Source organism: Elaeis guineensis, chromosome 9 (assembly GCF_000442705.2).
Source record: "Elaeis guineensis isolate ETL-2024a chromosome 9, EG11, whole genome shotgun sequence".
NCBI classification, from domain to species: Eukaryota; Viridiplantae; Streptophyta; class Magnoliopsida; order Arecales; family Arecaceae; genus Elaeis; species Elaeis guineensis.
In genome coordinates this window covers 90,550,876-90,622,964 of record NC_026001.2, presented here as the reverse complement: position 1 = coordinate 90,622,964, position 72,089 = coordinate 90,550,876, and the positions used below count along the sequence as shown (strand labels likewise).

Sequence of the window (72,089 nt, the reverse complement as noted above, 5' to 3'; positions counted from 1 at the left end):
TTTTCGTATTGATCACGCTCAGTATCTTTATTCTCTAACAATCATCTGTACTCTCGGTTTAGTATCCCCACACTGTAGACTCGAGATCCGTCCATCTTAAAAGAGAAGCGATTCGTGTATCGATCTATCTATATCAATCACCATCCCCATGATGATCCATCGATCAAAAATAATTTAGAAATTAGTCACCAATGATACATGCCTGAAATTTTTAATTTTTGAGAATATGTGTCATCATCTTATTAATTCTTTCGATGATTTATGGACACATATACAACATGAATGGTATAAGTAATCCGATAATAGAAACATCAAATCCAAAATTATATCCTAGCATAAATATATGTGTTTGCCTGATTGACTTATAGGACATACATCTAACAATCTTCTATTTACACTAAAGTCAATTAGCCATATACCTAAGTCCCATCTTCTCAAAATATACTTTAGTCTTTTATTGGCTAAGTAGTTTAATCAATGGATCTGCCATGCTATCCATGGAGACTATTCTCTGCACCTTAATGTAGCTTGTCATGAATAATGTGAAACCATCGCTCTCTATGTTGGGACTTCGGGTGAGATCTGAGCTCCATAGCTAAAGCTATAGCGCCATTATTGTCATAGTATAGTGTTATGGCATCTGTTAACACTACACTGAGATCTGCAACGAACTTCTTGAACCAGAAGACTTTCTTAGCAGCCTCAAAAGTGGCGATATACTCAGCTTCCATGGTAAAATCTATAATAATTGATTGTTTGAAACTCTTTCAATTCATCGGACCTCTATTGCATAAAAAAATACATCCTGATATAAACTTTCTATCGTCAACATCAGACATAAAGTCTGAATCTATGAATTCTTATACCCTCATCTCTAATCCTGATCTAAAGATCAAGAACATATCTTTAATCCTTTTCAAGAATCTAAGAATATTCTTCACAGCTATCTAGTGCACCTAGTCTGAATTTGACTGATATCTACTCATGACACTGACAACAGGAGCTATATTAGGTCGTATATACAATATGGCATATACGAGGCTCTCTATAGCTGCAGGATAAGAGATCTAGTTCATATGCTAAGTCTCTTTAAATATATTAGGATACATCTTTTTAGAGAGATTAATTCCATGCCTAAGGGATAGCAATCCCTTCTTGAAGTTTTCTATGCTGAACCTCTTCAGCACCTCCTCTATGTACATCTTCTATGAGAGGCCTAGCATCCTTTTAGATCTATCTCATAGATCATTATCCCAAATATAGGACATTGCCCCAAGATCTTTTTTTAGAAAATTTTTTAGACAACTATATCTTAACCGAAGTCAACATAGAAATATTCTTTCCGATCAAGAGGATATCATCCATGTACGATATGAGGAACGTGACAGCACTCCCATCGATCTTCTTACAAATATATGTCTCCTCTTTATTCTTGATGAAAGTAAACAATTTGATCACATCTTTGAAACAAGCATTCCAACTTCAAGATATTTGCTTCAATCCATTGCAGTTTGCATATCTTGTGACTTTCATCACTGAAAGTAAAATTCAAAGACTACACTATATAGATATCTTTCTCAAGATATCCATTCAAAAAGATAGTTTTCATATCCATCTACTAGATCTCATCATGATATGCTGTAATAGCAAGCTTTGTTCAAATGGACTTTAGCATATCCACAGGCGAAAAAGTCTTCTGATAGTCATTACTTTCGCATTGACTATAATCTTTCACCATAAGCTTTACCTTATAGGTCTCTACCTTACCATCCTAGTCTATCTTTTTTTTGTAGATCTATTTACATCCAATAGATACTATATCTTCTGATAGATCTACTAAGATTTAGACTTGGTTGGAGTGCATCGAGTTAACTCTTGACTTCATGGCTTCCAACTATTTTTCGGAGTCGATGTCTGACATCGTCTCATTGTAAATTTTAGGATCATCTCTATATTTTCTATCTCCCATGAAGAACATTTTTACTACTATCTCTATTAAAATACCTAAATATCTTTCAGGAGGATGAAAAATTTTACTCGATATATAAGGTGGAAGAGAAAGTGCATGTATTAATTAGCTCAGTATGAATAGGTTTTGCATGTTCGGTGACTCGTTGCTCTTCGGAGACTCTCTCTTCGAGTTATACTTTCCTCCCACTACCTCCATCTTGAATAAATAATTTTTTTAAGAAGATAGCATGTCGGCTCACAACTACATTATGATCCTCTAGAAAGTAGTATCTCATAGACTCTCTAGGATATCCAATAAAATGAGCCTTGTAGGATCTAACCTCTAATTTATCTGTCTATAATCGCTTGATATAGATCAGACATCTTCAAATCTTGATATGATCAAAACTCAATTTCTTACTATGCCACATCTAATACGGTGTGGTAAGAATAGATTTAGAAGGTATCCTATTCAACAGATAAATAGAAGTAAGCAATGCATGTCCCAAAAGAAATAAAAAAAATAAGTGAAGCTCATCATAGACCGAACCATATCTGATAGGGTTCGACTCCTCCACTCTGACACTCCGTTCAGATGAGATATTCCTAGAAGAGTTCATTATGAGACTATACCGTTTATCTTAAGATAGTTTAAAAACTTTCACTAAAGTATACACCTCATCGATCTGATCGAAGAATCTTAAAGAATTTTTTTGTTTACTTCTTTACCTTATATCTGAATTTTTTAAACTTTTCAAAAACTTTATATTTATATTTTACACATATCCATGCCATGAATAATCATCGATAAAGATAGTGAAGTAAAGATAACTACCTCTGTCCTACACATCGAATAAGCTGCACACATTAGTGTGTACTAGGACAAATATCTTAGTAGTCTTCTCCTCTTATCATACAAAAGAAAGTTTGGCCATTTTTTCTTAAAGAGTGGATTCACAAACTGGATAAGATACATGAGCCAAGAAGCTTATCTTTCTCCAATCTATTTATCCTATCCTCTCTAACATGACTAAACATGAAGTACCATATATACTTTATATCTACCTTAACTCTAGATCTCTCAGATCCTATGGTACTCACTATGAGTAGGTCTGACATGCCTTCAAAAAATATATCCTTCTTGTTCTTCAAAAATTCTAGATGTATGGGACAGTTTCCTTTCCAATTGGCTATTACAGTGGAAACACTTTTCCACGTTAGTGACCTTCTACTTCTTTACGGGCTTTTTCTTCTTCCAATTAGACTTTCTATTAGTAGTAGATCACTCCATAATGAGAACTGTATGCTTTGAACCCTTCAAGGCCTCTTTCAGCAGTTACCAACAATTCGACTTTGGTGCAGTCAATTTTATTCAGATAGTAATTTACTATAAACTGTCCATACGAATCAAAAAAAGATTACAGGATCAAATTTACTCGCAATTCCTTATGCATCACATGCTGAGCTTCTTAAGCTCTTATAAGTCTTTGATCATTGTCAAATAATAATCATGGACAGACTGCCCTTAGATTAACCATCAAATGATTTGGTAACATAGGAATATCCTGATCTAGAACTTAGCTTAACTTTTTGAAATATAAAACTATTTTAGGTTTCTGAGCCAGTCTTTATAATTAGGTTCAATTAGACTATTGGTCTCAAGAATGCAAGCGAGAGGGTTAAAAGCTAATATTTTTTATTTTTACAGAGAGTAAAAATTTTAGTTAAATTTTTATCTTTGATTTGAAATATTTATTTTAAGATTTTTTTTTAAAATAAACTTATCTCCTACTATTTTCTTGAATCTTTTACACTCCTCAGATAGAGAAATAAAAATTTTTCATGATTAGGATCTCAAGTGGATACTGCGGTCCTATAAATTTGAGTACCATGTCATCTAACAGTTATTGGTAATATGCAGATCAGTGAGTGGACAACTTTTGTCTAATACTTCTCAAGCAAGTTATAGCCATTTTTGGTCTCTAAGTCATATAGGCCTCACCTGATAGTTATTAGCCTAATTCCTTAGTTAAGTCAGACCCACCATTCAAAACATCGGTAAAGCCGTCATTAGATCCCTCACTTGATAATTATTAAATCCAACCCCATCTTTATCCTACAGCATCTCATTAGAGTGGTTGTATCTTTCTGATACAACTGAACCACTATGACCAGCCAAGAACAATCAATACCAGTAAAATGCCCGCACATCTACAACAATGGAAGACTGCTCAACTTAATATATTTTGAGGAGTTTTACTTCAGATCTCAATTATGATTATTTACATCTCATACAATAATCTGCAAGATATAAAAATAAAATCAGTGATGATCATGGATCTAAAGGATTTGGGCTCGAGCCATTAAGCTGAATTGAGGGTCTATGGGTCAAAATACAAGCACAGGCACGTCAATCAATTTGATCATCTTCAACTTCTTAAATCAATCCAAAACATATCCTCGATCTCATTGCGATCAACATCTTGATCTGACTTCAACCAATTACTCAAATAGGCCCATACTTATTGTATGGTTAGGCTTGTATTTGATCAACCAATGACGTACAACCAATCACATGATAGGACCCATATAATACATAATACAAAATTAATTACATCCCTTTATATCATATGAGACACGTGGGTCTCCAAATTATATAAATCTAGAGATGCTCGTAGGCACCCAAAATAAACAATTTTTATACATAGGGTCTGCAAAAATGATACATCATAGAAATGAGCAAAGGGATCGCAATACTATGATCATTACCACATGTATCTCGTACATGAAAATAGAAAATTTTAGATTTGGTTATTAAGCTGATTGCTTAACATGCATTTGAATAGACATCATGTGATCTCATCATAACAACCTTCTGATCTTATCAACCATCAATATTGGCTGATCAAATCAACCAACAAGATCAAATTTCATGATATCCAAATCTCATTAAATGATCCATAATATCCAAATCAGCAATCTAATCTTAAAACATATGAGGGTGGCTCTGATACCACCGTTAGAAACTAAGGATAGATTGATATGCACAGTGGAAGCATAAATTAAAAGTTTAATTAATCATGTAGCAAAATAAAACTTAATTTCAGATTAATTAACATGAGATCTCATCTCGATCAACTCCGAATCCCTCATAGTTGTTAAGATTAAGATTAAAAAAAGAAGATCGAATCTTCACCTTTGCGTGGGTAGTTCTTCATCACAATTCGATGATCGTGGATATTTTCATGGTTCCTTTTGAAGCTGCACATACGTTCGATCTGTATAGGTATCCACTGTTGGAATTCGGTATAGTACTGATGTATGCATATTTTAAAATTCTTTTTGAATAAGAACATAGTGAAATAATAAATCAAAACTTTTTTAAATCTAAGCATGCACACATATGATCAAAATACCTAAAGATCTAGTACATATATTGAAAATAAACATGCTGATTTTAATCTGAAAATAAAATCATGTGATCGAATCACGTATCTATTTCATTTTTTCTTTCTTCAACCTTAGATCTAGAAGAAGAATAGGTTCAACTTTAGCCGCATAAACGTCCGACCTCTACGGATATCCACACGAAAATAAGATGAATTGATCCTCTTGATTCTTCACACATAATTGATCAATTTTTGATCAGCCTTTGGATCTCTAGATCAACTCCTTGATCAGCCTTTTTTCCTTCATTGAATCTTTTTTGATGTAGATCAGCAACCAACAAAAGAGAGGAAGGAAGAGGGGATGCCCAACTAGATTTTGGGCATGGAGAAGTAGATGCCCAATCAAATTTGGGTGTTGGAGAAAGAGAGAGAGAGAGGGGAGGCGTGAAGAGCTCTTATGGGCTAATTGCTTGAGGCTTGATTGCTCCTAAAGGTCAAGAGGTGACCCCCTTATATAAACTTTTGATTTGAGTCCTAACCAAACTCTAAATCTTTATTTAAAGAGGATTCCTAATCTTATTAGGACTCCTTCTTTTAAAGCCTTAAGATCTATTAATTAATCCTTAGCTCATAAGGAAAGGGCCACATCATGTCCTCATGCCATAAGGAGATGGGGTGGCACCCCATCCATGCTATCCCATTGCCCCACACCCCAATCAGATTTAAAGAGACGTGGTCCCTCTAATTACACCCCATATTATGCACCCAATTTGATCAAATCAAATGGCACGATTAAGGCTTGATCCAAAGCATGTTGGCACCCAACAATTGAGCTCCATAAACCCAATTTCAAATCCAATTTGAATTAGGTTTAATGCATGTAACTTAACTTTGATTTAATCCTTATCAAATAAAAAAGTTCAAAGAGGAATTGGGTTTAACCATGTGCTAGTAAGACTTTCTTAAACCCACTAGGATTTTTTTAGATCCTAATCCAATTAGGACTTCTCAAGTCTAATTGGTCAATCCAAATTAGTTTTCTTGTTTGTGTAACCCTATAGATTCAATTCTATCTGATAGTAAGATATACTATAATCTCTATCATGATATCATTAAAATTCTTTTCAATGGATAGAAATAATTTCACTCTAACTCAACAAGGATCATCGATCCAAAATAATTCTAATGAGCTCTCACAATCCACCAGTGACACCTAGCAGTATATAGTGGCAATCTAGTAGAACAGAATAACGAACCTCAAGGTATAGTTCTCATGTGATTTACTCCATCTATCGTGAGTCCTAACTAGATGGTAGATCATGGATAAATCGTCAAACCTCATTATCAATCGTATAATAGATTCAATTAGCTCAAGTCCAATTGTGATTCTCATGAAATTTTTTTTCATTAATTACACTGCGGTGGCTATAGACTTACAGACTTAGCCTCTTAAATCTCATAGAACTATTTTTTCTATCAAGATCAATAGATACTATCTAGATATGTATCCTACTCCTACAATGGACCAACTGTCGCCAACATCCACTATAAGGACTCAAAGAGTTCATATTTATGTATCAGTCAAACTCCAGCAATCACACTGTAAGCAACCACGCCATCGCAGATCAAAGAATCATTCACACAACTATAGCATTGAGACGATCACTGATGATCGAGTAGAAATTTATGTGATCTCTCGTATGGTCACGCTCAGTATTGGTTATTCTCTAACAACTATCTACACATATCACTCAATATCTCTATATTATAGAACAGAGACTCATCTATCCCGAAAGAAGCGATCTATGCATTCATCTATTCAGATCGATCATCATCCTCATGATGATACTATGATCAGAAGTAATTTAAAAATTTATTATATATGCCTCTAATTCTCAACACCTTGAGAATATGTTTCATAAGTATTAATTTCAAGGATGATTCAAAGACACATCAGACTTGAATAAAAATAAAACTTGCATTTTTGTTGATCAAATCAATATTTTAAGTATAAAATTATATCCTATAATTATTATAATATATCAGTCATATTGACTTTTAGGACATATATCCAACAATCTCCCATTTGGATTAAAGCCAATTGGCCACTAATCTAAGCCCCATCTTCTCAAGGTGGACTTTCATCTTTGGTTGGCTCAATTACTTTATCAGCGGGTCTACCATATTATTCGTAGAGTCTACTTTTCGCACCTCGATATATTTTTTTTTGAGGTAGTCGCATATGATGTGAAACTACCGCTCGATGTGCTTAGATTTCTAATGAGACCTCGACTCTTTAGCGAGTGCTATGGCTCCATTATTGTCACAATATAATGGTATATATGGCATCCGATGTCATTATCCCAAGCTTCACGATAAATTTTTTAAATCAGAAGCCTTCCTTTGCAGCATCCGAAGCAGTAACATACTCAGCTTCTATGGTCGAACCTGCTATGATAAATTGCTTGAAACTCTTTCAGCTAACTACACCACCATTACATACGAACACATATCTTGATGTAGATTTTCTATCATTGGGATTAGACATGAAGTTTGAATTAGTATAACCCTCAACTCACAACTCAGAACCTCCTCCAAAAATCAAGAACAAATCTCTAGTTCTTCTCAAATACATAAGGATGTTCTTCACAGCTATCAGTGCTCCTTGTCTAGATTCGACTGAAACCTGCTCGTCACACTTACAACAAGGATGATATCAGGTCAAGCATATAGCATGGTATACATGAGACTCCTACGATCGAAGCATAAGAAATTGTACTCATGCGTTGAACCTCTTCAGATGTGGTTGGACACATTATCTTAGAAAGACGAATACTATGCTTAAGAAGTAGAAATCTTCTTTTAAAATTTTTCATGCTGAACCTCTTCAGTATCTTTTTATGTACAACTTTTGTGAAAGGTATAGCATTCTTTTAGATCTATCCCGATAGACCTTTATTCTGAGAATATAGGATGCTTTCCTCAAATCTTTCATAGAGAATTCTTTAGATAACCATCTTTTGACCGAGATCAGTATGGTAATATCATTCCTAATTAGAAGAATATCATCTACTTACAATATGAGGAATATTATTGCACTCCTACTGATCCTTTTATATACACAAGATTCTTTCTCGTTCTTGATGAAATCAAACGATTTGATTACATCATCAAAATAAAGATTTCAACTCTTAGAAGCTTGCTTTAGTCCATATATGGATCTTTGTAACTTGTAGACTCGATGATCACTATCATCGAATGTGAAACCCAAAGACTGCTTTATATAGATGTCTTTATCAAGAAATCCATTCAGAAAAGCAGTTTTCACATTCATATACTAGATTTCATAATCATAATAAGCTATAACAGCAAGCAGAGTGTAGATGAATTTCAACATAGCTATAGGTGAAAAAAATTTTTGATAGTCAATACCTTCATACTGACTATAACCCTTTGCCACAAGCCTAGCCTTATAGGTCTCTATCTTACCATCGACACCTTTTTTTTTTTTGTAGATCTATTTAGATCCAATGGGTACTATACCCTTAGGTGGATCCACTAAGGTCCATACTTGGTTCGAGTGTATTTAATCAATTTCTGACTTCATTGTATCTAACCATTTCTCAAAATCGATTTTAGACATCATCTCATCAAAAGTATTCAGATCATCTCCATGATCTTTATCTCCCATAAGAAATATTTTCTCTACTTCCTCCGTAAGCATATCCACATACCTTTCAAAGGATGAAAGATCCTATTAGATCTACGAGGTGGTGGAAGAACATTAACTGCTGGCACATGAATAACGGGTTCCTAAGGATCTATAGCTTGTTGCTCTTCAGAGACCTTCTTTTTAAGCTCAATTAACCTCCCACTGTCTCCTTCCTCGATAAACTGATTTTTTAAAAATTTGGCATGACAACTCACAATCACATTATGATCTTATGGAAGATAAAAGTAGTATCCAATAATTTTTTTCAGATACCCTATAAAATAAGCTATAACATATCTATTCTCTAATTTATCAGCCATCTATTTTCTGACATAGGCTAGACATCTCTAAGCCTTTAGATGATCTAGACTCGACTTCTTACCATACCATATCTTATATGGTGTGGTAGGAACAGATTTTGAAAGAATCTTATTTAACAAATATATTACAGCTAATAAGGCATGTCCCCAAAGATATAAGGATAAATCAGTGAAGCTCATCATGGACCTGATCATATCTAATAGGATCCTATTCCTTCTTTTGGATATTTCGTTGAGCTGAGATGTTCTTGAAGGAGTCCATTGAAAGACTATATCATTATCCTTAAGATATCTCAAAAATTTTTGATTAAGATATTCACCTTCTCGATCAGATCGAAGAACCTTAATAGATTTGCCTGTTTGTTTCTCTACTTCATTTTTCAATTCTATGAACTTTTTAAAGACTTCAGATTTGTATTTCATTAAAAATATATGCCCATATCATGACAGATCATCAATAAAGGTGATGAAGTAGCTATAACCACTCTTGATCTGCACATCAAATGGCCCACACACATCAGTGTATACTAGGGCAAGTAACTCGATGGCCTTTTCTCCATGTCCTATAAAGAATAGCTTGATTATTTTTTCTCAAAGATATGATTCATAAGTTGGGTACGACTCGAAACCAAAAGAGTCAAGGATCCCATCTTTTTCTTGTTAGTTTATCCAGTCCTCTTCAATATGGCCAAGTCTATGATGCCACAAGTACTTTTAGTTAACTTCATCTCTTAGTCTCTTTTGACCTACGACACTCATTAGTTGCTCATTTATATTCACATTGACATCAACATGCAAGTGATAAAGACTATCAATTAAAAGATCACATGCAATCAATTTATTTCATAAATAAATAGAAGAAAAAATTTTATTAAAATTAAAATCAAAATCATTCTGTGCTAGCACAGATGTGAAAATCAAATTTTGACTAGCTACAGATATAAAATAATAGTCTTTCAAAACTAATCTAAATCTTGATAGTAATCGAAAAAGATAAGTGCCAACGGCTTCGGCAGCAACTTTTGCTTCATTGCTGATCCGAAAGATCATGTCATCTTTCCTCAACCTCCTACTTGCTATTAGACTTTGCATTGAAGTACATATATGAGTACTAGAACCAAAGTCCAATACCTAACTAAAAGTAGAAAAAATTGTTAAGTTAGATTCAATTACGAGCATACTTGACATACGTTTCGAAGGTGTGTCATCCTTCTTGGTCTTTAGACTTTCCAGATAGAGTGGACAGTTCCTCCTCCAATGGCCATCAGCATCATAGTGGAAACACTTTTCTTTCACTGCAGCCTTCTTCGGAATATCCTTCTTTGGCTTGTTCTCCTTCTTTTACTTCTTCACAAGTTTATTCTTTTTCTTCCAACCAGACTTTCTCTTAGATGAAGAAGTCCACTCCATAACAAGAATAGTGCCTCTTGAACTTTTCAAGATTTTCTCAGCAGTGACCACATTTTGACTAGTTTGGATATGGTGCAGTCTAGTTTGTTCATATGAAAATTTATAATAAATTGACTAAATGAACTCGTAAGAAATTGAAAGATCAAATCCATCTGTAATTCCTTTTGCATATTTAGTCTGAGCTTCTCAAGCTCCTCAACATCCTTGATCATTATTATATAATATTCATAGACTGACTGTCCTTCATACATCTTCATATTGAAGTCTCTTGGATACTTCGAAGCATGCTGTATAGCCCTGCTCACCATACAACTCTTACAGGTGAGTGATCACAGCCCTGGTAGTGGGCATATGCTCATGCTAGTTCTGTAACTCGTTTGATATAGAAGCCAGCATATAGTACTTAATCTGACTGTCTTCATCCGTCCATATATCAAATACTATTCTCTGCTCAATACTAGGATGGTTTGGTAATACTGGAGGATCTTGGTCAAGTACATATCCTAATTTTTAAAAATCAAGATAATTTAAAGATTTCTTAACCAGTCTTTAAAGTTAGTTCTGATCAAATGATTAGATTCAAGGATGTGGGCTAGAGAGTTTGAAGTTGATATGGTTGAACTGTGAGAGTAGAAATTCAAGTTAGATTATTATACTTTAAATTTTATATTTGCTCTAAAAATTTTAAGAAGCAAACAAAAACTCTCATTATTTTTTTAGATTCCTATACTCTTCAAGTGGGAAGCAAAAATTCTAACATGACAATTGAATTTCTAGTGGATGCTACAGTCCCACCGATGCCGTGCATCTCACCTGATAGATATTGGTAATACGCACATCGATGCGTGAGCAACTCCTTACTCAGATGCTTCTCTAAGCATGTTATAGTGACTTGATCTCTAAGTCATGTTGTCTCACTTGACAAATATTGATCACATTCATTAGTTAAGCCCGATCCATCATTCACAAATAGGTGCAAAACTGTTATTAGATCCCTCACCTGACAGATATTGGGTCCAACTCCATCCTTATCTTAGAGCAACTCTTTCCTAATAGAGTGGTTGCATATTTTCGATGCAACTGAACCACTGTGATCAGTCATGAATAATCAACACCAGTAGCACACCCACACATCTATAATGGTGGAAGATCTCTAGACTTAATATTTATCGAGAGGTTTAGGTTTAGGTGTCATCTAATCATTCACCATATGAATGATCTAATTAGCATGGGCTAAATTAAACTGTCAAACAACCATATTTAAGAATCAATATTTCAAATTAGCTAGATAAGTGGAGATCAGTGGGGGTTTTCTTGTTGCTTTCCTTAGACACCAATAAATTGACCAAATCAGTGAACAGAATAAATTAAATAACTATCTTTCAATTATTTGCCTCAGACATCAATTGATCAATTGATCCAAATAGGTTAGTTCAAGCAAATCATGCTCAAGCCATCGAGCCGAATTAGGTCCTTACGTTAACCAATTCTACACATGAGATTGAATCGATTCGATCAATATAATTATATAATCTAAAACTCAATTGTCCTAATCCTAATCAACACTTGACTCAGTTTGATTAATTGTGAAATTGATTTGGATCCATTATGATCAAATCAAAATCTTAGATGTAAACCAATCACATGACCTAATTTGATCTACCGATGACCAATCTCTCATGTACAAATATAAATTTTAGATGTTAAAACTAAATTTTAGATCTAAATTCTTTACATAAAAATTAAGTTTTTGATCTCAAAAATAATTTTAGATCTCAACATACAATCATATATCACATATATGAATTAAAATTCTGATTTTGATCTAAATTTCAGATTTTGACATGCCATCATATATCTCATGCATGAATTAAATTCAGATCTAATTAAACTCCAGATCTTGACATGCCATCATATATCTCATACATGAAATAAAATTCAGACCTAATAAATTTTAGATTTATGCATGCCTTCATGTATCTCATACATAACTTAAAGGTCATATGAAAAATAAATTTCAACCCTAAGTATGCCATCATATATCATATATACTATTTATAAATTAGATCTTAATCAAATTTTAGATCTAAATCAAGCATCCATACATCTCACATATCCATAAAAGTCAGATTTTGAAAACTTTTTTTCAAAAATTGCATATTATTTTCATACATATGAACATGTGTTTCTGATATCACTGTTGGAATTCGGTATAGTGCTGATATATGTATATTTCAAAAATTTTTTTGAATAAGAATACAATGGAATAATAGATCAAAATTTCTTTTAATCTAAGCATACATATATGTGATCAAATCACCTAAAGATCTAGTACATATGCTGAAAATAAACATGCTGATTTTAATTTGAAAATAAAATTATGTAATCAGATTATATACCTATTTCGCTTTTCCTTTCTTCAACCATAGATCTAGAAGAAGAATAGGTTCAACTTTAGCCATACAAATATTCGACCTCTATGAGTATCTACATGAGAACAGGATGGATTGATCCTCTTGATTTCTTTACACATAATTGATCAACTCTTGATTAACCTTTGGACCTCTAGATCAATTTTTTGATCCACCTTTTTTCCTTCTTTGGATCTTTTTTGATGTAGATCAGCAATCAACTAAAGAGAGAAAGGAAGAGGGGATGCCCAACCAAATTTTGGGTGTGGAGAAGTGGATGCCCAACTAGATTTGGGCATTGGAGAAAGAGAGAGAGAGAGAGAGAGGAGAGGCATGAAGAGCTCTTGTGGGCTGATTGCTTGGGGCTTGATTGCTTTTAAAGGTCAAGGGGTAACCCCCTTAAATAGGCTTTTGATTTGAGTCCTAACCAAACTCCAAATCTTTATTTAAAGAGGATTCCTAATCTCATTAGGACTCCTTCTTTTAAAACCTTAAAACCTATTAATTAATCCTTATCTCATAAAGAAAAGAGAGGGGCGTCAACTATTGATGCCCACATCATATCCTCACACCACAAGGAGATGGGCTTGCGCCACATCCATGCTATCCCATAGCCCCACGCCCCAATCAGATTTAAGGGGGCATGGTCCCTCTAATTACACCCCATATAATGCACCCAATTTGATCAAATCAAATGGCACAATTAAGGTTTGATCCAAAGCATGTTAGCGCCCAACAATTGAGCTCCATAAATCTAATTCCAAATTCAATTTGAATTAGGTTTAATGCATGTAACTTAATTTTGATTTAATCCTTATCAAATAAGAAATCTAAGTTTAAAGAGAAATTGGATTTAACCATGTGCTAGCAAAGCTTTCTTAAACCTAATATGATTTCTCTAAATCCTAATCCAATTAAGACTTCTAAAGTTTAATTGATCAATCCAAATAAGTTTTCTTGTTTGCGTGATCTCATAGGTTCAATTCTATCTGGTAGTGAAATATATCATGATCTCTATTATGATATCATTAAAAAAAATTTCAATGGATTAGAATGATTTCACTCTAACTCATTGAGGATCGTCGATTCAAAATAATTTTAGTGAGCTCTCACAACCACCAGTGATATCTAGCAGTATATAGTAGCAATCCAGTAGAACTGAATAATGAACCTCAAGGTGTAGTTCTCGTATGATTCAATCTCTCTATCATGAGTCTCGACTAGATGGTAGATCATGGATAAATCATCAAATATCATCATTAGTTATATGATAGATTCGATTAACTCAAGTCCAATTGTGATTCTCATAAAAATTTTTTCATTAATCACACTACTATGGCCACAAACTTACGGACTTAGCCTTTCAAATCTTATAGAACTACTCCTTTCTATCAAGATCAATAGATTTTATTTAAATGCGCATCTTACTCCTACAATAGTTGGGTGAAAACCAGAGATGTAAAGCTGCACTTATCCTTTTAGCATCAAATATCACCAACATCTACTACAATGACTCAAAGAGTCCATATTTATGTATCAGTCAAACTATAGTGCTACACTATGAGCAACCATCCCATCACAGATTAAAAAATTATTCACACAACTACAGCATCGAGATGATCATTGACGATCAAGTAGAAATCCACGTGATCTCTCCATGGTCATGCTCAATACTGGTTGTTATCTAACAACTATCAGCACTTGTCTCTCAGTGTCTCTACATTATAGAATAGAGACTCATCTATCCTGAAGGAAGCGATCTGTGTGTCGATCTATTTGGATAGATCACCATCTTCATGATGATACTATAATTAGGAGCAATTTAAAAATTTATTATACATACTTTTAATTCTCAAAATTTTGAAAATATATATCATAAGTATCAATTTTATGAACGATTCAAAGACACATCAGACTTGAATGAAAATAAAATTTACCTTTTTATCAATCAAATTAATATTTTAAATATAAAATTATGTACTAAAATTATTATAATATATCAGTCATATTGGTTTCTAGGATATACATCCAATATTCACATGACGTCATTATCTGATCGGAGTATCTGATCTCACCGAGATGCTAGCTTCCTTACAGAGATCCTCTTTAATGGTGAATTTCTTTTTATCTTTATCAAAAATTCTTCTCAAGAATTTTAGCCTTCTCTCTTTGTAGATCACGCTCCATACACGAACGGATCAAGAACTCTTTTTGATCCTTTCTTGATTTCCTTCTCAAGGAATTCCATCTTCAGCCTTTCTTGATTTTCTTTTAGGAAAATTTAGCCCTTTTCTTAAGTTCTTTCTTAAAGAAATCAGCATGAAATCTAGCACACCTCAGCCTTCCTTGATTTTCTTCTTAAGAAAATCAGCACCTTCTCGTTTTCTTCCTTTCCCTTGGCATGTGCCCAACTCTTAGGTATGCAAAAATTCTGATGTCCAACTCTTGAACATGTAAGGGAGAGGGAGAGAGTAAAAGAGGTGGGGCATGTAAAAAAGAAGAGGCATGGGCGTTGAAGACCATAAGAGGTGTTAAACCTCTTAGGCGCCTGAGAGCTAAAGGACATGAGACTCTACTCACATAATCACCTGAAAATCTTTTTTGGCATGGTGTATATGAGGGGTGCAAACTTTTTTTATTTAGCATGAAATCAGATTTCACACTTCACAAAACATAGGGCATCCACTCCCTATTTTATAGGCGTGAATAGGTTTCACGTTAAACCTTATGGCGAGAAGATATGGGGCGTGGATCAATCTCTTCATAATGAGGCACTAAGAGTCCTTCTAGGATTAGGATTCCTCTCAACACTTAGGTGTTGGTTTCCTTATGGCATGTAGAGTCCCATGGCGCCCAACTTTTGGACATGAGACACTCACATAAGAAAAGCAGGCACCAACTCATAGGGATAGAGTCCTTCTACTTGTCAATCATCTTTTGATGGATAGAATTGCAAGAGATATGGGCTTTGATCAAATCAAAATTTTTATCTCATAAGGAATGGGCTTAGACTAAATCAAAATTCTTATCTTATAAGAAATGCACTTGGACCAAATCAAAAATTCTTATCTCATAAGGAGTCCAATTGTCTTTAGATTTGATCATGTCAACTCTTTGACATATCAAATCAAATCCAACTATCTAATTAGACATAATCACTTGTGTGTGATCCCGTAGGTTCTATCTGTCTGGTAATGAGAAATATTATGATCTCTATCAACAATATCATTGAAACTCTTTTCAATGGATTGAAATAATTTTAATTCATTCAATAAGAATTATTGATCATCAAAAAATAATTTTAATAAGTTTCACAATCCACCAATGATTCTAGCAAAATGAAATAAATGAAACTCTAGATGCAATTACCATGTGATACAGTCCTTTTATCGTGAGTCTAATAAGACGAAGGTTATAAAATTTCTTGTCAGACTCCATCATTTATCATATGTTAAATTTATTCAACTCAAGTTTTTGATATAAAAACTATGAAAACTCTTTCTACTATTCACACTGTCGGGGTCAAGATCTTCTAAACTAACTCATAAATCACATAGAACTAATTTTCTTATCTATTAGGGGTGATAGATTCTATCTAGGTATATACCGTACTCCTACAATGAACCTACTACAATCAATATGCACTACAAGAATCCATATGGCTAGCATACTAAATGTATATGCAGTCAAACTAAAGTAACCCCATTGTGAATAGTCAAGGTATCATAGGTCAAAGGACTAATCATATTACTGCAACATCGAGCAAGTCACTAACGAATGAGTAGACATCAAGTGACTTCTCGTATTGATCATGCTTGATACTTTTATTCTCTAATAATCATCTGTACTCTCGCTCTAGTGTTCCCACATTATAGATTCAAGACTCATCTATCCTAAAAGAAAAGCGATCTATGCATCAATCTATCCAGATCAATCACCATCCTCATGATGATCTATCGATTGAGAGCAATTTAGAAATTAATCATCAATGACACATACCTCTTATTTTTAACTCTTAAGAATATATATCATCATCTTATTAATTCTTTGGATGATTCATGGACATATATACAATATCAATAGTATAAATAATTCGATAATAGAAACATCAAATATAAAATTATATCCTAGAATAAATATAAGTGTCAACATGATTGGCTTTTAGGACATACATCTAACAGTTCTTTCATCAAACCACTATTATTCAGAGGCATAGAAAAGCTCAGAGAGGCTGGGGGTCAGTGGGTTACTGGTGATGAAATCTTGAGGTAGGAGATCATGGGGTTCTTCAGGTCGAGATGGACTATGCCACTAGGGGGTCGATCTTTTCGACCTCCCCCACCTAGCAATTTAGTCTCAAAATAGAAGAATAGGGATCTTATTAGGCCCATCTCTAAGGATAAGGCATGGAAGGCTCTTGGGTCCATGGTGAAGGATAAGGCCCTTAGACCTAACGATTTTCCTTCACTCTTCTTTCAAAGGTATTAGCCTATTATTCATTTTGAGGTTGTGGTTACGGTACAGGAGTTCTTTGCAACTGATCAGATGTTAAAGCTCTGGACCAGACTTTCATTACTTTGTTACCGAAGCGACATGATGCAGCCGAATCAGACCACTTCAGATTGATCAGCCTATGCACAACCATGTACAAGGTCTGTACCAAACTGATGGTATGCTGATTGAAGCCTATCCTTCCATGACTGATCTCTTCGGCCACTTCAGATTGATCAGCCTATGCACAATTATGTACAAGATCTGTACCAAGCTAATGGTATGCTGATTGAAGCCTATCCTTCCATGACTGATCTCTTCAAAATAGGGTGCTTTTGCGAGCGGTCGCAGTAGTTTTAACAATGCTCTTATAGCATAGGAGTTCATGCATGATCTCAACTGTGCCACACTTCACCACAATCTTATGGCGATCAAACTCGATATAGAGCAAGCTTATGATCATATGAGTTGGTGCTTCATAAAGGAGGCTCTTTTAGATTATAGCTTCCATCCCCATTGGATAGGCTGGACTATGGCATGCATCTGAAGTCCATCATTTGCTATCTTGATTAATGGGATGTCATCAGAGTTCTTCCACTCCACTATTGGTCCGTACCAAGGTTGCTTCTTATCTCCCTACCTTTTCATTATGCTGATGTCCTTTCATGAGCTCTTCATGCTACCTCCTTTGGGATGAGCTTGGATCCTTATGTTCCTACCCTAGGGGTTCAATCGATGTCGCATCTTCTGTTCATAGATGATTGCTTGCTATTGGGATGGGCCATGCTTAGGAATGCCATTGGCTTTAAAAGGACTTTGGAGGACTACTATGGTGCCTTAGCTCAGAATGTGAATCTTTCCAAGTCAGCGGTATTTTTTAGTCCGAAGACACCAGTGCAACTATGGCATTTGATTTGAGATCGGTGAGGTGCGGCCGAGCACATTGGGGCTCTTCAGTATCTCGAGATTTCTATCTCTAGTCACAGGTTGAGGATGGCGAATTGTGTTGAAATAGAGTAGAAAGTCTGGGAGAGTCTGAAAGGATGGTAGTCTCGAGCTCTCATGATAATGGGTAGGATTACCTTGGTGACGTCCGTTCTCACTCTTATTCCTGTTTACTTACTTTCAAACTCTATTTTGCCCAAAACTTTTATGGGCAAGCTTGAAAAATAGTTCTGGCACTTCTTGTGGGGTTTGCTGTCTGGAGAGGGTAGCAATGTACACCTACTGGCATAGGATGTGGTCTGCCAATCGATACAAAAAGATGTTCTAAAAATTCAGTCCTTGATTATGAGGTACGAGGTGTTGATTGCTCGACATGCTGTCAGACTTCTATTTGGCCGTAAGTCGATGTGGAGAACAATGATGTGGGTGAGGTACAGCATTTGGCCAACTAGTGGCGAGCTACAGATCAGTCGTCATGCTTCAGTTATGGAAGAAGATCTATACACATGCCCCTGATGTGATCCCTTAAACTAGATGGTTAGTAGGTGATGGTTATTCTGAGTATTCTGCTTGACGCATGGATAGCCAACATCACATTGGTTTGTTGGCTGACATATATCAGTACCTAAGTGATAGAAACTATGATGGTTTGCGATCTTCTCCACACCAACGGTCGGGGTTGGAAGTCTGATGTGGTGATTGGTCTTTTTGGAGAACATATGGGCCGACGAGTACTGAGGATTCCTCTACTTTTTTACTATGATTCGGACATTAGGGCCTGGAGATCATCTTACATCTTGAGGCCTGTGATGGCTGACCTCTACCAATTATACCATCAGGAGTTGACCAGGCATCTGGATAGTGGATGGATTTGGAAGCTCGGAGTGCACTCGAGAGTTGGTCTTTTTTGTGGAAGATAGCTTGGAGACGTCTTCCAACCAGGTCTTATTTGCATGAGAGAGGTCTAGATATCCAGCCAAAGTGCCCCTATTATGCCAGGGAGGAGGAGATGTTAGCGTGCTCCCTCTTTTGGTGCCCTCAAGTCAGACATATCTGGAGGATGGTTGATTTTCATTATCAGGCTGTTCAGGTTTATGATCCTATTGGGGCCTTCTTAGACCTATTGAGATCGAGAGCTGGGGGTGTTCTATCCCATGTAGTTATCAATGCTGCATATATTCTATAGTATAGTTGGCTGTCCAGGAATAAGCTAGTTTTTTAATCCAGGGGGACCTCGGCATGGTTCATTTTGGAGAGAGCCACAACCCTTGTGTCGAAGATGATTGATGTTACCTTGAGTTCCTTGGCAACTTGGGACTCCTACTCTACTCTTAGAGCAACCCGAAAGGTGTTTATCATTTAGGAGCCTCCTCCTCTGAGGTACCCTAAGGTGAATTTTGATGGTAGTGTTTGTGGTAGGCTTGGAGGTGCAGATTTTGTATTCCGCAGACTTGATCTCAGCTTGGTTGCTGTGGTAGGTTGCTAGCTTTTTGAGCCTTCAGTTTCAGATGTGGAGCTTTAAGCTTTTTGGACTGGGATTGTGTATGCTCGACAAAATCTACACATGTATCATATATATTGTTATTGAGGATGATTCTGCTACAGTGGTGTCATAGATACAAGAAAGTGTGCAAGGAGCTGTTTCTCATCGTATCTTACGAGACATCTCCATCCTACTAGCTAGGTGTAGTGGTCTTTCTATTTGGTATGTTTTTCGGAAGGCCAACAGTGTAGCTAATTAAGTTGCGATGTTCGTCGTGGAACACTCCAACAATATTTTATAAACTAATCCAAGTTGATTCTTTGGTCTTTCAAGGATATTTTACTTTCTAACTCTTTGGGATGTATTCATACAAGATTTGTATGAATGTATCCGTCTTTACCAAAAAAAAAAAAGGTTGTCCAAGTGCATTCATGCTTCTATAACTGCCATAGCTTACCATAGAGTAAGTACTTGATTTCACACATCTCAATTGTTAATATTATTTTGCTTTTCCCCATGGCTTAGCTTTGTGTTTATGGAAATTTTGAATATACACATGTTGTTTGCAAATCATGTCTAACATACAGTTAGCTATGAAATAGTTGTCTGACATATATGTTGGTGTTTTGGAGGAAATTGAGAACTCAAAATTTTCTCTAACCAATTTCAACCAAAACCCAACTCTTTATTTTGTTTCATCCCATATTGGAAAGGAAAAAAATTGAGAAGGGCTTTATATTGAAAATCTTTCTCTTGAACTTTACTAAGTTTTGGATAAATCACACACGCATGTCCCTGCTCAGCTCATCACAGTGGAGCCTATGTTTTACTTTTTTTTAATTTATTTTTTTCTTTTTAATGATTGTTATCATTAAATACAATTAACGTTACTTAACATTAATCATCTAATTAATATCTTTTTTCTATTGGTTTACTATCCATTGATTTTTTGCTTGTTGGCCGGTTATTATATGCTTAATATTTTTTAACATTGAATTAGCCCAAATGGCTAATTTTTGGGCCTATAAATTAGGCCCTTTATTAAGAATTAGAACAAGCAAGCAAACAAGCTCTCTCTTCTCCTAATCTAATCATTCTTTGATCATTTTTCTCTCTTAAACCTTCTCCTTCCAAGATTTTTCTTAATCAATTTCTTTGATCTTTCATTTGCTAAGTCAAAGCTCCATCATCCTCTTCACGATCGTGTCCACAGTAAAGATCACCAGTTGTATCTTGAAATGAAATTCTCGAGCTTAATCCTGCATGAAGATCGAAAATCATCTTAGGATAATGCACTACATGCCTCAGATCTGTAAATTTTTATTTTAATCTAATATTAATTTTATAATAAATTTTAATTATTAGTTCAATTAGATCACAATTAGCTCTTGTGGGAGATGAATTTCATTACGTATATTCCTAACATTCTAAGATGAATATCCCTTCCGATTATGATTTAATTACTAATAATACATCAAATATCTTAGAATAATATTTATTTCAGCATAATAATTTTTTTCATTTCTCAAGTCTTATGCAGTTAGTTCTAGTAACTATAGTATTAGTTTTTTGGAATTTTTTGCATATTAGTTACTTAAATATCTTTTTCTTGCAAAAACTTAAATTTTTATTTTAGGATAGAATATTAACCCTAAATTATATTCATCATTTTCTATCAATAAATGTATATATACAGTAAAAAATAATAAATCTTTACAAATAGATTAGTAATATGGAATCACTAAAAGATTTCAATATATTCTTTATGCAGCTCTTATCTCTCTTAATCTTATTCTTTAGCTTTCTTTTTAGATACTTTTCTATGGCTTTTGAGGACTTGTCTAGTCTTAAAGCTGATCGATTCAATGGAAAAAAATTTCTTAGATGGCAAGAACAGTTAGAAGCCTAGTTGATATCTCTTGGTTTGTTACGTGCTCTAAGAAAATTACTTCCTTTCAAATTATCCTTCTCTATCTCAGATTCTAAATCTCTTGAAGAAATAGACCATCATTATAGGTTTAGAATACTTAGTTATCTATTAAATGAATTATATGAAATATATAAAAAATATAAAATCTCTAAAGAACTTTAGCAAGCTTTAGAAGAAATCTATATCTGAGATAATGAGAGGGCTATAAGGTTCACCATTTCAAACTTCTATAATTTTAAAATGATGGACAAGATGTATAATGATCAGATTCACTAGTTTCAAAATTCAGTCCAAAAAATCTATAGAGGTGGATCTGCTCTTGATGAAGCCTGCAAAGTATCATGCTTGATCAACAAACTTCCATCCTCTTAATCTCAATTTGCCCATGACCTAAAAAAATTCCAATCTTCTCTCACTCTTAGGGGGCATTTGGTATAGAAAGATCCATCCAAGGTCAAGAATGATGTAGATAGAGATAATGAGATCACAGTATTTAGTTGCACCATAATGATCATATATGATAATAATTTTGAATCACCTATATTTCTTAAATCACCTTCAATCTAGTGATGGAATGCACATCCTCAAAGTCGAGAATCCAAGATCACCCCTAGATAGTGATCTTAGATTGAAATATAAGGACAAAAATATCTCTCAGTCTCACAAAATATATTTGGTATATCAATATATTATTAATATATTATATCAATATTGCATATATGATATTATGTATTATATTTATGATATATATTATATTATAATATATTATTAATCATATTATTATCATATTATGATTCAATTATAATTTAAAATTAGAGTAAAAAAATCTTATTATACTTTATATTTATATTATAAAAATATTTAATATATTACTTCTGTTGGGTATAAAATATCCCCAGCCGAAGTTTGTAAAAGGCCGATCCTTCCAGGGCTTTTCCGGCTTCCGACCTTGTGTGGCGTCTTTCTGAACTCCCTCGATCGTCCGAGCTTCCATAATACTATCCAGACTTCTCCGATAATGAGCTCCCTTATTCATCTACTGGACTGCTCCAAATGCTCTCTGGGCTTCATTATCAACTGGCTTTATACAGTGATTGGCTACCCTCTGAATCTCTTCCAGACTTCCTCCTGCCATGAGCAACTTTACTCCGAACTTCTTCCGAACCTCATCAATATCCGAGCTTCTCCAACAGCAGGACGTCCACAGTAACCAGACCCCATCCAGGTTTCTACGGCGATCGACCACCTTTCGAATTTCATCCGAGCTCCTATAAGAACCGGATCTCTACCCCAAACTTCTATTGCAAGCGGACTTCATCCAAGCTTCTACAATAAGAAGTCTACATCCGAACTTCTACAGTGGATGGATCACAGATGAACTCCTACAACAGATGGGCTCCACCAGCTGGATCTCTACTCCGAACTTCTTCCGGACTTCATCAATGATCGAGCTTCTCCAGCAGCGGGACTTCTACAATAAGAAGTCTCCACCCGAGCTTCTACGACAACCGATCTCCATCTGAGCTTCTACGACAATCGATCTTCGTCCAAGCTTCTACAACAAGCGGACTCCTTTCAGACTCCTACAAATGTCGGACTCCATCCAAACTTCTACAGCAGAATTGAATATTGAATCCTGGACTCCTCCGACGTTCGACCTTCTACAGTGTCCTCAAGATTCCTCCAGCAGACAAACCTCCACAACACCATCCGAACTCCACTATCGGACGACCCCCTACCAAATTTCTCATGAAACTGGACCTCTCTGACGGACAATCTTCAGACGAGCTTCCACATCAGGCAAATTTTAGACAGACTTCTCTGGCAATCAGACTTCTACCAAACTTCACCAATAGAAAGTTTCCATCCGAGCTTCTACAATAGATGACTCCTGCCTGTAGCATCAGCGCCCAAGGCATCCGACAATAGTAGACTTGCCAGCAACCTCGAAAATATTCGAGCTTTTTCTGGATTGCTGAGACAGAGAGCCATTCTGCTCCATCAGATGTCCCAGCCGAGCTTCAGCCGTCAGGTCCGAACTCTCTGGCAAGTCACGACAATGGCCACTATCCTGCTCCACTCTCTATAATGGACTCTGTATGGCTCCACTACTCTCTGGCAAGTCGCGACAACAGACACCACTCCACTCTCCATAACAAACTCCATGTGGCCCCGAACGGCCCCCTAACGCCACTACTCTCCATAACAAACTCCATATGGCCCCGAACGGCCCACTACCAGGCAGTTACAGACGTCGCTGTCAATCAGTTACGCTCTCCATCAATAAAAAGAGATCCCCAGATATGTTCTTCTCTAAGCTCTAAACTCCATCTCGAAACTCTGCTAAAATCTCATTTGAGTGCTCCATTTCTGTTGAGGCAGAGTACTGACTTGAGCATCGAAGAGTCTTGTCGGAGCACCCCCAACTCTGGTTTAGACTTTTCTTGCAGGTCCCAATGGCGAACGCGATCCTCTCGACTCCAGCTTCTCCGACGTTGGCAGAATTCTGGACCAACAGAATTGACGCTAGAGGAAGGGCCCTGTGTCTTCGCATACCCTTGTTCTTAAAGGAGTGCTCAACGAGACTGTCTCCGATCATCTTCTCTGACATCTTCTTCTCCCTCTCCTGCCAGATCTCCATCTGATACCTCCCCAAAAGGCATCCATCAGGCGATCCACGGCCTCCGCAGCCAGATCTCAGCGAGCCCCACAAACTCTGGACTCATCTCCAATTTTTCAAGCTCCTCCTCCAGCAACGACAATTGGTATGGAGCAGTTCGACTTGCTGGTTCAGCAGGTCAGGAGCCTCACCGAAGCAGTGCAGGCCATGCAGCAGTAATCACAGCAGCCGCAGGCATCAGTGCAGTTGGAAAGAGCATCGTCGGAGTTTCAAAATCCGACGACCGGGCGGGCCACTTGGGCCAGTCACCCTGTCTTCCCCAGAAAGGAGAAGCAGAAGGCAGAGAGCCCTCCATCCGATCATGATTCCACCCCTGGAGAGTCCCTACCTTCGTTCCACCAGAAGACCCTCGAGACTCGCAGTCGAGAGGATCTCTTGGATCAAAGATTTCAGGAGATGAACTGGCGGATCGAAGAGCTCCACCGTGCTCCCACTGCTTACGGTGAGGACATCTGCACTGACCCTCCTTTCTCTCAGATTATTATGCAGGAACTAATCTCGCCAAACTTCAAGCTCTCCTAATTCATGAGCTACGACGGGACCTCGGATCCGGTCAACCACCTGGATGCCTTCCGGATAATGATGCTGCTCCATGGCGCGCCAGACGCCATCCTGTGTCAAGCTTTCCCATCTACCTTGAAGGGAGCAGCAAGAAATTGGTACTCGACACTGAAGCCGGATACTATCTTCTCCTTTGACCAGATGAGCCATCAGTTCGTTGCTCATTTCATCAGTAGCCGGCATTTCCGGAGAGGTTCGAAGTCCCTCATCAGCATCAAGCAAAAGGAGGGAGAATCCATCTGAAGTTACATCAACTGTTTTAATGCTGCTGTGTTGGAGGTCCGAAACTTGGACCAATCGGTTGCAATGACCGCCCTGAAGAGTGGTCTTCAAAAGAATGATCTTCTGTTCTCCCTGGAAAGGAAGTATCCCAGGGACTTCGCTGATCTGCTGGCTTGGGCCGAAGGATATGCCTGAGCAGAGGAAGCCTTCAAGCTGAAGGACGAGGAGGCCACGAAGGAGCGACAGGCGGACGACTCCAGTAAGCTCGCAATTGAAAAAGGGCCGAGTGAAGCTCGGCCACGTTCTCGAACTCCCTCCAGACACAAGCGTGTCCAGACTCCTCCCCGGGCTCGTAGGCAGAGAAGCCCGAACCGCAGAGTTTGGCGAGGCTCTCCCCCAGAAAGATTCTACAGCTATGCCCCTCTCAATGCATCGAAAATCTAAGTGCTGATGGAGGTCAGGGAGCAACTGCCAAGGCCGGAAAAGATGCGCACACACCCTGAGAAGTGCAACCCTAACAAGTTCTGTCTCCATCATCGTGACCACGGCCACAACATGGAGGAGTGCATTCAGCTCTGAGACAAGATTGAAGAGCTCATCAGACGAGGTCGGCTTGACAGATTCATTCGATGCAGGCCTGAAGGTAGATAAGATCGGCCGAGGGCCCTGCTACAACCGAAGCCATCAAGGAGGAAAGAGCAGCCTGAAGATCGGCCTCCAATCGGGATCATCAACTCCATCTCTAAAGGACCTCAACAGGGAGCAGGCCTTCCGCGACTATGGGATTCGAAAAATCTATGAATGTATTACCAATAATTTTATCTTAAATAAAAGTTTCTTTCATATTTGCATATCTTTTCTTTTGGCATGAGCCTGTAATGACAGGGAGTAGCTCCTTCAGACAATCGAAACACAGCCATGTTAGGAACAGGAGGAGAACCTCATCCTAACATGAGCAAAGTCGAAGGCCTGATTATTTAAAAGACCGGATGGAGGGAGAGGCCCTTGCAACGGCCCTTATGTACCCCCACAGTCATGTTAGGAATAGGAGGAGAACCTCGTCCTAACATGAGCAAAGTCGAAGGCCTGATTATTTAAAGACCGGATAGAGGGAGAGGCTCTTGCAACGGCCCTTATGTGCCCCCACAGCCATGTTAGGAACAGGAGGAGAACCTCATCCTAACATGAGTAAAGTCGAAGGCCTGATTATTTAAAGATCGGATGGGGGGAGAGGCCCTTGCAACGGCCCTTATGTGCCCCCACAGCCATGTTAGGAACAGGAGGAGAACCTCATCCTAACATGAGCAAAGTCGAAGGCCCGATTATTTAAAGATCGGATGGGGAGAGGGGCCCTTGCAACGGCCCTTATGTGCCCCCACAGCCATGTTAGGAATAGGAGGAGAACCTCATCCTAACATAAGCAAAGTCGAAGGTCCGATAATTTAGAGACCAGATGGGGGGAGAGGCCCTTGCAACGGCCCTTACGTACCCCCACAGTCCTGTTAGAAATAGGAGGAGAACCTCATCCTAACATGAGCTGAAATCGACTGTATTGGAAACAGGAGGAGAACCTCATCCTGACATAAACGAAGACCTGATCGTTCAAGACCGGATGAGGAGGAAAGCCTCCTCAACGGCTCCTCTACACTCCTACAACTCCATTAAGAGCAGAAAAAAAACCCTCACTCGAATACAAAAAAAAAAAGAGGGGAAAGAGAAAAAGGGAAATAATGAGCCACACCAGTGATAAAGGAAAAACAAAGTACATCAAAGACACAGGGAACCTTGTCTTAACGAGGAAGGAGGCTCTTATCAAAAACCCTCAGTCTCCAAGAGGGAACCCAATACCGACAGGAGAAAATCGACTTCCTCAAGATAACGAGAAGTTTAGACCCCCAAGCTCAAGCACCGGAAGGAAACGTCAAACTCGAGTGGCCTCAAAAAGATCTTCGGTTATGAACAAAAGGGGCAAATCAACACGACGACGATCAGGAACCTTCAAACGACGTCGACCTTGAACAAGACAAGACAAAAGATAAAAGAAGTTTGATAAACGACAACTTAATGCAAGAATGGACAAGATAAAGGAAAATTTTCTTTTCATTTCATTAGTGAAGTGTACATTACAAAGCCTTTGAAGGCCAAAAAAGAAAAATGACAAGAAAAGAAAAGAATACATAGAATAAAAGGTAAAGAAACTCTAAGAAAACTCGACTTCTTCAGACTTCAAACTCTCGGTTTCAGCCATCATCGAGGATTGCCTTAAGTTTTCAACTTCTTCTTCCAGTTCTTTCTTTCTTAACAGCATCTCCCGATATATTTGGTGGAACCGTCGACTCTCGCCCTCCGACTCCCGAAGCCTCTTCCTCAGAACTTCGGACTCCACCTCAACATCCTTGATCGCCTGCTGCTCGTAGGCCAGCTGAATCTTCAGCTGCTGCAGTTCAGCCTTCTCCTATCTAAGGGCCACGGACAGTTCTTCCATGGTCCCCCTCAAGGAGTGGAGCTCGTCAGAGCTTTGTACAGAGACGACCTGGACTCTCTCAGATAACTGCCTCTGAAGACAGGTAACCTCGTCGGTCGTCGTCTTGAGCTTCCTTCGGTAGTCGTCTACCTGCCCGCACCAGCCGACTCGGTAGATGTTGTAGTTCGCCTCGGCATCCTGCAGCTGCTTCTGAAGGTTGGAGAATTTTTTTGATCAGTCTCGGTTGCGATCGGCCTGAGTTGTGAGCCAAGGCAAGCTCCCTTCCAACTGGCCGATCTTCTCCCATGCAATCGCTAGCTCGACCTCACGGGAGCTGATTTTGGAAGCCTGAGTCCAAGATCGATCGCTAGCACATTTTCGAAGTTTCTCAAGCTCCTTCACAAAGTCAGCCTTCCTCCGAGTGTAGTCCATGAAGCCCTTTTTGTGGAGGTCCCGAAAGTGAGCAGCCTCCGCAGTGACTTTCGAATGGCTCTTCCTCAGTCTGTGAAGTTCGTCATCCAGCTTCTTGGATTTCTTCATCAGGCGACGAACTTTTCTTCTGAGGTCCCGGACCATCGACTTCAGAGGAATCCCTCGGGGTAAGGGGAGAGCTTCGGCAGGGCACTGTCGTTGGAAGACAAGAGCGCCACAACACAAATCAATGTCAGAAAATAAAAGAGAAGAAAAAGAATGCAGAGTAAAAAAGAGGAGCCCTCTGTAAAGAAGAACCCGATTTCATTGATTAAGTAGTTCTTAAGTACAAGAGAATGAGAAAAAGTTGCAAAAAAAAAAAGGAGAATACAAATTTAGAGGTTTCGGAACTCTGGGGCAGAAGTGGGGGAGCTCGATGCCCCCGAAAGATCGGCCGTAGCAGCCGCGGTAGTCGAGGAAGTCTCGACTGTAGGAAGACCTACAGCAGCTTCAGAAGGCCTGACTTCATCATCAGATGCCTCATCCAGAAAGTCGAGGTCCAGCTCGAAAAACTTTCCGACCACTTTCTCTTGACAGAGCTCAAAGCCCTTGATGAAGGCGGCCTAGCCGAACTCGACCTTCAGATCCCTCATCTCTGAAGAGGTTTTGAACTCCTCTACTGTCCGGACCATTGCCTCCGAAATCAGGATCGAGATCTGTGCTTTCAAGTCGGAGACCTCGGCCTCTGCTTTCTTTCTTTCCTTCTCCAAGGTGGCCCTCAAGTCTGTCGAGGTCTGTTCCTCCTTCTGCAGCACCTCTTGGAGACTCACGACTTCGATGATCTTCTCCTTGAGGCGGACGGCCTCGGTCAGGCGACCTTCCTCTACCTAGATGGCCTCCTTCCTAGCATTGTTCATCACCTCGATGTTGGCGATGAGCTGGTGTCCAATTTACAAGAGCGGCCAGGGAGTCAATATAAAAGCTAAGGAACAAGCTAAGCAAAGAGGCAAGAAGAAGAAAGAAGTAAATTGATCTACCTCGAGAAAGGACCTCAGAGAGTTCCAGACCCACTGCTCAGGATCAGCGTGAATGGTCCTATGGACGACCTCGGGCAGGATGCACCCGTCGACCAATCTCTTTATTATATCCCTATTGTTGAAGGGATTTTTCCTCAGATCTTCTTCAGAGCCATCAGCCTCCTCGATGGCAGCCCTGCTGCTGCGGCTCTTGCGGACCAATATCTTCTTTCTCGTTCTCCGTTGAGCCCCCAGTGCCTCCTCGGATCGGATCTCTGGAGCAGGAACCTCAGTCGGGGGGCTCCTTAAAGAGGTCCGAGGGACTACGAGCTCGACGTCGGAGGGAGAGTCGACGGCAATGGCGCCTAGGCAGGCGCAGTCGAGTTGGTTTCTTCTGCCCTTGCCCTCTTCGCCGCCCTCGAGGATGCTGTGCATTTCTTTTTGTGGGTCTTGAGATCCTGGGCTAGCATTCGAACTGCATCAGCATCCATATCTGTAGTGGATGAGGATTGACACAGCTTAACAAAGGAACAAGGAGAAAGGGGAAGCAAAAAAAAAATATCGGTAGGGTTGAGAGGGCTTAGGCCGATGTTAAACAAGAGTTATTCCTTCAGGAGGTTAGAGAGAAGAGAGGCTGGATAAGCCTCGAGTTTATTGGAGGCCTCAAGGTCATCCTGTCCCAGGCTAGAAGCCCGACGGACGGAGTCCCTCACAGAGCCCCAGCTCCAAGGACGGGCATCGGACGTAGAAGAACCTCTCCTTTCAGTTGTGAATAGAAGAGGGGGCACCTTTCAGCAACCCCTTTCTACCGAACTGAGAGGAGAAGTACCACCAGTCCTTTATCGAGGGATGACGCTTGAAGGTATAGAAATTTCTAAACAAAGAAAAGGTCGGCCAAACTTCAACTAAACTACAGAGGAAAAGAAATTCTATCAAAAATCTAAAGGAGTTCAGCGCTACAGAAACTAAAAAAATATTTAAGAAGCGGAAGAGAGCAATAACAAAGGGTGGAAGCGGAAGTTGAAGCCCGACGCGAAAAGCTTCTTGGTATAAACAGAAGCAGCCGGGGGGAGGAGCGCTGGCCCGGCCAGTCGGCCTGGGAAGCTCCAGCTCGTACTCCAGAGGAACTCTGTACTGAATCCTAATCAGTGAGAGTTCCTCCGAAGTCAGAGAACTGGGGATGGTGTCTGGTACAAAGATCGGATGAAGTTCATCTACAGAATTAAGATTTTGGGGGGCTGAAATGGACGAACTCTTAGAACTGCTAGAGGAGAAAGTACTGAAGGATATTTTGAATCGAGTGAAAACCCTAAAAACCTCAAAAAAATTGAAAAAAAATAAGAAACAGGATGTTCGTGGAAAATCGAACAGGTGGAATGTAACAGAAAAAAAATGAAAGAAGAACAGCAAGAGAAAAAATAAAGAGAAGAGTTCTGGAACTAATCTAGGCTGGTCTGAAGGATGTAGAGATGAGGACGACTCGAAGAACGTCTAAGGCCGAAAAGGATGCTGAGGAAGAATGGAACTCTCAGGAAGAAGGAGGAACCAAAGAAACTTCCAGGCAAAGTGAAACTCCTGAAGGAGGGAGGCAGGTTTAAATAGGCGACGAGGTCCGACGGAATAATGATTGCGGATCTCCTCTGGTCGATCTACAACCGCCACATGCCCCACTTATCATGGCAGGCGGCTGAAAGTGACCGACAGCTGACAGAACCATTATTGCATCGTACTTTGAGCAACGCTCCAGCAAAAATTCTGAAAAAATCTTTTCGGATCGCCTCGATTTGAAAAAACTCCAAAACCAGTGCGCCAAATGCCAAAATATCTGGAAATAATCGGGTACAAAAATCGAAGGAGGCAACTTCGACTGTGAAAATTTTTCTGTACTTCCTTCATTCGGAGCCCGAACTTGAAAGTAGGGGGACTGATGTTGGGTATAAAATACCCCTAGCTGAAGTTTGTAAAAGACCGACCCTTCCAGGGCTTTTCCGACTTCCGACCTTGTGTGGCGTCTTTCTGAGCTCCCTCGACCGTCCGAGCTTCCATAATACTATCCGGACTTCTCCGATAATGAGCTCCCTCATTCATCTACTAGATTGCTCCAAATGCTCTCTAGGCTTCATTATCAGCCGGCTTTCTACAGTGATTGGCTACCCTCTGAATCTCTTCCAGACTTCCTCCTGCCACAAGCAATTTTACTCCGAACTTCATCAATGTCTGAGCTTCTCCAACAGCAGGACGTCCACAGTAACCAGACCTCATCCAGGTTTCTACGACGGTCGACCGCCTTTCAAATTTCATCCGAGCTCCTACAAGAACCGGATCTCTACCCCAAACTTCTATTGCAAGCGGACTTCATCCGAGCTTCTACAATAAGAAGTCTCCATCCGAACTTCTACAGTGGATGGATCACAGACGAACTCCTACAACGAACGGACTCCACCAGTCGGATCTTTACTCCGAACTTCTTTCGGACTTCATCAATGATCGAGCTTCTACGATAATCGATCTCCATCCGAGCTTCTACGACAATCGATCTCCATCCGAGCTTCTATGACAATCAATCTTCGTCCGAGCTTCTACAATAAGCAGACTCCTTTCAGACTCCTACAAAAGTCAGACTCCGTCCAAACTTCTACAGCAGAATTGAATATTGAATCCTGGACTCCTCCGACGTTTGACCTTCCACAGTGTCCTCAAGACTCCTCCAGCGGACAAACCTCCACAATGCCATCCAAACTCTACTGTCGGATGACCTCCTGTCGGATTCCTTATGAAACTGGACCTCTCCTGCGGACAATCTTCAGACAAGCTTCCATATCAGGCAAATTTCAGACGGACTTCTCTGGCAATCGAACTTCTACCGAACTTCACCAACAGAAAGTCCCCATCCGAGCTTCTACAGTAGATGACTCCCGCCTGTAGCATCAGCGCCCAAGGCATCCGACAACAATAGACTTGCCAGCAATCTTGAAAACATCCGAGCTTCTCTTGGATTGCTGAGACAGAGAGCCATTCCGCTCCATCAGATATCCCAACCGAGCTTCAACTATCAGGCCCGAACTCTCTAGCAAGTCACGATAATGGCCACTATCCTGCTCCACTCTCTGTAACAGACTCTGCATGGCTCCACTACTCTCTGGCAAGTCGCGACAACAGACACCACTTCACTCTTCATAACAAACTCCACGTGGCCCCAAACGGCCCCCTGACGCCACTACTCTCCGTAACAAACTCCACATGGCCCCGAACGACCCACTACCAAGTGGTTACAGACGTCACTGTCAATCAGTTACGCTCTCCATCTATAAAAAGGGACCCCCAGATACGTTCTTCTCTAAGCTCTAAACTCCATCTCGAAACTCTGCTAAAATCTCATTTGAGTGCTCTATTTCTTTGAGGTAGAGTACTGACTGGAGCGTCAGAGGGTCTTGTCGGAGCATCTCCAACTCTGATTTAGATTTTTCTTGTAGGTCCCGACGACGAACGCGATCCTCTCGACTCCAGCTTCTCCGACGTCGGCGAAATTCTACACCAACAACTTCTATTTATTTTATTTTTTTAATCAAAGTAAATATTTTATTAATAAATAATATATTGTAGGTATAAATAAAAATATTAATTCTATAACAATAATTAATATATTTTTATAGGATTAATAATTTATAGGACTATAAATATATTTTTATAGAATCTATTAATTATTAATATATTTATAAATATAATAATATTTAATTTATAATATATTATATAATATTAATAAATATATTTTTATAAAATATATTATAGATAGTTTTGATATTATATAATTAGTAATCTTGGATTCTCATAAAATATCAAATAAGTTACTTTTGGATATTCGAGCATCTTTAATCAACAGACCATAGCCTATCAAATACAATGATCTTAGATTACTATGGTCATCCCATTTGGGTTACCAAACATTATGTTACATCTATTCTTCAATCCATCAAGATAGAGGATCAATTCAAACTTAGAAAAATTCAAAAAACTCAGAAAAACCAGCTTAAAGCTAAGGTTAGTATTACTGAATCCCAAAACTCAAGTCCGAATCCTAAGGGTCAAAACTACAGAGGTCACAATCCAAATTTCAAAGCCAAAAGTAAGAACTTTAAAAGAAAAAGATAAATCTAAGTACCAAAATCAAAAGCCTGGATCTAACAATCAAGTCCAAAGATCTAAGGAATAAGATGGTGAGAGGTTCTACTTTATCTATGATCGAGATAATCATCTCATATCTCAATGTTTATTTAGAGAAAAGTAGAATGTTGTCTTCGAAAAGAAGAATGCAAAGAATCAAAACCAACCTAGACTTCAGGTTAACATGATCGAAGGAAAACCATCTTCTTTTAGGCCGATATCTTTTACTCCCTCTATCAGTTTAATCTATTTAGATTTAGAATGGTAGTTAGATATCAGAGCCAACATCTATGTCTGCACTAATAGGTCTTGGTTTTTTTCATATCAAAGATCAAATGGAGAAAGTGTGACCATTGATGATGGGATAGCTGTCAAAGTACTTCAAGAAAGACATTAATTCTTCGAAATGTGCAGCATATATCCACCATAAGAAGCAACTTATTAAGTGATTCTCTACTTCTTTAATTAGATTTTAAAGTTGTCTTAGAGTCCAATAAAGCTATAATTTCTCAAGGAGATGTGTTTATTGGAAACGGCTTTGTATCCAAGGGATTGTTCAAATTGAATGTAATTTCTTCTCCCAAAATTAATGAAAGTTCCATTAATGCTTCTCCATCTCTTGTATTAAATTCAAAATCTTATGAAACTTGGCATGAAAGATTGGATTATATCAATTTTAGATCAATCAAGAAAATATCTAATCTTAATCTGATTCCAAAATTTAATATCCAACATAATTCTATGTGTGAAGTTTGTGTTCAATCTAAATAACTTAGAAAACCTTTCAAGTTTATGATTTTTAAAAATACTCAAAATTTTGAACTTATTCATAGTGATGTCTATGATTCTAATAAAAGACCAACCCATGAAGGTAGTCATTATTTTGTAACTTTTATTAATAACTTCTCTAAGTTATGCTATACCTATCTTTTAAAGACTAAGGATGAAGTCTTTAATAAGCTTAAAGTTTACAAAGTAGAAATTGAAAATGAACTTGAAAAAATGATTAAAATCTTAAGATCTAATTGGGGAGGTGAATATACTTCAAATGAATTAGCCCTATTTTATGAAGAAAATAGAATAATTCATGAAGTTACTACTTCCTATTCCCCTCAATCTAATAGTGTGACTGAGTAAAAAAGTCGAACCCTACTGGACATGATCAATGCCATAATTATAAGTTTTGGTGCACTTCAAAACTTGTAGGAAGAGACTCTTTTATCAGTCTACTATATTCTTAATAGGATTCTACCTAAGGATAAAGAAAAGACACCCTATGAACTTTGGAAAGGACATCCACCTAGGCTTAGTTACTTTCAAACCAAAAAGAGTTAAGATAAGACCTAAAACTATTGATGTTATTTTTGTTCGCTACTCTCTAGATAGTAACATATATAAATTCTTTGTTGTTAATTCCAAAATTCTTATAATATCAAACAATATCATCATTGAATCGAGAGATACAATATTTTTTAAAAATATATTTTTTTTTAAGTTGAATTTCTAGATCAACTATTGATCATCCATCCTCTTCAGGTTTACCATTGTCATCATCTTTTCCTACTCCAGTAGAATTAACTCTTGAACTCTGCATTTAGGAGAAGCAAAAGAGCAAGAGTTAAAAAATACTTTGGTGAAGGTTTTTTTATTTTCTTGATAGAAGATACTCCTTCTTACCAAGAAGCCATGAACTCTCCTAATGCTCCATTTTGGAAGGAGGCAATAAATAATAAAATTAAATCCATTATTGCAAAGAACACTTGGATTCTAACTAATATACCTCCTGAAAATAAATCTTTAGGATGCAAGTAGGTCTTCAAAAAAAAAAAATGAGGACTAATGGTATAATATTAGAGAAATTCAAAGCAAAATTTGTTGCTAAAGATTTTGAGTAAAAAGCTGGTATTGATTTCTTTGATACCTATTTATCTATAGCCCATATTATTACTATTTGAGTCATATTTGTTTTAGCTTTCATCCATAAACTTATTATTTATCAAATAAATGTCAAGACTACTTCTTGCATGGAGATCTTAAGGAAGAGATCTATATGCAATAGCTTGAGGGTTTTTCTATACCGATCAGGAGTATAAGATCTACAGACTTGTTCAATTCCTCTATGGGTTGAAGCAAGCTCCTAAATAATGGTAAGAAAAATTTAATCAAGTAGTCTTTTTCTATGGATTTTAAATTAATGAATCAGATAATTGTCTTTATCATAAATAAATTGATGATCATTCATTCTTTTTTTACCTTTATGTTGATGATATTTTGAGTCTTGATCCTGATCTGGACTTAATCACTAACATCAAAAATTTCCTATCATATCATTTTGATATGAAAGACTTAGGTGGAGCTGATCTAATTCTTGGTATGAAGATTATTCATACTTCTAATTTAATATGTTTATCCCAATTTCACTATGCTCAAATAGTTAATAATAAATTTGAATATTCTGATTACTCTTCTATATCTACTCTTTATGATACATCCATTTATCTTTTGAAGAACACAAAAAAATCTATGAACCAAGAGAGGTATACTCAGATCATTAGTTCTTTAATATATCTGTTTAATCGGAGTAGACCTGATATTGCTTATGCCATTTCTAGACTCAGTATATATACTAATAACTCTAGTATAGTTTACTAGATAGCTTTAAAGAGAATATTCTAATATCTTAAAGGTACAATAGATTATTTTCTATGTTTTGAGGGTTATCCAAATATACTTGAGGGTTATAGTAATTCTAATTAGATTTCTAACACACTAGATATCAAATCAACCTTTGCCATATTTTTCTTGTTAAATGGAGTGCTATTTCTTGGCAATCTTCCAAATAAACTATTTAGTTAGAAGTACTATGGAGGCAAAACTTGTCGCCCCTGATTCTACCTATTCTGAAGTTAAATGGCTAAAAGAACTTTTATTAGAGATTTCTTTAATATCTTCTTCTATTCCTTCTATATCTATTTACTATGGTTCAAGAGCTCCAATAGATTTTGGTAAAAAGAAGCTCATAAATGCTAAAATAAACAGATATATTAAATCAAGACAAAAGTCAATAAAAAGAAAAGAAAAACTTCAAATTATTTCTTTGAATCATATTGCAACTAACTTTAATCTTTCAGGATGCCTTACAAAAGGCTTAAATTGGACTAAAGTCCTAGAGTCATCGAGAAGAATGGAGCTTAGCCTATAAATGATCTTTCAACAATGAAAACCCAACCTCTATGATAGAAGATCTCTTGAAGAAGGTTCAATATGATAATAACAAGCTGATTGGTTGGTCAAAAAATATATGTAGTTTATCTGTATAGGAGTTATGGACTTCAACCAATTCCTATGATGATTAGTACTCCTATGTAGTGATTATCAAGTATTTATCTCTAAATGAGACCCAAGAGATATTCTTCAAGATATGACACTACACATCCCTATAGGAACTCATCTATGTGAGTATATCCATATTTGACCATGGCTAGAGACGTAGGCAATCTTTAAAAACTCTCATGAAATAATCAAGATATCTGGATATAGCCATTAATGTACAAACTTGCGATATGAGCTTCCATATCGTGTATGTAATAGTAGAAATCTGAGTCAAAAGAACATAATTTAAGATTGAGTTCACTTCATTTCCTTAAGATTGATATTATTAATATTAGATGAAGTCAAATCATGAAAGATACTTCACCTATTACATAGTATATATACCTAGCAAAAAATTATTTCATATTTTTTTATTTTAATTATTTTAAGAATTTTGTGTTTTGAGGGAGATTGTTGGTATGTTGGAGAAATTGAAAATTCAAAATTTTCTCCAACCAATCCCAATCAAAATCCAACTCTTAGTTTTGTTTAGTCCCATATTGAAAAGGAAAAAAGTTGAGAAGAGGTTTATATTGAAAACCTTTCTCTTGGACTTTGTAAAGTTCTGGGCTAACCACACCCACGTAATTTGTGGCACAGTGGAGCCTACATTTTTTTCCTTTATTTATTTTTTCTTTTAATGACTATTACTATTTTTTTTCTTATTTAACTTTAGGATAAATATGATTAACGTTACTTAACATTAATAGCTGAATTATTACCTTTTTTTCTGTTGGTTTACTATCCATTAGTTTTTGCCTGTTGGCTGGTTATTACATGCTTAATATTTTTTAATGTTGGATTAGCCCAAACAGCTAGTTTTTGGGCTTATAAATTGGCCTCTTTATAAGGAATTGGGACAAGCAAGAAAACAAGCTCTCTTCTCTCCTAATCTAATCCATTCTTTGATCCTTTTTCTTCTCTCTTAAATCTTCTCCTTCTAAGATTTTTTTTAATCCATTTCTTTGGTCTTTCATCTACTATGTTGAAGCTCTATCATTCTCTTCATGCTCGTTTCCATCATCAGTTATATCTTTGGATGGAGTTCTTGAGCTTAATCTTGCACAAGGATCAGGAATCATCTTAAGATAGCACACTGTACGTTTCCAATCTATAAGTTTTTAGTTTGATTTAATATTAATTTAATAATAGATTTTGATTATTTGTTCAATTAAATCATAATCGGCTATTGTGGGAAACGAATTTTATTCAGTATTCCTAACAATATATACTCCAATGATAGTCATATATTTCTCTACATGAGCATGGTCTGTATCATAGAATACTATGCAATGTGTCACGCCCCCGACCCGAGATTGTGAATCGAGGGTCATGGCAACCGTCGCATACTCATAGAAGACTCTTCTCATAAGCATGCAAGGCATCTTATCATGTTATCTTAAAACAACAGCGGAATAATTAGCCAATAATTTAAATCCAAACATAACTACCTAAATTTCTTTCTTTAATATCTCAATAAATTTAACAATGATTCATAGGCCGTACATCAAATTCAATAAGACTTTCCATCTAAAATAAAAGTATAGAAATTCTGCTTCTGATCACTCTTCCATTCATATCTTGTATCATCTTAATTCCTTAACATCTGTAAAAATAGTAAAATAGAAGGTAATGAGCTAGACAGCCCAGTAAGCAATGATCACTTCCCAACAGATTTCATCAGGCATTTAAGTAAATAATCATTTATAGAAAATAAACATATAGAGTTCATCAATTCGAAATCAATTTCAATTATGCAATATAATTCATGTCAAGTTCATTTCTTTTTCGAAAATTCAAGTTTCTTTCGAGATTTCAATTTCTTTTGTTCTTCAATTTCTTTTCGTCAACCATGAGCTATGACCATATTTTTTCTGTGACAGGGTCATAATACCGCGTATCTGCTTGCGGTAGGCTGCGAATCATCTGGCAGCCATGTCCTTTGGAACCGCTGGTCTCGCTGGCGGTTTGTCGCTGGTCTCTCTGGCGACATGTCGCTGGTCTCGCTGGTGACATAAACCCTCAGGACAATCAATTGCCAACGTATATGCCCCCATTGGCAGGATACTTTACATAGTCAGGTTGTCAATTCATAATGTTTCTTATATCATAATTCTTCATAAATCATATTTCATATTCTAATTTTGATAATAAAACATATAATCATGTAGTATCGAAATCAATCAATGTAATGCATCATGAAATCAATATGTTCAATCATGCTTCATCATAACATTTTAAATAAGATATTTTTATAATAAAATATCATTCATCCAATTCATGCATCGTTTCACAAATCATGTCAGAAAAATATATTATAATTTGCCGATAAATCTAGAAAAAGTGAAACATTACTTACCTCGAACGCATTTCAAATAAATCCATATAATTCTATAAATTTCTTCCAAAAATTCTGTTCATAGATCATATCGCGATATCCCATGATCAAACATCCACAATCCTATATAGAATCAATTTCAATAATTAGAAAGAATATGAACACCATATTTCAACGGTTTAGATTGGATCCGATCATCTAATTTTATCTAATCAAAATCTAATTAAGACCTAAACGATCCAAAGTTTGACTATCAGATCAAATCGGATTCGAAGTGATAGGACTGAGATTTCTTCATCGATTTCATAAATCAAGTAGAGAGAGAAAATCAGAGGAGAGAAAATTTATGAGGTACAATTCGAATTGATCAGATGACACAATCCAACATTACGATTGATCCAATATCTCGGTTGGTGAAATCAACATGATCAAATCAAATCATGGCTAGATCGGAATCATGGATAATCAAATCTAAAGATTCATGGTCTGATTAAGGTAGGTGCCAGTACGTTGTCTGACAATCATGGATCTGGGTTCTTCATTAGAATCAGATCAGACTTATTAAAAAAAATTTCTTCATTCACTAACCTTTTTTTAGAGAGAGAATCAATTAAGAGAGAAAAAATTTTAGAGAGAGAAAATTCTAGAGAGAGAAAATTTTAGAGAGAGAAAACTCATCTTGAATTCTTCAGACAATATGATTCAACAAATTCTGATCGATCAGATCAAATCATGCTAAAATTATCATGTGGATAATTCAATAAGATCATGAGAAATAAAATCTAAAAATACCTGATCTGATCAAAGTGGATGTCGGTGTACCGTCCGACGATCACAGATCAAAAATTCATCACGAGGATCATTTAAATTCATTATCATTCTTCTCAAAATTTTAGAAATCTTAAGAGAGAAAAATAATCTAGAGAGAGGATTCTAGAGAGAGAAAGTAGAGAGAGAAAGTCCAATTCTAGAGAGAGAAAATACTAGTTCAGGCTGAAGAGAGAGAGGGAAGAGAGAGAAACTCTCTTTCTCATATTTTATTATTTATATCATTATTTATTAATTAATTTAATAATTTTTTTTCTTTTCTTTTCTCTCTCTCTCTTTTTTTTCTTTTCTTTTTCTTCATGGAAGAGAGAGGAGAGAAAATTCTATTTATTATTATTATATTATTATTATTTTATTTTTCTTCTTTCTTTTTTTTTTTCTTTTTTTTTCCTTTTCTTTTTTCTTTTCTTTTTCTTCTTTTTCTTTTCTTTTTCTTTTCTTTTCCTTCTTCTTCTTTTCTTTTTTTTTCTTTTTCTTTTCCTTCTTCTTCTTCTTTTTCTTTTCTTCTTCCCGTGGACATGTTTTGGGCTGAAACAGGGACCTTGAGGTCTCCTCATTGGGTGGCCGGCCGGCGGCGTAGTCGGTGTGAGACGGCCGTCGGCAAGAGGAGAGACGATCCGCAGCAAGAGGAGGCCAAACCGGTGGTCGACGGTGACCACCGGCGATGGAAAAATGACAAAAAAAAAAGATTCTTCCGCAACAAAATCTGGCGACTTCGGTCACCGGCGAGCGTGCACATTGGTACGGGAAGGAAGGGAGAGGAGAGAGAAAGGGGAGGAAGCTTACCTCCGACGCCGGCGAGGCTTTTCCGGCGAGAAATTGAATGGCACAAGGACGGGTCTCCGTGAAGAAATTTCCGGCGATTGCCGCCGTTTTGTCCCGGGATTCTTTGGTAGGAAGAAGGGAGAAGGGTCTCCCCTTTAAATAGAACCAAAGGAGAGGAGTTTGACTCCTCTCCGGTGAGGTTTCCGACTCTGATTAAGAGCCGGTCGGGAGAAGAAGACTCCCTGCGGGAGTCTTCATCATTTTTTTTTTTTGGTTTGTTTGGGCTGGCTGGGCTATCACACAATGCTTAAAAGTCGCCATCAAGAGATGGGCGACTATCAAATAAAATAGATTTATGTGCTATACGTAATGCATCGATACTATTGATGATCATCTATCTCTTGATGGTAGCCATTAAGCATCACACAATACTCTACGGTAAAAACTACACACTGCAAAAGATCCTGACTCTTCTCTACATATGTCGACAAGTCATATCTTCAAGGGCCTGTTAGTGCACTGGAAAAGTTTTATGGGACCATATAATGCTGATTTGTCAACTCGGCAATCAACCATCTATTACAGCAATTTCCAAAGTTGCACTAATCATTTCAATATTCCACATGGAACCAACCTTCCGTAAGAGCATAAATTAAAATTTTATGGAGGCTCGATGCATCTAAAGAGCATGAATAGATTTTAGTGTCCCTGAACACTGAATGCATAAAAGAAATATCTCATTGGCAAGCCTTGGCGATTACATGGGCAACCAAATCATTAGCTTTATTCTCTTTCGGATAACACAAGATGAATCGTATCATTTACTTCGAATCTAGTCTAAAGCCCAAGATACACGGGGTGAAGTGGAAGAACATTTTATTGTAGAGAGACCTAACCTTTATCCATCAAAAGCCAAGATGCCACTAAAAGAACTGCCCCACTCCTCTCAGACACCACAAACACCAATAAAATCCATCACCCATCAACTTGTGTGAGAAAAAACTACATCAAAAGTGGTAGATTTTTTTGATATGTCTTTTCATGACAAAGAAAATTTATCATGAGAAGGCAGATGGCACAAACAGGTTGCAACACACTCCTGCCTAACTCTCACCTTGAGAAAAGAAGAGAACATGGTGGAAGTAAGATCTTTATGGGAATAATCTTCAGGCTTATTCAATTGCCTTTGTGCATCTGGGCCATGCTAGGGAACAAAAAGCGATGCTCCTCTTTATTCTGCTTGAAGAGGACATGAATCTTATCTCTTCTCCTTCCATCATATGAGATAAATCTTTATAGTATGAGATGACACAGAGAGTACACAAAACTCATCAATGATGAGGTAGATCAATGATAAAGGAATAAGAAATATTGTGAGCAGGCTGTGGGGAGACCTCCCTTAATAGTCCCACATCGGGCAACTCTGGTGTGTGCATGTGCTTAAGAGGGATACGAGCACACTTTTCCTCACGAGGTGCCTTTTGCCCAAAGGGCAAAGGACAAAACCGTGAGGCCATCTGCGTGACGCTGGGCCGGAGAGGTACAACCCCCGGTGGGGCCCGCTCAGACGCGCCTCAGGGACAACCCTCGGTGGGGACCATTGGGCACGCTCCCGGTCTGGACCTAGCCGAAGCGGACAATACTTTATGGGGCGGAGCGTGCGGTCTCCGACGACCTGCTTGACACGTGCGCACAACAGTGGCGCGCCAGGTAAGGAGCACCCGCCCCCTGTCCGCACATGCACCCTCCAGAGTAGGGGGCATGTTGTGGGCAGGCTGTGGGGGGACCTCCCTTAATAGTCCCACATCGGGCAACTCTGGTGTGTGCATGTGCTTAAGAGGGATACGAGCACACCTTCCCTCACGAGGCGCCTTTTGCCCAAAGGGCAAAGGACAAAACCGTGTGGCCGTCTGCGTGACGCTGGGCCGGAGAGGTACAACCCCCGGTGGGGCCCGCTCAGGTGTGCCCCAGGGACAACCCCCGGTGGGGACCACTGGGCACGCTCTCGGTCTGGACCTAGCCGAAGCGGACAATACTTCGTGGGGCGGAGCATGCGGTCTCCGACGACCTGCTTGACACGTGTGCATAACAAGAAACAAAAAATATTATCATCATAGCTAGTAAATCATCCATATTGGTTCCGACAATCATACCAAACCATGTAAAGTCCTTGATAGAAGAGAATATATCTGATGTGGAAAAAGAGGACATACATACTCTCATACTAGCAGATATTTACCAACACCCTTTATGAGCATACATATCCATTTTGCAATGCCCTTTAGCTACTATATATAAGTAGTACTCCATCAACCAGAACAACCATGCCATTGAGTTAAAAGATATTGGTGAGGACATGGAGTCTGCTCGCAAGCGAAAAGGGCTCAAAGGGAAGTTGACAATGCCCTTCTATCGAGCACCGAAGCCTTCAATGCAATTTGTTAGTAATGTTAAGGCCCCTGCACCTCCTGCTGCTTCCCCTGGATTGGGTGGTTATGTCGACAGGGCCAATGGTGGAGACTCCATTAGCGAAGTGGACAAGAGGGCAGCAAGTTATATTTCCTATGTTCAGGAGCGATTTAGGCTCGAACAAGGCATCGATGACCGAAGGAAATATGAGCAGGTGCAATAAGGAAAGCTGAAGTAGACTATGGCAAAGTCACCCTTCTTGTCTGTAGATTACCTTAACAGCTCTACCTATGGAGTTCCACTAAGGTTGTATGATAGTTTTATAAATGATAAGAGTAAAGAATAGTTATGTTTCCATTTGGTATGTATGCATGTGTTCGTAGTGTTGCGTTTTAAGTTAGGTTGAAGAATGTGTAGTGCATGAAGGCTATCTTTGTTCCTTATCCTCTGGCTTTGGTGGGGCAAGGGGGGCTGGTGAGCTCCACCAACTTAGTCAGATCATCCATTGCCTTCCGACTCTTCACCACCGCCATGAGAAGCCACAAGAATGGATTTTTTAAAATACTTTTATTTTACATGGCAAGAAGAGATTTTTCATCTTTGGAACCAATCTGTTGATGGTGCCAGGAGCTATATTTGACATTAAAAAATAATATCTAGGAGATAAAATTTTTAGAGTCAAAATCTCTCTCAGATAAAGTTGGAAGGCATTTTATTGTATTTTCCCTAAAATGAAGCAAGCCACACTAGGAGTAATTGGATTCTAAAGGGAGATCATTTGAGAAATCTATCATACGGTTACATGGAATGAATGGTCACAAGCCTAGACTAGTTGATCATTGACACTAACAAGTAGTAAGTAATAATGGGGTGATGTTCTTCCGGTTGTGTTGTTTGGATAACTATCAACTACCATAAGCTAGAAATGCTTCACTAACATAATACATATCAGAATCCAGAACTTTCTAATGAAGTGTTCTGGATCCAAGTTACACATATTTTTAGATCAAGTTTTACTATATTTTCAAGAAAATAACGCATAACACTTTGATGGCCTTCTTGAAGAATACTAATCTCAATGATATTTCCATAGTAGGCCCTAAAAATATAATTGTTCTCTTCCCTCTTTTTTTTTTTTTTTTTTGAATTATCATATTTTGATTTTCTTTATTTTTTAATTTCTTCTTTCTTTTCCATACTTGTTTTTATACCTAAGATAGGAGAAAACCGGCCTAACATTGGTTACACATCTCTTACATTGATTGCAATCTTTGCAAAGGTGAAAAAGCAAGGAAAGTTCAGTATTTAAACTTTAAGGCTTGTCTATAGAAATATTTACAAGAGATCAAGGTTCTAATAATGTTGTCCTGCTATTATGCCGGCCAACTAAGGTTATGACTGTTGGATATAATAACAAAAACAAATTACCATACTTTTGATGAAATTTTTGACCAAATTTTCTAAATAAAATAAAAGATAATTTTTACTAGATGATTTCAGCTATTTTGATTAAGGAAAGAGAGGACATAGGAGGAAAAAAATAACCTTTGAAAAAAAAAAAAACATGCTACTTCGAGGATCTCCCCCGATCATCCAAATTCTAGAAAACAAAATTAGGTTTCATGTTTTAGAGATGATCAAAGCTCTAAGTAAAAGGTGAGAGGAAAGATTTGGCATTATGCCAGCTAAATGAAAATAAAATTAGAATATCCTTTGTTCTAATAAAAAAAAAAGTCTCTTCTACATTTTTTTATTACTTTTGTAATTTCATTTTATAAATAAAATATAACAATTTTCATCATCATTTGCCTAAACAGTATTATTAATTGAATAAATACTTCTACATATTTTGAGTTCTTCGTATAAAATTCATATGCCTTACCATATAAAACAGTATGATATCAAGTAACAACCATACCATATGGATAACATCATCATGGCCATTTTGAACTTGTGACAGAAAGTGTAATTGTTACATAACATCCAGCAAGTAACCTGCATGATGTGTGGGTATGTTCTTTCTTCGCCTCTTTTTCCAATTGTTCTTGGAATATAATGTGATGATATAATAATTGAAAAATATAGCATTCTAACACGGAAATTTTTTGAAATTTTAGTCTATAAATTAATAGTTTAATTTGATAAAATAGTTGCAAAATTAACAGAATTTTTTATTGATTCAAAATTAAAGATCATCAAATTCGATATAGATCACTTTGACTACTACAATTATTCTAGATGATCATCAGATTTGATGTGAACTATTATCATTATACATATTCAAAAAGATCACCAAACTTGATATAGATCATTTTGATTACTACGGATATATAGAAAATTATTAGACTCGATATGGATCATTGCCACTATGGATATTCAGAAAGATTACCAAACTCGATACAAATCATTTTGGCCGCTATAAATATTCAGAAGAAACATCATACTCAATATGGAGTATTTTAGCCACTACGAGGACTCAATATAGATCACTTTGGCCACTAGAGTAAAGTTAGATAAGATCCAAGAGCAAAATCCGTTATACCAAAGTGCCAAATTATATATCAAACTTCAGTAGATGATAATTTGGTCATACGATGTTCAATTGAGATGATTTTTTTTGAAAATTAGATATCTTTTTGAGATCTACAACTTTAGACCAACCTCTTAGAAAGTTGAATTAGATCAAATTTTCATCATTTGAGCTTCAAAATGGACTAGTCAAATAGAGAATCTTCTTTTCCATAAAAAATTTTGTTCGAGAATTATCCTCCAATCTATGAAGAATTGATAAAGTAATAAAAGATAAATTAATATAAAAATCAAGATATATCTCTAGTAGAATTTTAATATTTTTTTAATATTTTTTTATATTTACCATATCTTTTTAGAAAAATAGTTCTATTTAAACTAGGCAGAGGAGTTCAACCCAAATCATTCAATAATGGACGTCCTTCTAAAAAATAAGAAAAAAAATTTAATCCAAATTATACAAAGATGGATCTTACTATGATAAATAGGAGCTATCGACCTCAATTTTTGTATGGATAATTAATTAACGAAAAAAAGAAGATTTAAACCCTATTTTCTAATTTTTCTATTTTCTTTTAATCTTTTTTTAAAAGATTCGAGTTGAGCGAATCGAAAAAAAAAAAAAAAATTTTTCTTTCCAATCAGATCATGCAGTGGTAAATTTATGTTCATTTATGACATAATTTTTTTCTATAAATTAAAGATATTATTATATTATAGTTCGAACTATTGAACATATTTGTATATAAATATTATTCAATGCTTAAAAAGGAAAATAAGTGAAATTCTAAACGGTCATTAAATCAAATGCCAGATGTGCATATCATAAAAAATATTGAGAATGAAATTATTTTTAAATATACACCAAATAAAAAATCTTCCAACAAACAAAGGGACAAAATAGAAAAAAAAAAATGATACAATTTGTCAGGAAATAAATTCAATTTAAGAAAAAATTTAATCCAATAAACTCAAGACTCCAACTCGGAGGGTGTAACTCAAAACTTCGTATCAATCAATCATTAACGGTCAATAATTTTTCAACCGCACAAAATTTTTAACTTGATATAATAACAAACTTTGGCCAAGTAGAAACTTCTGTTGTTAATATATTTAATAAAAAAAATAGCAAAAGCAAAATTTTCATTTTAACGTATATAACAAAATAGATCAAGAGCAGTTAAAAAACGGAGTCCACGTGTCGCACGTGGCGCTCCTCTGAAAGACCAAAACCCACACGAGCGCCGTCCCAAGTCGACCCGGTCCGCCTCCTCTCCTCCTCGCCTGACGCCTCCCTCTGAAGACGAAGAAGAGAAAAAATAATGGTAGCAGCTCTCGCTCTTCTCTCCCGGACAGCCCTCCCCTCCTCCTCCCGCCTCCTTCGCTCCCTCTCCTCCGAGGCCTCCGCCGCCGCCGCGGCGGCGCCACCTCCGCCGACGTCGGCGGACCGCGTGAAGTGGGACTACCGGGGACAGCGGCAGGTCATCCCCCTGGGGCAGTGGGTGCCCAAGATCGCTGTCGACGCCTACGTCGCCCCCAACGTCGTCCTGGCCAGCCAGGTCACCGTCTACGACGGCGCCTCCGTCTGGAACGGATCCGTCCTCCGTGGCGACCTCAACAAGATCACCGTCGGCTTCTGCTCCAACGTCCAGGAGCGGTGCGTCCTTCACGCCGCTTGGTCCTCCCCCACAGGTCTCCTCCTCCATCCCCCGATCGATCCCCTTCTCGTTTTGATCTGAACTTGTTGATTGATCTTAACTTGATCTGAAAACGTAAATGGAAATGGTAAACGTTTAGATGCTTCGTTAGGTCGGAGCTAGGGTTAGGGATTGGTGTTTCGGTGTGATCTTTTTTTCTTCCCTCCTACAATGTAAGAAAGCCTGCCAAATAGGGGAGGGATTCGCCGCTGGCGGTGAAATGACCGCCTTGAGGCCTTTATAAGGGCTTTGTGAACAATTCACTTGAATGAATTGGCTGAAGGTTTAATTGGTCGCAAGAATAGTAGCTTTTTTATGCCGAGATGTCGTTTGGAGTGTGGATCACAAGTAAAACTAGTAGTTTGTTCGCTAGGCTGCCAAGGATGACATCAAGTTTCATACTTTAGAGAATTGTCTTCAACTTAGATAGCAAAAAGCTCTACTGTTTCCACCCCAGAGGGGTGGAAAGCAGATAATTCTATTTTCTGATGTGGTGTGAGAAGCACATTTTGGATAACTTTTGAGCTGAATGATCTATAAAAAAAGAATATATACAGAAGGAATGGTCATCTATATTTAAATACTTTAATGAGGTACTTTGCTGAAGTTTGATGCATAACAGACTCAGTTAAATTATCTAAGCTGGCATATATTGATGGTTTGCTGAAAAGATAGGAGAAAGAAATGTGTGACTTGGGACTATCACCAGACAAGGCTTCAGTTGGATTCATGCATTGAAGAAGTTGTTGCTGACCTTGAAATGGGATCGAAGAGCAACTTAGAAATCCTAGGGGCAGACTTGCAGTAGTTAGAGAAGAACGATTCCATTTACCAAAAGAACTAGAATGGACTAACTTTCTATGCTTAAATGCTTGGTGATTTTGGCCATTCAAGCCTCTCCATGGGCATTTTTCTTCAAATACACAAGCATGAGCAATTTGTCATGTAGTAACGATATTCTCTTGGCACATGGTGTATAGAAGCAGTAGAGCAGAGGACACACACTTTCAAGGAAATGGAGAGGAATAGTAAACTTACCTCCATGTTATTATAGGAATTTGGAATATTTTAGAGTATTCTACATACTCTAGGAAGTAGTGGAACTCTAAAGGAGACCCTCGTATCGCTTGTTTCAAGAGCTAGAACTTGACAAATGCTGCCACCACTTTTTCAAAGCGAACCATTTGCTACTAACCTGGATTAGTTCCTCTAAAAATTCACCTACCTATAGTGTGGGCCACTGACCATATTGAGGACTGGTTGTTAAGCCTCACTACTGTCATTAGATAGGATGGATATTAAATATTTGATATGTTGCAAGACTCTAAGAAAGGGGAAAAACACGCACAAAACTAAAATGCCACAAAGTGAAATCTAACCATCAAAATTTGTGTAGCCTTCAAGCAAAATACTCTTCTTTAGCTCTTTATCTTGAGATCGACATGAACCAGCTTAGGCTAATTTATTGTCAACATTAACCTCTTTTTCACATTCTCTGGAAGGGCGATCGTTAAGTAAAATATACCCCATGATTCTTCTATCAATTTTTCTTTTTCTTTTTTTTGTCTTGAAATGCTTCGAACATTAGCCCTTATATCTAAGTGTGTCTGCCTTCTTGCTGAAGCTTTACCATTCATTGTAATTGAGATCTAATGAGTGAGTTCTTAATTTTAACATGTTTGTTTTCATATGTGATCCTGTGCCTCTTTGTTCCTCTTTAGAAGAATCTTTCAGGCATTATCTTGTGCTCAAGTTAGTTACACTTCCTTAACATAGTGTCCATGTTATTAAAACTCTTGAATGCATCCCGCAATTTGAAGTTCCCTGGATCGATTTCATTGTTCTCCATTTCCAACACGTGCTATCCTCATTGTAATCCAACCTCACAATAGAGATAAACACATACAAAGGGTACAGCTAGAATAGGCAAGACTTTTTTTTTCGATGATTATTAAGAAGGGATCAGATCAGCATTTCTGAATGGTTGGTTAAAGTTGCATTTGCTTTTTCAAAGTCCTTTTGGTTCTCTTCTTTATCACCTCTTTTAAATTGGAGCTCTAGTTTCTTCTTCTAGGGAATCCAATAATTAGGATTTACTATTTTGGGTGGTCTGCAGTAGTTCTAAATGAAGATACCATATTGTGTTCACTTGTCTGCACCTCTTGTGAGAACCTGACCTTTTGATCAGATAAAACAAAGATAGGTCTTGTAGACCATTGCATGACCCGGCTAGATCTTGGCTGGGCAAATGTGGTGGTGACACCACCCACTAGAAGAAAAAAATAGAAAGAGAAAAGGGGAGAGCAAGTGCCATCTTTTGGCCGGAAGAGGAAAGTGGTGCACAAAAACATCGAAGCCTTGCCCCTCCCTTTCCTTTTTTCGTTGTTTTCCACCATGGCGAATGACTTTTCCTCTCTAAATTGGGAAGGAAGCTGAGGAGGACATGAGTCAACCAGCCTCCACCTTATGTCTTCCCTTCTCCCATGATCACAACCTAGTCATCCTCTACTATCTCTCCTCCACAACCTCCTCCATCTCTCCTCCACCTCCAATTCTCGCAATCTTTGATCAACATCAACTTTATTTACGAGCATAAATCCTCCCCTTTGAGCTAGGTAACAACCAATTCTCTTTCCCATAGCTCTCTCTTTTGTCTACTCTCTAGCGACTCATGATCGTAGTGCTCTTGCCGGATCCAACCACATGGTAGTGTTGAATCACGAGCATGGTCCCAAGCTGACCCTCGGCCTGTTTCGAACTAAGGCACCTCCTTTCTTCCACCTTGTGATCGTGTCCTCTTATTTTTCTCTCCATCACTCACATTCCCGACACCCTCGCCAGCACTCTGATCAATGGCTGATACCAGTTCCATGAGGCCTCCTCATGCTTCCCCCTAGCTTGCTAGAAGGGAAGAGAGAGAGAGAAAGAAAAGAAATAAAAAATCCCATCCTTTGGTTGAATCCTTCTCTTTCGACCTGATCTGTAGATCTCATTTGAGAGTCATATTCTTCTCTGCATACCACCAGATGGGACATGATAGAGGGTCCTAGACCGACGTTGCAGCGACCAATCAGACAGCTCTTTCCTACCTCTTTCCCCCAATTTGGATATGAAATTAGATCAACTCCATTTCAGTTCTCTAGAGATTCTTAATTTGTATTTAGATTTTAAATATTTAAGCATGAATTTGTATATCTTCTTAAATGATTTCAGATAGGTGTAGCCGATTTGCCCATCTGAATCTAGTAATCTTTATGTGAATAAAGCTAAGTGACCCTGACATATACTTTACTAATTTTTGAATTACTAGTCAATTTTAATTTATATGAAGAATAAAAATATAAATTAAATTGACATTATTAGCTCTACTTTTCCTTAAAAATTTAGGATCAAGTATATGATTATGAAATGATTCATGTTTTATGGTATTATCTCATGGATACTTATGTGTGAATGATTTCTAAATTATGAAAAAGTGCATTTTTCTATGGAGGTGATATATATAGTGTCTAGTTATGAATTATGAATTTTTATGAAAAATATTTGATTTATTATAAATAGTTTCATGATAGTTTTATTATTAAAAACAACCTATGGATTACAAACTCTATAAAGCCATTTAGTATTTTATTCATATACAATTTAAGAAAATATAATATAAGAAATTAATTTAATAAATAAGATTACAGGCTTTTAGATAACTTTGTATGGCCCTCGTCAATGGGTATAATAGTTGGCATACATCCCTCACCAGCAAGTATAATAGTTGGTATACAACCCTCGCCAGTGAATATAATAGTTGGCATATAGCTCTCGCCAATGGTAAATAGTTGGCATATGCCCCCGCTAGCGATGTCATAGTTGGCAAACTGTGATATCTAGTCGATTACAGCCCTGTCATGGATATAAGGTGATGTTTGCATTTAGTCTGAAGGTTTTGTTTTTATGCTATGAGGTAGCTATTTATGAAATTTGCATGATTTGTGCATATACAATAGCATGATTGGTTTTATAGCTTGTTTTATTATGCTATGTTTATGAAATTCTCTAATTACATAGCTAAATGGTTTAATGAATTAGAAATATATTTAAGTTACATATTTGAGACTGTATCTATAAATCTGCATGATTTATGCATACATGATCAGATTTTCATATAACGGATTGTTATCTTATTATATCTATGAAAATGCTTGATTTGTAATAAAAGTTAATTTTTAATGATATATTAAATCATGTAAAACTAATGCTTAATCCAATAAGGTAGTGCATAGTTATTTATTGAGCTATAAAGCTCATCCTCTTCCTTTATTATTTTCAAATAATTAAGGTTGTTAGGAGTAGGGAGGGGTAAACCAAGTGGAGATCGAGGTAATAAGCTCCAAGTGTAGTAGCAGACTAATAATAAATTTAGTTATGACCATGAAATTATGGTTTATATAGCTTTGAGTATTTAAATGCTGGAGTTAGATGCTCTATACCCACACCCCTTTGTTTAATTAATGAAGATTTTTAGATCACTTTTATTATTGTTCTTTATGAGATATTTTTGTTCTCTTTTAGGCTTCATGTTATTATGGGTGACACCTTACGGTAGCACGGCCATGTCATGTTCCAGATTTAGGGCATGACACTTAGGAAAAAGAAGGGGGCTCAATCACAAGATGGAATAAAGGTGATGCCCTATTTCGAAATAGGGCCGAGGGTCAGCTGGGGACCATGTTTGCAATCCACCACCATCATGAGGTGGGATATGGTAAGAGCATAGCAACCATGGGCCTTTCAAAAGTAGACAAAAGAGAGAGAGCTAGGGAAGGGGAATTGGCCGTTACCTAGCTCGAAGGGGAGGATTTATGCTCCTATCCAAAGTTGATGTTGATTGAAGGTTAGGGGACGTGGAGACAGAGGAGAGATGGAGGAGGCCGTGGAGAAGAGATAGAAGAGGAGGATTGGGTCATCATCATGGGAGTCGGGGAAGGGAAGAAATAAGATGGAGGTCGGTTGACTCATGACCTCCTCAGCTTGCTTTCCAATTTGGAGAGAAAAAATCAGCCTCTATGAGTGGAAAACAATGGAAAAAGGAAGGGGAGGGGCAAGGCTCTGATGTTTTCGCACGCCGCTTTCTTCTTCTAGCCAAAAGATTGTGCTTACTTTTTCTTCTTTTCTCTTTCTTTTTTTTTTGGGGGGTGGCGTCACCACTATGTTTGCCTAACCAGGGTCTAGCTGAGTGATGCAATGGTCTACAAGATCTATCTTGATTTTATCCAGTCAAAAGGTTTATAAGACCATGATTTCATGGTCATAACTAAATTTATTATGTTTACTACTATGCTTGGAGCTTATCATCCCAACCTCTACTTGGTTTATCCCTCCCTGCTCCTAGCAATCTTATTTATCTAGTAAAGGATGTGCTTCACAGCTCAATAAGTAACCATATACTATATTATTAGATCAAGCATTAGTTGTACATGATTTATTAATGTGTCATTAGAAATTAATTTTTATTACAAATTAAGTATTTCGAAGACATAATAAGATAACAATCCATGACATGAAAATCCATTCATGTATGCATAAATCATGCAGATTCATACATACAGTTCCAAGCATATAACTTAACTATAGTCCTAATTCATTCTTGATTAAACCATTTAGCCATGTAATTAAAGAATTTCATAAACACCGCATAATAAATCAAGTCATAAAACCAATCATGCTATTGTGTATGTGCAAATCATGCAAATTTCATAAATATTCATATCATAGCATAAAAAAATACTCTCAGACTAAATGCTAAAGTCACTTTATATCCGTGACAGGACTGTAATCGACTGGATATCACAGTCTGCCAACCATTATACCCATTGATGGGGCCGTATGCCACTGTTATACCACTGGTGGGGTTGTATGCCAACTATTACACCCAATTGCGAGGGTCGTATGCTAACCGTTATACCCGCTAGCGGGGGTCGTATATAACCATCTGAGAGCCTATAATCTTGTTTCTCAAATCAATTTTTTTAAGTTATATTTTCTTAAATCATACATGAATAAGATACTAAATTGCTTTATAGAGTTCATAATCCATAGATAGTCTTTAATAACAATAAAGCCATCATGAAATTATTGATAGTAAATCAACTATTTTCATAAAAATTCATAATTCATAACTAGACCTTATATATACCACCTTCAAAGAAAAATATACTTTTCATAATGTTGAAATCATTCACACATAAGTATCCATATGACAATACTATAAAACATGAATCATTTAATAATCATAAGCTTGATCCTAAATTTTAAAAAAAATGCAAAGTTAACAATGTCAATTTATTTTATATTTTCATTCTTCAAATAAATTAAAGTTGACGAGTAATTCAAACATTAGTAAACGTCGTGTCAGGATCACTTGTCTCGATTCGTCCAAAGATTACTAGGTTCGGATGGACAAATTGGCTACACTCATCCAAAACTATTTAAGAAGATAAATAAATTCATACTCAACTATTTAAAATTTAAATACAAAATAAGAATCTCTAGGGGACTGAAATGGACTTGTTCTGTCTTCATAACCAAATTGGGGGAAAGAGGTTGGAAAGACCAATTCGAGCGTTTGCCACAACATCATCTAGGACCCTCTATCGGGGTACATTTGGAAGTACATAGAGAACAGGACTCAAATGAGATCTACAGATGAGGTTAGAGAGAGAAGGATTCAACCAGGGGATTTGATCTATTTTTTCTTTTTTTATTTTCTCTTTCACTCTCTCTTCCCTTTGGGCAAACTAGGGAGAAGCATAAGGAGGAGGCCTCATGAGGTTGGGAGCGACTGTGATCGGAGGCTTGGCGAGGGTGCTAGCCATGGGAGTGATGGAAAGAAGAATGGGGAGGCTTGGTCACAAGGTGAAATAAAAGAGGTGCCCTATTTCAAAATAGGGCCGAGGGTTAGCTCAAAACCATGGTCGTGATCCACCACCGTGTGGTAGGATCCAGCAAGAGCACCGCGACCATGGGCTGCTCGAGAGTAGACAAAAGAGAGAGAGAGCCATGAAAAAGGGAATTGGCTATTATCTGGCTCGAAGGGGAGGATTTGTGCTCCAAAACAAGGTTGATGTTGATCAGAGGTTGGGGAAACTGGAGAAGGTAGAGGAGAGATGGAGGCCATGGAGGAGAGATAGAAGAGGGCTAGGTCATGATCATAGGAGCTAGGGAAGAGAAGAAATAAGGTGGACGCCCATTGACTCGCGACCTCCTCGGCTTGCTTCCCAATTTGGAGAGGAAAAATCACTCGCCATGGTGGAAAACAACATAAAAAGGAAAGGGAGGGGCAAGGCTCCGATATTTTCACATGCCACTTTCCTCTTCCGGCCAAAGATTGTGCTCATTTTCCCCTTCTTTTTTTGGGTGCTTTTGCTTTTGCATGGCATCACCACCATGTTTGCCTAGCCAAGGTCTAGCTGGGTCATGCAATGGTCCATACAACCTATCTTGGTTTTATCCGGTCGAAAGGTTGGGTTATCACACTTCCTATGTTTAAGGGTTGCTTCCTCCGAAAACATAGGTTATGGCAATGCATTACAGTCTTTAGATGGTAGTATCTCATCTTCCATTATTGTGCATAGAAGTTATACTTGCAGAGCCTATTTCTTGTCTATATCCTCATCCTTCATTAGTTGACTTCAATAAGCTAGAATGAGTGGCATCAACTATCTCGAAACAACAGATAATCTGAGGTGATTATCTCTGCTGTCTCCTAGAGACAGACAATCTGAGGTGATTTATGAGACGATACTGCATCTCATAGCATCAAGCTAGCCTGAGTTCTTCTGCTTGAGACCTTTCGGAGCACTCACATAACCTCTCATCCTTTAGTGGAGAAGCTACCAGTGGCTTGAAGCTAACACAACTTTGCTTGGCTGTCACAAATAGCGAATCTTATCCTGGCCTTCCACTACAATATCACCGTTGGAGTCTCATCATGATCTTTTGGCAGTTCAAGGCAAAATTGGGATTTTGACTTACCTCATCAAGCACAAATCTCTCTGGTGACACATATGCTGTCTTCCCCTCAATTTAGATCAATACTTTGTAACCTTCCTTTTATCACTTTATGGCACCAGTATCACCAGCAATTTTCATGATGTGTGATGAGCTTATGAGTCCTAATAAGAAAGCTTATAGTTTTCTCAAGGACAATATAGTTAAATATTGTTCTTCTGCAAAAACTCAATCTGCATCATAATTGGGTCATGTTTCTTTCTTGTTACAAGATCCAGCTCAAATAAGATGCCAAATTTATTAGAAAAGTGCTGAATCCAAAAAAATGTTATTAACAAGCTTACAGAAAAAATGTCATCCAATAATCTGGAAGAAACCCTGCTAAGCATAACAATGGTTTGATGGATGATTCAAATTCTTGGCATTTGACTTCTCAAGAGGTGGAATTTCCCTTTTATGGTTTTCAGGTACATCCTCTCACTTGCTCATTTTCTGTAGTTGCAGTAACCTCTTTTCTTTTTCTTTTCTCCTCTTTTTTTTTTTTTTGACTGAAGGGAGGGAGACCCACCCTGAATTATACCGAGGCCCAAATCTTGAATATGCATCATTCAAGATTTGAACATGGATCCTTTGCTTTGTGATCGGAGGGGTGCTTCCACTAATGCAAGCCCCATTTCACTAGATGCTGTGACCCTTGAAGGAGAGTTTAAGTCTGTATGTCAAGTTGATGACCCCTGAATCTTCAGACCAACCAACTGGATGTCATCTAAGTTTTCATCTACCCAGATATACAAGACCTTAGCAACCTGGCCTACTATTTAAGGTTTGAGATCCTCCAACTACTTACCAGAGGTATGTTGCAGCTTCTCAAAAATTGTTAGTCTGGATTTTGTTTGAAACTTATTTGTGCAACTGTCGGGATGTTATAGTGTGGTTTCCCTTGAAGTTACAGAAAGGAATGGTCAATGCATTCCCTTCCATCTCTCTAACATGCACCATCTCTGATGCCCTTTTTGGAGAGAGTCCATCACTGTATGAAATTAAAATATCCTGGACCTCTGCAATCCTTGTTCCTCTTTTCATGTCCATACCATATCCTCTCTCAATACTCTGTTTTATCTACTTTAATATTGTATGTGAGTGCATGGTCGGATGGAAGGAGACACTCCAGGCTGGAAGATATGTTATTGTGTTGCCACTATTCTGCGACTTTTCTTTCCTTGTGTCACGGATTAATTTAAGGGTTTTTTCCATCAATTATGATAATCATCAGATATGAATGAAACCTGAAATTTCTTTTGTCAGCCAACTTTGGCAAGAGAAAGTTCTGCCAGTTCAGTTTTTAAAGGTTTTCAATGAAACCTGAAATTTCTTTTGTCACTGGAGCTGCCCTGTTCCTATTTCTCTTGGAGTTCACTTTTTTCATGGATATCTTATCTCCTTTCCATTTCTCTATGACAGGACTTCCAGCTGAAACATCTATTGAGAGGTACGTGACAATCGGAGCTTACAGTCTCTTGCGATCATGCACAATTGAGCCAGAGTGTATCATTGGACAGCATTCTATTCTTATGGAAGGTTCCTTGGTAGAGACCAATTCAATCCTAGAAGCTGGTTCTGTGCTTCTGCCTGGCCGAAGGATTCCAACTGGTGAGCTTTGGGCTGGTAATCCAGCAAGGTTTGTTCGAAAGCTGACCCATGAAGAAATCTTAGAGATCCCAAAGCTTGCTGTTGCCATCAATGATCTGATGCAAAGCCATTTCTCTGAATTCCTTCCATATTCCACCGTTTATTTGGAGGTGGAGAAAATGAAGAAGGCCTTGTTAATTTCTCTTTGAAGCATAAGCAATTAATCAGTGTTTGTCTCTGGAGAGAATAACCCACCAAGGATTTGTAGCTGATCTTATTGTCGGTACTTGACCTTCATTTGAGTTGGATGCTTTGTGTAGACCATGGATATTTTTTGAGTGGCTGCGAGGAACGGTGGCAGGAGTTGGGACTTTTCTTTCTGTCCTTTTGCCTGTCAGGTAAGGAAGACCCTGAGCTTTTTTCAATTCAGAAGAGCATAGCTATATCTTTAATCTGATCTTCTAAAGGAACTGTTGGTTGTGAGCAAACCATGTTCTGTTTGGCGACAAGTTTGTTCGAAGTTGAACTAATTTGGTCTTCATAGTTTAAGCACATAGGGAATGAAGGCCTGTTCTGTATACAGCACATGTAGTATTATTTGACCGTTATTTTTGTTCTAGTACCAGCAAATGTTACGTTACCGAACCAGCCTCCATATTTAGGCCCATCATGCATGACTAAAATTCTATTTGGCTAAGCTTTTAGAATATCAGAAAGTACTTTTTGACCCTCAAAAAGTACTTAGGATGATACAATGATGTTTGATAAAAAATCAAAAAGTTATTTTAATTTTGCCAGAAAGCTGAAAAAGATCTACTTGGGAAAAGCTCTATCTTGAAGCTTTCTCCAAAAATGCTTCCCGACTAATGTCGGAAAGTTATTTTGATTTAAATAATTTTTTAATGACAGAAATATCCACTAACTAATCTCATAATTAAATCATATTATATTATTATACTATAAATATAATATAATATAATAATAAATTAATATTATGATATATTATAAATATATAATATAATCTATTATAGTATTATTATATTATTAAATGATAATTTGATATAACAATATTTATTAATAATATAATATTATTATATTATAATAATATAATATTATTATATTATAATAATATAATATAATATGTTAAATTATAATTTATTATTAGATTAGATTATAATCCATTATATATTACATTACATATTACATCATAATTATAATAATATTATATTATAGTATATATTATATTATATTATATGATAATAATATTATATAATAAAATAATATTTTAAAATGTAATAGTATTTATGTTATAGATATATAATATATTCTATTATAATATTATTATATTATAATAATATGGTATAACATAATAATATTTTAATAATAATATAATATAATTATATTATAATAATATATTATATTATAATCTATTATTACATTATAATAATATTTTAATAATAATTATATTATATTATATTATATTACATTATAAATTATATTATAATTATAATAACATTATAATATATTATAATATTATATTATATTTATATAAGAAAAATATTATATAATATAATAATATTTTAATATATAATATTATATTATTCTTTATTATACAATGCTATGCAATATTTTTTATTGTCATTTTATCAGACCAAAAATATTTTTTTATTTTAGTTACCAAACATATGTTAAAGTTCCAAAATATTTTATAAATATGGTTACCAAACAGCAAATAGCTTTTTATAAAAATTCTACTTCCAAAAGCTCTACTTCTCAAAAGCTCTACTGCCAACAACAATCCCAAACAAGGCCTAAATATCATACACCTTACCAGAGATGCACTTATACCAAGCCTTTGCTATGGTTTTAGGACAGCTCATGAGACAATTTTTTCAATTCACAGAGTATATCTTGTACCAAGTGCATGAGAATGAAATTTTCTTGTCAAGTATCTAAGAGTTTTGCAAATGTCAAAGCATTTGAGCAGCCATTAGCAGAAAGTCCACCAAACAGCATATCATTTTCTATCAAGAGGCTCCAAGCCAGAAGTTGCCATTGCTTATGCATATTTTTGCAGCAGGACATTGGGCACAAAAACAAAAAGCTAGCTTGGGATCATCAACCAGAAAGAGGATAACCAGATGCTTTGTAGTCCCAGCTCATCAACATTTTTCCTTTTAAGTGTTAAAACTTAGAAAGCTCAGATGCTTGTGGAGTGATATTGAGCTCAAGATGCATAAGATTAACTAGAAATTAACAGCTTTTCATTTTACAGACAATAATTATGATGCACTTCACGAAGCCTCTTAAAAAATTGTCAAAAGTAGATTGCTTCCTCTCTCTTGGAAAAAAGAAAGGCAATCAATGGACTTGCTGATAATTGCAAGATCTCTTAAATATCCAAATTATAGTGATGATCATGCCAGTTGATGACCTAATGGCAACTTTTAAAATCCATTTCAAACATACTTTGCAGCAGTGAATAGTGTAAGGACTGGAAACTGCCTTAAGTGTGAGAATGTGTGATCCACATGTTTGTGTCTCAGAGTTTCTCTAAAAACCAGAGGAATTATATAATTATATCAAATTCCACAATCCAATGAAAACTAATGAAGCTTCTACAATACGAAGCATCACAGGGGGAAGAAGTACATTCACCTCAAGATACACAAATCATCAAGGTCTACGTCAGATGTCACAAAGTAGAGCAGAATTGTTATTATGCAGCTTACTGCATGGTACAAAGATCATTCCAAATCCAAAAGACTCAGCGACCGAGGTAGGATTTCAGTTAAAAGGAAGGAAAATTACAAAAAGATTTCCTACTGCCAAGAAAAGGGAAGAGGTTGAGAGGTTGAGGGCCCTTGTCCCCCAACATGAAATATACTCTGGCAGTGAAGATCAGCATCATTGGCATTAGAAACCAAAACAGTACCTACGTGCTCATCCTCGATCCCTGAACAAGAAAACCCGGTCGGTGAAACACTGTTTGAAGCTTGCGAACCAGAGTACCGTCCAAGATCACTGTACTGAATTGTTGAAACCAAAGGCTGACCCATTGGGATCCTATCAGCTGGCACCATTTGGCCCACATTGATACCTGAAGTTTGAGTTGGTGATGACAGAAGAGAGAGAGCACAGTCAGAGTCAAGAACTTGGGTTAATCCATCAGAGAAGAATTTGCTGCTGCTGCTGCTGCTGCTTTCTGCCAAAGAGTTGGTTTTGAGTGGCTGACAAATAGTTGGCTCCAGTGTTGCTCCACTCCTGAAGGCAGTGTCACTGTCCTGCAGGAAAGGGAACTGCTTCCCTTCTTTGAAGCTGCGGGGAAAGGAGCTGAACTGTTGCTGCCTATCCATGAAATGCAGGGGTGGATAATGGGCATACAGTGCATCTTCCTTGGATTTAACAATCCCAGCCCAGTTGGTCTCTGGTGTAGCAGTTGCGAATATTTGTGGATATGTCAAGAACCCTGTCACTGCAGAGGAAGAAAGATTTTAGTTTTAACAAAGCTGATGCATATACCATTATAACATTTGGAAATTATAGGCAATGAAAAGATTTGTTTGGACAAAATGGCATGTTTTCATAAGGTAAGAACACATAGAATTTTGTTTATGATCAAGTACAGTTATTTATCATGATTCATGTGTCTCCATTTCATCATAGAATGCTTGAGCTATACGATTTCTGTATTTTTAGGGCACTGGCAGCACCTTGTGTAAAATTCTACACTCCTGAAATTTTTAAGATGACCACATTTCAATTTGCAAGCAAGTTTATTTGAAGTATACATAAATATTCAACAATGGCTCCACAGCTACAGATATCTGAATGTGCATATTTTAAATGGAATACAATTGTTAATATACAGAAGTACAAGAAGAACCATACAAAATCTATAAAATAGAACACTTGTTTAAGGATCAATTAAAGAACATAAAATAGGCAGTTCACTGTGAGAAAAAGAAAAAACTAAAACAAAAAGGAATATCCATGAAAATATGAATCTATATGCACAACTAGATTTCTGGAACTTGGTATGTTTTCTGTTCTTAGACATGCTCTAGTATTATAGGTCAGAACCTGGAGGTTATACAAGAATAAGACAGGTGATGGGTCCTTGAATTTAGATTCATATGATACCATGATTCTTTCTGCTAAAATGGATTCTCCATTAGGTTGGGTCCAACAAGTATTAGTTTGGTGCTGATGCAAGTAAATAATATAGAGTGATTTGGTAAATTAGAACAAATGGGGGAAAGATAAAAGTACAAGATTCTTAGTTGTTAAATCCAGAGTTAAAATCCCTTCCTATGTGGATTCTTTATTTAGAAAAATTCTAAACATGTTGGTATCAGATTGGGTGTAGACACATGTTCAACATTAGCAACTCAGGTAGAAAACTGATCCAGATGACATCTGATTTTGAATCAAAAGAGGGCTGCCTAATCATGAAAAGAGAAGATGACTTGAGTCCTGACCATGGTGATTTGGGAACGTGCTCCCAGAATTTATAGATTCTTGCTGAGGCTTCCTTCGACGTCTGTTGTGTCCATCAAGACGCTTCCTACAGCTTCGCTTTACCTCGTCGAACTCCACCAGCAAATGAAATCTACAGGAAAAAAATTCACATAAGAAGTACATTAAATTTCTTGACAATAAAGCAAAAAATCAACAAATGTGCATCAGTGGTAGCAGAAATCAAGCATGCAAATCCAGTAAGGAAGGAGTTAAACTGCTTTTTAACAAAAGTGGGAGGATCCACTCTTTGACCATGCGCTCTTAAAGACACATTCTACTAATAAGAACTTCCCTGCCCTCTTTCATGAAGCATGATGAATTCATACAAGGGCTGCCAACATTAAAACAAGTTATCAGCTTTTATATCTTCCACAAGTGGTCATAAATGAGAGTGCACTTAACAAATTAGTTGGAATATTAGGGCACAAAAAAATTGTCAAGACTAGCATTCAGCAAGATGGCATCATGATCACAATAATATCTAGAGTTTTAGACTCTTATTTCTCTCAGAAAAAAAAAAAATCTAGTGTTTCAGAAGTACCCTTTCTTTCTGGAAAAGGATAGACATTTTATATAGGAGTCCAGCTATCATGCAAATAACTGAAAACTAGCTTACCATATTAACTTGATGATTATTCATGAGAATTCTTAACATCTATTAGTATATTAATGATGAAAATCTATGTCTTCATGCATAAATAACTTCATTTGCTATTGGCACAATATTGCTTGCATTTGAACTCACATCACATTATACACGCATACCCACACAAGCACACGTGTGCACGCACAAAGGGGGTGGGGGGGAGAGAGAATAGGAAAATTTCTCAGATTAGAAAGAGAACAATTCTAGATCAAGAAAATAGGCAGAAGGAAATGTACAACAGTATGAGTACACTCGAGCAAAGTGATCATCCGCTAACAAATACTTCCAGAGAAGACCAGAAAAAAATAGATTCTGTCGATAAAATGCACATAACTTATTGTTTAAACCCATAGCCAATCATTTTTCTGATCGCATGCAAGAGCAGGATTTTTAAGGGAAGTGCTCTACAAACAAGGTGATTCTACAGTCTCCAGTGAAAATGGTAATAACATCGAAAATGGGCTCCAACTGATATGGTTTTGAATCCTCCTGCCATGTCTTCAAAATTCATTCATCTATTGGTATGCTTATATTTTGTACCACCCAAAATTGGCATAAACCCATTTCTTTTAATGCTCTGCTACACTGAAATCCATTTTATGACCATACCATAAGCTGTTGTAAGATTTGACAAAACACTATGTCAGAGTCTTGTCCTTATGATTGAGCTGCTAATAGAGTGCAAGCTTATTCATTTTTTGATCCTAAGACAGAAACCCATATAAATGATATGGGAATCACATTAACTAATGGTACCATCCTGTGGGATTTGTCTCTTGGTCTATGCTCTTTCATTTTCAAAGTAGAAAGCATGTCTAATCTTAAACTTGTCATGAAAATGTTAAGCAGATAGGAATATGTTAAAATTCCCGAGTACATTGAATCTAGAGATAGAGTTGTACAGATGCAAATGATTTGATGTCATCAAGTCAAATTTATTCTTTCATATAAAGTTAGTTAATACTCTAGGAAATAGAGATGTTGCAATATATTCAGCTGACAGATTAGCTTCATTTACTAGCTTTTGCATTTTAAGAAAGCATATTGTACAATTACAAAAATGTTAAGCCAAAATGGATAATGACAAACTGAAGCATGATCCTTGTCTGAGGTTGCAGCATGCTGGAAAAGCATGCTATCATTCGCCTAATTTCAGCGAGTCATGAACTTCAAGGATTCATGACACCTTGCTTGAAGATATACAACCTCCTACATTCCACAGGCACTAGTTTACCAATGTTCTGCAATCATCTTAGTCCCTGGCTAATAACATGAACTGAGTGGGGATAAAAGGAGAGGGTTAAGTGAAAGGGCCAAGAAGAGTGGTATCCAAAATAAATAAATAAATATGATATACATGTAGGAAGAGGACAGAAACATTTTTACACAAAGCTAAGAACACTGGGACAGAAAGCCCCAAAAAATATAATTCTATTGATTTCTAATGCAAAGTTCTAACAATTGACTAGATCATGATAGGTGGTGCTAAATTTCATAGTGCAGAAAGCTCCAAAAAATATAGTTCTTAGGAAAACATTTTACACAAAGATACGAACACTGGGACAGAAAGATTCTGCAAATAAGTTCAGCAAGAGTTAGTCACCACCAAGCATGTTATATCAACATCTCTGAGCTATCAATGATGTCTAACCAATTCATTTATACATGTATGCATTTTTTTTAAAAAAAAATTGTATATACAGTACCATGGAATTTTGGCATATAATTCATTAGAAGACTGTATGAACTCTCTTTCTTTTTTTCTTTTTTTTTTTTTGTGTGTGTATTTCTATTTATGGTAGTGTGCATGAAATTGTATGAACAAATACCTGATTGGGATGATGCAACCCATATAGCCAAACTTTATTACTTCTCATACTACTCTTCCTTTTTAGCAGGAAAGTGCAATCACCCTTGTTTAATTTACTAGGTGTAAAGGAAACAAGCTCTTGGTCCTAGAGAAGCAGGAGAAAGAGAGAAAGTACTTCACACAATCTTGTGAGGGAAGAATAGCCTTACATCGTAATGGAAAAACAAGGGCATGATACAAAAGCCAAATGCAACATGGTAGAGAGAGGGACCAAATCATCATCAAATGATTTTTAAAAAGGATGAAACTGATGGAAAACAAGTTGATTATTGTGATGAAGTTATGGCTTTGAAAACTGGAAACATCAAATCTGATCCCATAAAGCCTGGCATAGGGCTAGTCAATGTTTCATAAGATTATGCAGGGTGAACAAGAGAAGACAAGTGCTAGCCAAATATTAGTGCAAATGCATTCATGTTTCTCCAAAGTATACGACAGCGAGCATTGAGAAAAAAGATGACTAAATTAATTTTCAATATGTCAAAGATGAATATACTGTTTGATTTGAAGAGGAATGGAAAATTAATTGATGGGAAAACAATTAAAAATATGTCTCATCATAGTTTTAGAAGAAAGATACTGAGAAACCAATAAACTTTGTCATTTTGTTGAGAAGAGCAAAATAGCAAACAGCAAAACATGGAGACCATTAGTGCAAGAAGACTCAGGAAGATAAATAGCATTTTGGAAGGGATGCCAAATAAAAAAGTGAAGAAACATATGTTCTGGAAATTAGAAAATAGATGGAAGATACATACAGGTGTGGAGGTAAAAAGTAAGTTTATTACATCTCATGAATCATGAAATAGAGAAACAAGGGAAAAAAGGGTTTTTATTCTTCTGAGGCAGATAGAACAACCTAAGCAAAAGCAAGAAAAGACAAAAGAAAAGAAAAGAAGATCTAATGGAGATATGTTGTTGAGTAAAGAACTGGGGTTTAGGTTCAGAAAAGAACAAACAAACAGCAGCAAACAAAATAAAGCAAAATTAGCAAAGAAAAGACAAGGGAAAGGACAGACAATGTGAATTTTTTGACCCACAAAGGGACCAGCTACTGTTGTTACGTTTGGGAAAATATTTCTTACAGTCCATTTAGACAAGTAGTACTTATCAACGTGGGACAATAAAGCCTTCCACTTTGCAACAACAAAGCAACCAATCGATGAAATAATTTAGAAACAGTAGGAATCGTTAGCAGAAACCAAGGATTGAGGTGCTAGATGTCTAGATGTTCCCCAATTATGATTTCAAATTGGTTCATCAAAGTAAATATTCGAAAAAAAACCTCTAAATATCAAGCAAATCGCCAGCATACTTCTTATCGGCATTCAGTTCCACAAGCAGTTGACAAATTACTGACACAATACTGAAATTAAAATTGAAGATGATATGCCTCAATAGCCTAAATTACTTCAGAAAAAAACAGTCCAAGAATATCTAAATGAACATGACCTTTTTTTTTTTTTTGGTAAATAATGAACATGACCTTAATTGAGTAGAATTGCTAAAGCAACAAATTACAGACTCAAACATAGCATAAATCAAGATTCTGATGTTCTAAGATATTTGCATATCAAAATCATGGGACCTCCATCCCTTATTTCAGTCACCACATAGCTATTTAGAACTCGGATTGCTGGTGAACAATTTAATATTTCATGTTGCACAGGACCATTGTAACCTGATGAAACATAAAAAGGAACAAAGTAACTCAAGAGGGCATATGCTTGGTTAAGGAACATACAAGCCAAGTTACCAAATGCCACAAAAGAATTAAAGATTCCACAAAATAACAGAAAAGCAAATATGATGGTTTCACCAGTTTGATTACTTCATCGAGGTAAGAGTAGTAAAAGAACTAGCAGCAGCAGTAAGTTACAAGACAAACCCAAAGTGCAACAGCTCAAAGATTACTACTTTTCTCTGTCTAAAGTACTATAAGATTCAACTAAAGCATAACAGAAGCCAGAAGAATAATGTCTGCTGCCTCTGAAACACAAAAGGAAAAATTGGCACCAACTGAATGGAATTCTGTGCATATAGAATTCACCCTTCAATTGCAAGCAGTCTTGTTTCATTTACCTGCTGCACTGCTGGCAGAACCTTTGCTCCTGACCGCCGACCATCACTATCGGAGTCTTCGAGTGGACTTCGCAGACCTTGTGGCGCCTGTGATAATCCCTGCAGTTGCTAAGATCGGATTTGCATCCATCGACCAAGCACGACACATTCGGCGCAGCACTGCTTGGAGCTCGAGCTCTCTTAGATGGTCCGGCCGATGACACCGGATTCGAGATCCTAGGTTGCTCTTTCCACCTATCTGGCGGCCGGAATTCCCCAAGTCCCCCAAGTTTCAGATCCACTGAACATTCCTGCCTTCCTTGGACACCACTCGACCCAACAACTGAGCCTATATTGGGTTCGGCATGTTGCTCCAATTCAGGCAAACCCCATGAAGAAATTTTGGAATCCCAATCCATGAAAGACACACCCTTTTCAATTCTCTGAACACTCTCTCTCCTTCTTTTTATCTCTGTCACTTTCTTCTATTTACCTTACTTCCTTTCTCTCCTTCCCTCTCCTCTTCCAGCCACCCACACCTCTTGGAGCTCTGAACGAATCCTAACTACCACCCTCACCAGTGCATCCCATGCAACAACTACCAAAACACCTCCCACTGAAGTAATTTTAACAAGAAGTAAACAAGAAGACCAGAAGCATCAGAGCAAACCATAATCCAGAGGTAGGGGTTTTAACAACAAAAACATAAGAAACTGAAAATAAGAGCAACTGCTCCCCAATTCAAGACCCTGTTTTGCAAACGTTCATGCAATGCCTACAAAAGAAAAAAAAAAAAAAAAAAAGGAAGAGAGAAGAAGGGTAGAAATTAAAAAAAAAAACTAAGATGAGTCTGGTAAAGAAACAGCAAATCTGACAGCCCATTTTAAAGAAACCTCGTTACAAAAGTGCAAAAAACGAAATAGAATACATACTATATCAACCGGCCAGATCAAAAAGATCCCATCTTGACAATCTTCAAGCAGTCAAGCAGCGCAAAAGTCTTGGAAAGTAAAAGAAACAGAGAACAGAGGATGATGGAGGAGTGTGTAAAACCAGGCCAAAAAGGTTATGAACTGGAGACCCAGTTGGTACTCACAGCCAACTGCAGCACCAGAAGAGGAACAGAGAGACTGATCTGGGGCTTTCTAACCATTCCATTACTGACATGGATTTCATTAGAGAACATTAATAAATGTGAAGGGGGAAAAGGAGAACAAGTTGTGCGGGTTAAGAGGATCACATCCTCTGTTCACCTTAGCACAATGACATACATTGATAGCCTTGAGCTATTAAATAATAGGAAGAAAGACGGACAGAGAGATACTTGAGCTAGACTTGTTGGAAGAAATAGCAACAGTGAAGTTGGATAATGTTTTAGAACTTTTTGAGAGAGAGAGAGCTCTGATGTGAGAGCTAGTACTGCAACTCCAATGAGTGAGCTATAGGTCTGTTGTTGCTCTGTCTAGGCTTCCTATAATTGTTCTGAGGAATGGGATGAGAAACTAAATAAGAAGGGAGTGGGGGTGGGGGGTGGCAAGTAAAGGACCAGGGTGTGGTTGCTTTCAGCTTTACAAGTGTGGGAAAAGTACAAACCAGGAGGGAGGGAGAGGGTGAGAAGGGTGGAAGGGTCGGTCAGTCTTGTGAGGATATGCTTCACCTTTTTAGCATGTTTTCTTTTATCATCTCTCATCTCTCTCTCTCTCTCTCTCTCTCTCTCTCTCTCTCTCTCTAGCATGTTTGCTTCATCCTCACACCCCCCTCCCCCCCAACCCCAACAAATATTTTGTTTATATTATTTTAAAGTTTTTTTTGAAGTTAATTGTTCTAGAAACTACTCATGGTCATGCATTGTTTGGCTACTAATCAAATATCCCTGTCTAACTGTGCCACATACCAAAATGACCCTCATGTTACGCATGGAGACATGGGAGGTTTTTCGATAATTTAAAATTAAAAATTTTATTATGATACCCTAAAAAATATTTTAATATTTTAATTTTTTATTTATTTTTGATCATTAGATTAAATATGAACCATCTAAATTTCAATTAGATAAGAGATCCACGTGTATGTCTGATGCAGTAAATATTTTTGAAATTAAGATTGTTTCGTGGTTATAAAAAATGATTTTTTTTTTCAAAACTACCATCCCGGAAAGTAGAAGAGTTGAGAGGGATGATGACGGAGGCCGATGACGAAGGTGCAGTGAGGGCACCGTGGGCAAAGGAGGGGCCACGGTAGTGGAGCCGCACAGGTGGGAGAGCATCGGTGGGCAGAGAACCCACAGGTGGATGGTGGAGAAGAAGAAGGAAGAGAAGGAGGGTGCAGTTTGGGGGGTGTGCAGCATGAGTAGGGAGGCGGCATGGTTATGAGAGGGAGAGGGGGAGGGGAGTTGCACAAGCACAGGGGGGCATGTGAGCACTAGTGAGAGGACTGTGGCAGAGAAAAATAAAGAAGAGAAGGTCGGGGTGAGGGGCGGTGGGTGCGTGCATGAGTGCCAGTTTGGTGAGGGGAAGGTGTTTATGATCGCCAATTAGGGGTGGGGGTGGGGGCATGAGTGGGAGAGAGAGAGAGGAGAGGGAAGGGGTGGGGTGGCATGAGCGTCGGAAGGGGAGTGTGGGGGGGAGGGGGGGCTGCGACATTTGCAGAAAGACCGCACGATCGCATCGAAGGGTGCGGAGTGTGTAAGAGCATCAGTGGGGGAGTGAACACGCACCGATTGGGGGGAGGGAGTTGGGAGAGAGGGGAGGGAAGAGGTGGGGCAGCACAAGCATCTGGAGGAGGGAGAGGGAGAGGGGGTGAGAGGGATGGGTGGGAGGAGAAAAGACAACAAAATATTTAAATACTTTTTATAATAAAATATAATAAAAAAATATTATAGCAAAATTTTTAAAATTAATTATTATAATAAAACAACTATTACGATGATTTTGAAAGCCTTCACTATATTGCATATATACATTACTAGCATTGGTATAGTAGTTATTATTTAGCCATTATCTCCTTCTAAGGTCTATTAAATAATAGAAATAATAGCTATTATTTGTTATTTTTATTTTTGATATACGATTATATGAATAACAATGTAATCCAATTATTCTATTACATTATGGTTGATTTATGTTATGATATTGATAATTTGATTATAATAGCTTTTTCTTTTAGAAAAGATGATAGCCACCGTTTATTCTTCGTGAACTCAATTTTAAGCCGAACTTCCCTCATAACATGATGGAAGCACTATTGAAATCTTGAGTTCTTTAAGGTCCAATAACTCAAGGCAAAAGTTTATTTCCATGATGTGTGTCGTAGACTATTTGATTTTGTTTAATTGGTTGGTAGAAAAAGAAATATGCTAGAACTTGTCCCAATGGTCATTCCTCTTATCTGGCAACTAAAGATTTTACACTCTAAAATATAAGACTTGCATAGTTATAATGTAGATGGGTTTCCCTTTTCTCAAAAAAAAGAAAAAGAAAAAGAAAAAGAAAAAGAAAAAAGATGGAAAAAAGTATCATCATGATGATTTATAGACCTTACCATCTTTCTACGGTCTACAAATTTATTTTTTCTCCATCAATAAAAATATGCTTTTCCTAGAAACAAGCCATATATGTGTAAATATGAACCAATTAGAAATGTAAATGGCCTATTAAAACTGATTCCAGGTTTTGACCAAGGGAAACCCTTTCCATACAACCAACATTCCAAGTAATTTCTTCTTTATTGCGCACCCATATTTCTGCTTATTATAATGCTTTTTTTTTTTTTTTTTTTTTATTGTGAGCCAATGTTGTTTCATGAACAATTTTTTATTAAATTTTAAAATTTCAACATCATTAGTATCCTTCTTGCAAGCAACCACCATATTGTCTACATTTCTTTTCCTCAGGCTAAACTATCATGTAACACGTTCTAGTGACAAAGTTAATCATGAACCTAGTCATCACAAAAATTGCCACATTTAGAATGAAGGAGTTTGGTATTGATTGCCCCTGCATCATCTATTTATCATTGTTTTGTACAAAATATATTCTATCATTTTTCATGCTTTATTCTAGATTTGCACACCAAACATTTGGAATCCATGATTTGGGTGTCTCTTGAAGCTTAATTTCATATTTTTATCTGATGTGTCTCAGTTGATGATGTGACATGGATTATGGTATAGCAGATCAACTTGCTTCTGTGCAATAGCATATCAAACATGGTTGAAAGAAAATGCGACGTGCCAAGCACGACTAAACAAATGTTATCGAGACCCAAAACTTATGGCTAATTTAAGCTTAGCATGTCAGATCAGAATGTCATATCCTATCCCAAGGAACATATAATTGAGGATGATTCAAGTCTTTCTCCAATAAAAATAATCTAATCAAAGCTATTTAATCATGACTAAGAAGCTTATGGTGCTAATCATATTTTTTTAATCAAGTAACCCCACCATCCATTGTAAGGTGCCAACTTTAATCTACTCCAATCACCAAGCGGAACCCTCCAATTTCCAAAACCAAAGGAGGGGAAGCAAATATTTTTCTAAAATATTCCCAGAATCCAACATGTCGTTATTTTAATCAACCCACTTACGAATTTTGTATTCCTAATTTGTCCTCACATGCTCGACGTTCCACCATTTTCATCTACGTGGCAGTATACCAATAATGAACCGTCTGAACGGTTGGATCTTGGTGAAACTGACACGTGCCACAATCTGGACACATAAATAACGAAGGAATATTCTTCAAATTATGAGCCCCTCAACCGCCTGTATGTTGTACCAATAAATTAGGATCCCCAGAAATTGTTGCCTGGACCACGTCTAGGTAGACCAGCGTAAATCTCGGAAGACGTGCACGGCGGATGGTCCACAATCTGGAATTCGTGAAATACAAAGGTTAATGTGGCGTGTTATGTACCGTGGGATTTGGGTGGTCTACCTGGGCGTGGTGCAGGCAATAATTCTTCCTTTTGAGGACCCCTGTTCGGGTGCTTCTTGGTTGCATTTTGTTTAAACTGCTCCTTAGGAAGGAAGGGTACACAGAAAAATGGGTTTTGGTGTATGATGGACCGACACCTCTTTTGTCATGTTGCAATCGGTCTAGCTTCTCAGGTGAAAAAGGGGTAATAACCAAGTAGGACCGGATAAGATACAGAATGGATCGATAGGGCAAAAGTTTATCGATCTGAACCTAATTTATTTATTAACTAGATTAAAAATTTAAATTTAAATTAATTATTCTATTAAATAGGTAATAGATTGAAATAATGGGTAACGGTTAGTAACTACTGCCTCTAAAGTGAAATCTATCTCCAAAAAAATCTCCACGATTAGCATAATTATTTTTGGTTCAGGAAGAAGGTTTTTTTTTTTTTTTTTTTTTTTTTTTTTAAATAATGGCTGGAGTATGCTTTGTTTTAACAAATATCTACTAGGATAGGAAAAGATCTTTTTTCACAAAACCTTCTCAAACTTGTTCAACTCAAAACTCTTTTTAACCGCATGAGAAAAAAATTAAAATTTCAACCCTTAATAAATCAACTACCCTCATTTATGTTGCTAAAACATTGGGTTTATAGCAACATCCACTATTATATAAAGAAAAGGATTAAAGCAGCCATCTCAAAATATGAAACTACGCATTCTATTGAAGAAAATAAAAAAATATAGATTTTTCTCTTCAAAATTTTATTAGATAAATAAAAAATAAATAAATTATAGAAATATATCTCTTCAACTTTAGTCCAATATCACTTATATCCCCTTCAAATTTAAAATACGTCAAACTATTCTTTCAAATTTTTAAGATATTCCAATATAGTCCTATCATTTATTTACCAATAAACGATGTTAATTTTTTATTTCAATA

The 72,089-nt window shown here is 37.1% G+C and overlaps 2 protein-coding genes across 5 annotated transcripts; one reads left to right on the top strand and one right to left on the bottom strand.

The window, feature by feature from the left end:
* The first annotated feature begins 47,042 nt into the window (after positions 1–47,042).
* LOC105042145 (gamma carbonic anhydrase-like 2, mitochondrial) lies at positions 47,043–60,739 on the top strand. Of its 3 annotated transcripts, none has more exons than XR_012134300.1 (3): positions 47,043–47,489; positions 56,957–57,522; positions 59,764–60,739. XR_012134300.1 is itself a non-coding variant. In XM_010919255.4 (2 exons), exons 1-2 carry the CDS (start codon positions 47,120–47,122, stop codon positions 57,331–57,333), a joined length of 747 nt encoding a protein of 248 aa, XP_010917557.1. In that variant the 5' UTR covers positions 47,043–47,119; the 3' UTR covers positions 57,334–57,590. The 3 variants fall into 3 exon arrangements, 1 of the variants encoding a protein (XP_010917557.1); XR_012134301.1 differs by having other exon boundaries at positions 59,756–60,739; XM_010919255.4 differs by lacking the exon at positions 59,764–60,739 and having other exon boundaries at positions 56,957–57,590.
* Positions 59,947–67,800, bottom strand: LOC105042144 (squamosa promoter-binding-like protein 16). Of its 2 annotated transcripts, none has more exons than XM_010919253.4 (4): positions 67,155–67,800; positions 66,244–66,997; positions 61,606–61,736; positions 59,947–60,599 (listed from the first exon to the last, which is right to left on the bottom strand). In XM_010919253.4, exons 2-4 carry the CDS (start codon positions 66,639–66,641, stop codon positions 59,947–59,949), a joined length of 1,182 nt encoding a protein of 393 aa, XP_010917555.1. In that variant the 5' UTR covers positions 66,642–66,997; positions 67,155–67,800. The 2 variants fall into 2 exon arrangements, with proteins under 2 accessions (XP_010917555.1, XP_010917556.1); XM_010919254.4 differs by having other exon boundaries at positions 66,244–66,838.
* Between the last annotated feature and the right edge of the window lie 4,289 nt (positions 67,801–72,089).

Excerpts from the sequence above, each read along its gene's own strand:
- LOC105042145 (XM_010919255.4), top strand. The coding sequence starts at position 47,120 with ATGGTAGCAGCTCTCGCTCTTCTCTCCCGGACAGCCCTCCCCTCCTCC. Across the intron at positions 47,490-56,956 it reads CGCTTGGTCCTCCCCCACAG|GACTTCCAGCTGAAACATCT; the intron begins GTCTCCTCCTCC and ends TCTCTATGACAG.
- LOC105042144 (XM_010919253.4), bottom strand. The coding sequence starts at position 66,641 with ATGGATTGGGATTCCAAAATTTCTTCATGGGGTTTGCCTGAATTGGAG. Across the intron at positions 61,737-66,243 it reads TTCTGCCAGCAGTGCAGCAG|ATTTCATTTGCTGGTGGAGT; the intron begins GTAAATGAAACA and ends TTTTTCCTGTAG. Across the intron at positions 60,600-61,605 it reads CACGTTCCCAAATCACCATG|TGACAGGGTTCTTGACATAT; the intron begins GTCAGGACTCAA and ends CTTCCTCTGCAG.